This window comes from Heloderma suspectum, chromosome 2, assembly GCF_057233095.1.
Source record: "Heloderma suspectum isolate Gila_16-S chromosome 2, 16-S_ref, whole genome shotgun sequence".
In the NCBI taxonomy this organism is placed as follows: Eukaryota; Metazoa; Chordata; class Lepidosauria; order Squamata; family Helodermatidae; genus Heloderma; species Heloderma suspectum.
The window spans coordinates 404,169,141-404,239,999 of NC_139459.1; the positions used below are offsets into that span (position 1 = coordinate 404,169,141).

The 70,859-nt window shown below is 50.9% G+C and overlaps 1 protein-coding gene across 3 annotated transcripts; it reads right to left on the reverse strand.

Annotated features, from left to right (window-relative positions):
• Nucleotides 1–17,866: 17,866 nt before the first annotated feature.
• Nucleotides 17,867–51,072, reverse strand: LOC146356707 (H-2 class II histocompatibility antigen, E-S beta chain-like). Of its 3 annotated transcripts, XR_014787321.1 has the most exons (7): nt 50,911–51,072; nt 42,658–42,930; nt 29,259–29,540; nt 26,355–26,468; nt 25,296–25,319; nt 23,625–23,991; nt 21,478–21,547 (listed from the first exon to the last, which is right to left on the reverse strand). XR_014787321.1 is itself a non-coding variant. In XM_084831922.1 (6 exons), exons 1-6 carry the CDS (start codon nt 50,999–51,001, stop codon nt 21,132–21,134), a joined length of 1,200 nt encoding a protein of 399 aa, XP_084688048.1. In that variant the 5' UTR covers nt 51,002–51,072; the 3' UTR covers nt 17,867–21,131. The 3 variants fall into 3 exon arrangements, 2 of the variants coding, with proteins under 2 accessions (XP_084688048.1, XP_084688049.1); XM_084831922.1 differs by lacking the exon at nt 23,625–23,991 and having other exon boundaries at nt 17,867–21,547; XM_084831923.1 differs by lacking the exon at nt 21,478–21,547 and having other exon boundaries at nt 22,057–23,991.
• Nucleotides 51,073–70,859: the final 19,787 nt, after the last annotated feature.

Here is a 70,859-nt window from a genome sequence, read left to right on the forward strand (position 1 = left end):
GGATGAAAATAAACACACGGAATTGGGGGAGGAGGTGCGGAGACCTTACCTGCAGGAGGCTGGATGGGTGTTGCTACAAAGAGAGAGAGATGGAGACACAGTTACATCCATGGGTGGGGGTACTGCTTATGGGAGGATGAAAGCGAGACCCTCCTTCCCTCCACCATGAGCTGCCCCTCAATGCACAAACCCTCCTGCCTCTTTTCTCTGCTCAGCCGAGACCCGGGATTGTGGCAAGACGCAGCCTGCCTTCCCGACCCAGCAGCTGACCTGACTCTGCTTGAGGAGGATCTTTCCAAGCAAACCCTCCTCAGAGGGTCCTGCTGTCCTGGCAGATGGGATGGCGCTGAAGCACAAGGACCCCCTTCCTGGGGTCAAAAGCTCACCTGAGCACCAGTGCAGGATCTGTGTGACTCCCAGCATGAGACTTCTGGGGAGGGGAGGGGCTGCGCTGTTTGAGCCCCTGCTTTGCATGCAGAGGGTCCCTCTGCCCAGGTCCTTCCCGGCATCTCCAGGGAAGGAAGGGTGCCCAGTAGGAGCAAGTGATGGGGGAGACCCCTCTCTCTCTGCCCAGAGCCCTGGAGTGCTGCTGCCAGCCAGAACAGGCAGCAAGAACACTTCCCATTTCCACAGCGCTTTGAATTATTCCATGTGCTTCACATGCCTTGTGTCTGGGTGACCAGCCAGATGGGCGATTAATAAATTTAATAATAATAATAATAATAATAATAATAATAATAATAATAATAATAATAATAAATGCCTTGCCCAGCTGTCATCCTTACAACAACCACCACCCTGTCAGGTAATCCCCCATGCTGCAGGTGGGAGGATGGAGGCTGAGAGAGAGCGGCTTGCCTAAGGCCACCTGTGAGTTCATGGCAGAGGTGAGATTCCACCTGGGGGCTTCCCGATTCAGAGCTCAACCTCTAAGCCACTGTGCTTGCAGGAGGGTGCTCTCTCTCTTTCCCTGGATCAGGCCCCATGGAGCTTTTAGAAGGGCCTTCTGCAGGGGGATCCTGGGGGAGCATTGCCTGGGATATTCCTGCGCAGCTTCTGCTGGGGGAGGAGGGTGGGGAGGAGGGCAGGCAACCCTTCTCCACGCAACCCTTCTCCAGGTCTCTGCAGATTTAATTTCAAAGTCCGGTATTTTAATTAATTACATCCTTAGATGCATATACCACGCAGCTGACAAATGCCATCAGGGCCATGAACAGTCGTTTGACACATCTCATCTTTGTGCGTGGTGTCCCTGCGTGCACATCATCAGCAACCGTGCAATGCACACAGGGTCACTTTGCATGCCTGGGTGGCTTGTTTCGATTTATCACATGTTGTCAGGATCGTGTTTTCTCCGCTATAGCTACTCTTAACCTTATGTGGTGACACTCCTATTCCACACTTTCTCCAGGAACTAAAGGTGGTGTACAAATCCTCCCCCCCACACACACACCCATTTTTATCCTCACAACAACCCTGTGAGGTAGGTAAGGCTGAGAGGTTGGGATTGGGCCAAGGGGATCACAGGAGCTTCATGGGGAAGCTGGAATTTGGACCTGACATCTGGGGAGTGTGTGATAGTGTGTGCCTTGGGAGGTGGGGCGCAGAGAGCACAGCGGGGGGGGCAGCGTTCTGGTTCCACTCTTTACGCAAAAACAATTCCTTCCTGTTTCGTTTTTGAACACTGAAAGTCCAGGAGGAAGATGCTTCTGGCTGCAGTTCAGGGCCTGACTGAGACTTGGAGGGGGGCTGAAGGGGGGGCTGCCAGCGAAGCGTGGGGGGCCTCTGCTGCACCATCTTGAGTGCTGTTTTGCAGGAGGAGTCTGGGCTGATGATCCCCGCCAGCCTCTGTCCCAGCAGTGGACTACAGTGCAGGGCTGCCTTAAACCCCTTTCTCTTAGCCAAAGGCCCCTCCATTCTGGGAGACATATAACACTGGCCTGCACTGCAGGGTTGTTCTCCCTGACTCTCTCATCCAACCTGCAGTGTAAGGAAAACAGCACTGGACAACACTGCAGGGTTATTCTAAGTTGCTCCCTCACCCTAACCCCAATCTGCAATCAGGACATGACGCAGCACCTCTAGAAAATGTCTTGGGCCCTGACACAACTCCAGCCAATTCAGGGGAGGGGGTTGTTGAGTGGGGAGGGGGCTTAAACAGTCCTTTCCCAGGATCACCACCAGCAAACCCTGCAGGGGGGTCCCCTCTTCCAACCCACGATTCCCCCACTCTGGACTCGACCCACACTTCGGAGTGGGGGGAGTTTGGAAGGGCAGAGACTGGGAGAGGAGTTGGGGCCACCATCGCTTTCCTGGCAGGGCTCTTCTGCCCTTAAGAGCTGCGGGCCAGGCAGAAGTTCAACAGGTGCAAATGTCCCCCATCACTGCACCTCCCTGCTGGGACTGTTGGGTCCAGGCTGGGCTTCTGCCTGTCCCCCTGCTCAGGGGCTCTTGGCTGATGCCAAGGCAGGCAGTGAGCATGGGCAGAAGAGCCTCTCCCCACTTCTGGTGAGCTCTTCTCAAGACTCAGGGGAGGCTTACTTGGTGCCTCTCTGGGATGGTCAGGGGCACAAGGGGGGTCTCCCTCCAGCCCCCCCTTCTGCATGGCTCCTCCCCTTACCTGGGGGCGCCTTCCTCCCTCCAGCCCCAGGGACCAAGGATGGCCCCATCAGCAGCACCATCATCACCGGGGGAGCCCAAGCCGGCCCCATGGCAGCTGCCCCACAATCAGGGGAACAGAGAAATCTGCTTCCAGCCCCAGAAGGGAAACTTTTCGGCCTGTGATGGGGAAGGAGGGGCAGAGATGGTTTTCCGAAGTCCGAGAGGGGTGGCAGAGAAGCACCAGTCGTGAGAATTTGCCATTCAGCCGCGTCATCCGTCTCCAGCAGAAGCTCAGCTGGTTCGTCTTCCGTGAGAAGACAGGTTTTGATGGAGAAGGAGGCAGAGGAGGCTGTGCCTGTGTTGGAGGGGGTGAATTAAAGAGCCCCCCGCCCAGTTCCTCCTCCTGCCAGGCTAGGGGGCTGCAGCTGAGGGGGGCTCCAGCCAGGAAGCTTCATCTCAGCCAGAGAGTCAGTCGGCCTGTTAGCCGGATGAACTTTGGGAAGGAGCATCCCAGGCCCCGTGAGCTGGGCCTGGGGCCTGGGTGGGTGTGGGGAGGAGGCGCTCCTCTCAGTGCCGGGGGGGGCTTCCCTCGGCCCCTCAGGGGTCTGGCAGGCAAGCTCTGTCTCCCCCCCCAAGTCGGTTCTTTCTCCCTCTGTGCCACTCTGGGGCTGCTCCCTCCGGCTGCCTCCACCTGCTGGTCTTCCTGGGACGGGACCCCTTGGGATGCCTCCGGACTCCCCCCGAAGCCTTGCGGGAGGGGTCTCTGTGGGAGGGTCTGCTGGGACCAGCACAGCCGGACCAAGTCACCCAGCAGCCCAACAGACAATGCTGAGAAGCTTCTGGGCTGCCGTCTCTGAGGCCCAGCGGACGGGGGTCGTTCTCCCATGCCTGCTACCCAGAGGACCTTCGAACTACGTTTGCCAGGATTGGGCCCTTCGGCTCCCAATGGAGCAGCTGCGCTTGGGACCCTCCATGAGTCAGGGCAGGGCAGGCCTATCACAGAGCTCTCGGGGCAGCCGAAGACAAGGAATACAGCACATTTTCAATAGATTAAAACATATCACATGACATGAAAACACGCAAGTATAAAAGTATAGAGCGGCATAAAAACCCAAGTGACAGCGACTGAAAAAAAATCAAGGTAGATGAGATTTTAAAAGCCCTGGGAAATAAAAGGGTCTTTGCCTGGTGCTGGGATGGGGCCTTCTGCATGCAAAGCAGGTGTTCTACCACGGAGCTGCAGCCCCTCCCTCGGTGGGGAAGCAAGGCATTCTGCAGCTGGGGGGCCACCACTGAAAAGACCGCCAAGCGCCACCCACCCCTGACCTGTTCTGGGGGCTGCTGTTTTCCTCCATGTGCCTCTATGCATGCAGACCTCTCGCTGCCACCCGAGGAGAGCCCCTCATGCCTCTGAGGAAGCAGCCAGGCTGATATGGACCACAATCGATCTGTGAGTCCGGCAGGTGCTCCGAGACTCTTGGGGGAGGATCCGATGTTGCATGAGGGGCTTCTGCTGGCACAAGAAGATTTTCTCCCCTTCCCTCCCCCCGTAGCCCCCCTGCATACCCAGGAAATCTGCCCTGGGGGTCTGTCAGTGGGAGACCTTCGCTGGATTTCACCCCTGCTGGTTTTGTTCCTGACGTAGGAAATGCGGAACGCCCTGGCCCGGGGGGGGGGGGGGGGGGGGGGCTTTGTCAATGGCTCATTTCCCCTCCGCCGTCCCCCCTCCCCCAGAGCCTGCAGGAGTCTGGGACGTTCAGGGCAGCCTGTGACGAGACCATTCAAGAGACGGAGTCGCGAAGACGGGGCCTTCCCTGCCCAGCAACTGATGACCAGCACAGTCTCGGAGCCTGTGATTGGCACAGCCCACATCTCGACTCGAGAAACGTCCCCACAAAACAGAAACCGAGACAAGCGCCCGGGGCCGCATCGGGGACAATCCAGGCCTGGAAAGCCCCGGCACAGAGCCAGCGCGCACGGGGGGGGGGGGGGCCAGGCGAGGCCGGCAGCACCTCACCTGCTTCCCCACCCCCGGGCCTGGGCCAAGCAGGTGTGGCGTCCTTGGGAAAATCAGCGTCCTCCACCCATCCCATGGTTGTGCATGCGTTTGGCCCGGCTACTCCGGAGGGCAGCAAATACACTCTGCACATGCTCAGGGGAACATTTGTATTACCACCACTTGCTTGATCCAGAGGGGGATACCAGCATGGAAAAGCGTTTCCAGCCTCGGGCTCAGATCAAATAAGCCGCGAGGCCACTTCACAGGGGAGGAACAGGGGCCCCGGGCTGCCCAAGCGGGCCGGGGAAGCAGGCAGGCGGGGCCCGGCACGGACATGGCTGCAGAGCAGGAGGCTCCCGGGGCGAGACGCGGGCCGGATCCACCACGGAACCGAGCGGTGGCGAAAAGGCTCCCTTGCGAAGAGGAGCAGAGGGAGCGGCCTGGTCCCGACTGAAGCCTCCGCTGCCCCTTCCAGCGCAGGACTGGCTCCACGGACTGGGAGGGGCTCTCAGGGTTGGGGGGGGCTTGCTCAGCCCCACCTGCAGATGCTCCAGGGGTTGAAGCCTTTGCATGCCATGCACAGCCAAGGCCCCCCTCCCATCATCCCAGGACCCAATGGGGTCGTCCCATGACGCTGAATGGCGGGAGACAGAAGGAAGGGCTCCTCCCCTCAGTGGCGCAGGGTCAAATTGGCTACCAGACACATGGGGTGGCAACTGCTGTCAAGGGCTACTATGACCGAGGGGCCGTGGGTCAGCGTGAAGCACCTGCTGTCCCATGATGACGGCCATAGAATTCGCTGCGTTGGGGGTCCTGATGGCGCCCAGTCAGATTGAGGAGCTGCAACTCCAGAAAGGAAACCAAGAGAAGGGGACCCTGGTCCTCCTTTCGTCACTGCGAATGTGCTGCCGCTATGCTGCTCAGCCCAGGATCCGGCAGAGGGGGGCGGAGAGCATCAGGGTGCTTGATCTCCTGGGGCAGGACTGGAGGCTGGCCAGGCCCGTCTGAGCCTCCTCGGGCCTCCGAGGAAGGAGAGGCAACGCAGAAGTGCGCTGAGCAAACAAACACGCTCCTGTTGCACAGAACTTCCCTCCCCCATCACTCTCCCTCCTGCCTGCCCCTCCCCCAGCCCAGTGCCTTTTCCGGACAGGCCCCCCCTTTTCTGAGAACAGCCCCCCTCTGGCTCCCATCCCGCCCAATCTGCTAATAGATTGAGGTTGACATCACCAGTTGCCGGCAGGCTCTGGCTGAACGCAGCAAGCCAGGAGGACTCAGACTGGCGCTGGCTGATCCGAATTCCTACAAGGAAAGGCGCCGGGCAAAAGCCGCCCTGGGCCCTTAACCCCAGAGGCATATGCAATGGCTGTAAATTATGCACTCTGCACATGCTCAGGGGTACTCTGCTTTCCAGCCAACCTGCAGGTGGAAAAAACACACACCTCCAGGCTCTGGGTCCGGATTGTGATGCTGGCTTCTGATACACAACATTCCAGCACTTTGCAATGACTGCACCCCTGGCTGAGCCCCGTGCCGGTCATCCTGTCTGCCAGGCCTTGGCCATCTGAGCCTCCCAGAAGGATGTACACGGGAGCAGGCCTTTGGCAGCAGAGGCAAACTCAGCTGTATGTCATGGTACAGCCCTGTACAAATTAGGGCTGTGCACGGACCCGCCGCCTCAGTTCAGACCACTTCGGACCCCATCCCTTCACTTCAGATTCAGATCCAAAGTGAGATTCAGATATCCGAATAATTCTGATATTATGTTTTCCCATTGCCTTGCATCGGAAAATACAAACGGCCATAACTCCTTCAGTCTTCATGATAACTACATGTATTTGGAGACCTCTTGGCCCCCATGGAGGTGATTCCACTTGCCAAATTTCAGACAGTTTGGCCCAGTAGTTTTTGCGCTTGGCGCAGGTAAATTTTTTTTTTTTTTCAACACAAACTCTCAAAGCAAAGAGCTATAACTTTTCACAGGGTGCGCAGAGGTCCATGAAATTTGGGGACCTCTCAGCCCCCATGGAGGGCATCCCACCTACCGAATTTCATGATTAGGAGGAAGTCACTATCCCTACTCTCTGCTGTAGGTTTCTTTTATTTACTTTTTTACTTACTGCATTTAAATCCCGACTTTTTTCCTCTTGCAAGGAGCCCAAGGTGGCGTACATTATCCTCCTCTCCATTTTATCCTCACAACAACAACCCTGTGAGGTGGGTTTGGCCGAGAGTCTGTGACTGCCTCATAGTCACCCAGCGAGTGGTGGTGGCTGGGAGAGCCAGAGACCCACCACGGTGCAGACTGCTGATGTGAACCCTTTCTCTCGACCCTCGATATGGCACACTTGCAGCCACTGTGCTGGCCTGGACTTGGTGCCGCACCCACCCGGATCCCCTGCAGGGACGCGGGGAGCCCAATCCCACTCTCCCAGCCCAGTGCTTATCGTGCCACAAGAGGCAGGCATGTTGTGCCGTTCCCCCGCCTCATCTCACCTCAGCTCACCTCGAACAAAGAACAACGGTGGTCTCTTGTCTGGCTGAGGCAAGACGCAAACACAGCAGCCCTGCCAGGCGGGCACTGCAACTTGCCTCCGCACTCTGCTTCCCTGCTACACCAGGACGCCCTATCCGGCCTGCCATTGCTGCTAGTCCCAGTGGCACCTCGCCCACCGCTGCCCCTGCCCAGACCCCCAAAAGGCCTCATCTTGGGCTGGCTGGCTTTGCCACACAGCGTAGTGTTATATTCTTTCAATAATAGATGCTGGTGTGTGTGTGGTACTTTGCCCACGGTGTTTTGAAATGTGGACGTGGTGCTTTGCTTGAAGACAGCACAAGCACATGCAGAGAGACACACAAGAGCAAAAGAAAAGCAAATGCAGAACTACTGTGTGTGTGTATAAATATACGGGGAAAAGATACAGAGTTCCAAAATGGGAAGGGAAGGAATACAGGAACTGAGAAGGGCAACTGGGGGTTAGAGCCAAGAACAAGAAAAGGAAAATACTTTTTCTCATTATTTTGTGTATTTTTTAAAAGAACACTACAAAGACATAGTTGACGTGAGAATGGGGGCGGAAGGGGGGGAGATAAAGAACAAGGCCAGGCAAGCAAAAAAAACCAACTATTTCAATATTTCTTGCTTTTTAAAATAAAGAATCTAGGAAGACGGACAGAGAAAACAAATAAGATGGTTGAGTAATTCAGAAAGGCGGGTGGGGGTGGAAAGCCAAACATCAAGCCAAGAGGTACTAAATGTTTTTGGTTTTTAAAGAATTGGGAAAGAGTCCAACAAACACACCCACACCCCACAAATCTAGCCAAATACCTACAAAGCTCCAGATCTCTCTCTCTCTCTCTCTCTCTCTCTGAGCAAAGGCAGGCTTTTTTCTCCAGTATATCCAGTATTCCCCTCCCTCCTCTACCACCTTCACTGACTGGAGACTGCTGGGTTCCATTCAGCGCTAACTTGGCAACTAGAGTTGCCATTTGCCAAAGCTCCCCCCCTGCTCCCCCCTCCTCCCCCCCTGCTCCCCCCTCCTCCCCCCCTGCTCCCCCTCCCTGATCTTTCTCAAGTTGATACATTTTGGAGACAGGCTGTCTGGGCTTCAGAAGGCATCGGAAGAGCTCCGAATCTCTGCTTCACTTCGGGGTGCCTCGGTGCTGTTCTGATCCACTTCGGATCATGCCGAGGGACCTCCGAAGCAGCCCGCTCCACTTCGAGATTCGGACCGAAGAGGTGCACAGCCCTAGTACACGTCAGCATGGCAGCATTTTTGACAGGGTGCCAGGAGGGAGGGGTTTAGCAGGAGATAGCCCCATCTCTCGGCCACACTTCCTGGGGGTCGAGGCCCAAAGCGGGTTGTGCTTTTGTTCAGTTGCCCCCTCCCCTCCCCTCCCCTCCCCTCCCCGATACCTCCTAACAAGTCAAGGTTAAAATACTTGAACCTTGTGCATTCAAACAGAATTTCCACTCTAGTTTTCTAGGGATGGGTGAGGAGAGGATGAGGTGGTAGAGTCCTCCTAATGTGGTAGAATGGACTGTACCACTTCAGCTGGTGGGTCACTTTTTTAACAAAAAGCTCCCCTCCATGGGAAAAGAAACTCTTCCTGCAGATAGGAAACTAGTCCTGATGGGTACATAGTGCCTGCATTTTCTGGGGAACACAAGCGGGAAGGAATTCATGTCCTGCCGTGAGCTTCCCATTGGGGCCTCGGTTGTCCACTACGGCCCTGTGGTCTGATCCAGCATGACTCTCCTTGTATTTTTACGTAAGAGACGTGGTGTTTTGCACTCACGCTGAACTCACCACTTTGGTTTGTCCATGGGATTGTGCACAGCCATGGGAACCCTTTGAAACACACTGGGGCCCATTTGTCTTACTCATGAACAGGCATCACGAAATGGATGTTAATTCTTGTAAAGCTGTTTCACTGCAGTCATAAGAAACTGTGTTGCTGCTGTTCAGAGTAACTATTTAGGTTTCACTTCTTTTTAAAAGTTGCTATTTAGTTTTGTTCTTCTCGTTGTGCATTTATGTAAGTATTTGTATTTTTGTAATAGAATGTGAATAAGTGGTTCTCTCTTTTTAGCCGTATTTCAACCATTAAATGTGTGTAATGCCACAATTCCCCTTCATGGATCACTGCCTTGTTGTGGCGAAGGGGCTTGCGTAACTCAGTGAAGCCATAAGCTATGCCGTGCAGGGCCACCCAAGACAGACAGGTCATGGCAGAGAGTTCTGACAAAATGTGGTCCACTGGAGAAGGAAATGGCAACCCACTCCAGTATTCTTGCCAAGAAAACCCCATGGAACGTATCACAAGGCTAAAAGATATGACGCCGGAAGATGAGCCCCTCAGGTCAGAAGGTGTCCAATATGCTACTGGGGAAGAGCAGAGGGTATTTCCAAGTAGCGCCAGAAAGAGTGAAGCGGCTGGGCCAAAGCCGAAAGGACACTCAGCTGTGGATGTGTCTGGTGGTGAAAAGAAAATCCGATGCTGTAAAGAACAATATTGTTTAGGAACCTGGAATGTCAGATCAATGAATCAAGGTAAGCTGGAGGTGGTCAAACATGAGATGGCAAGATTGAACATCGACATCTTGGGAATCAGCGAACTAAAATGGACAGGCATGGGCGAATTTAATTCAGGTGACCCTCATATCTACTATTGTGGCCAAGAATCCCTTAGAAGAAATGGAGTAGCACTCATAGTCAACAAAAGGGTGGGAAAAGCAGTACTGGGGTACAATCTTAAAAATGATAGAATGATCTCAGTACGAATCCAAGGCAAACCATTCAACATCACAGTAATTCAAGTCTATGCCCCAACCACTGATGCCGAAGAAGCTGAGGTTGATCGGTTCTATGAAGACCTACAACACCTTCTAGAACTAACACCAAAAAAAGATGTCCTCTTCATCATAGGGGATTGGAATGCTAAAGTAGGAAGTCAAGAAATCACCGGGATAACAGGCAGGCATGGCCTTGGTGTACAAAATGAAGCAGGACAAAAGCTAATAGAGTTTTGCCAAGAGAACACGCTGATCATAGCAAACACTCTTTTCCAACAGCACAAGAGACGACTCTACACATGGATGTCACCAGATGGTCAATATCGAAATCAGATTGATTATGTCCTTTGCAGCCAAAGATGGAGAAGCTCCATACAGTCAGTAAAAACAAGACCTGGAGCTGACTGTGGCTCAGATCATGAGCTTCTTGTTGCAAAATTTCGGCTTAAATTGAAGAACGTCGGGAAAACCACTAAACCGTTCAGGTATGACCTAAATCATATCCCTGATGAATATACAGTGGAGGTGAGGAATAGATTTCAGGGATTAGACCTGATAGACAGAGTGCCTGAGGAACTATGGACGGAGGTCCGTAACATTGTTCAGGAGGCAGCAACAAAATCCATCCCAAAGAAAAAGAAATGCAAGAAAGCAAAGTGGCTGTCTGATGAGGCTTTACAAGTAGCTCACGAAAGAAGGGAAGCGAAAAGCAAGGGAGAAAGGGGAAGATATACCCAACTGAATGCAGAGTTCCAGAGAATAGCAAGGAGAGACAAGAAGGCCTTCTTAAATGAACAATGCAAAGAAATCGAGGAAAACAACAGAATGGGAAAGACTAGAGATCTCTTCAAGAAAATCGGAGATCTCAAGGGAACGTTTTGTGCAAACACGGGCATGATAAAGGACAAAGAAGGCAGGGACCTAACAGAAACAGATGAGATTAAGAAGAGGTGGAGAGAATACACAGAAGAACTATACAGGAAAGATCTGAATGTCCCTGATAGCCATGATAGTGCGGTCACTGAACTTGAGCCGGACATCCTAGAGAGTGAAGTCAAGTGGGCCTTAGGAAGCATTAGTAACAACAAAGCTAGCGGAGATGACAGTATTCCAGCCGAGCTATTTAAAATCCTAAAAGATGATGCTGTTAAAGTGCTGCATTCAGTATGCCAACAAATCTGGAACACTCAACAGTGGCCACAAGACTGGAAAAGGTCAGTTTACATTCCAATTCCAAAGAAGGGCAACGCCAAAGAGTGTTCAAACTACCGCACAATTGCGCTCATTTCACATGCCACCAAGGTGATGCTCAAAATCCTACAAGCTAGGCTTCAGCAGTATGCGAACCGAGAACTACCGGAAGTACAAGCTGGGTTTCGAAGAGGCAGAGGAACTAGAGATCAAATCGCCAACATTCGCTGGATCATGGAGAAAGCAAGAGAATTCCAGAAAAACGTCTATTTCTGCTTCATTGACTACGCTAAAGCCTTTGATTGTGTGGATCACAACAAACTGTGGCAAATTCTTAAAGTGATGGGAGTACCAGACCACCTTATCTGTCTCCTGAGAAACCTGTACGAAGGTCAAGAAGCAACAGTAAGAACCAGACATGGAACAACCGATTGGTTCAAAATTGGGAAAGGAGTACGACAAGGCTGCATATTGTCACCCTGCTTATTTAACTTATATGCAGAGTACATCATGAGAAATGCCGGGTTGGATGAATCAGAGGTCGGAATTAAGATTGCTGGGAGAATTATCAACAACCTCCGATATGCAGACGATACCACCCTAATGGCAGAAAGCGAAGAGGATCTCAAGAGCCTCTTGTTGAGGGTGAAAGAGGAGAGTGCAAAAGCTGGTTTGAAACTCAACATTAAAAAAACGAAGATCATGGCATCTGGCTCCATCACTTCCTGGCATATAGAAGGGGAAGAAATGGAAGCAGTGAAAGATTTTACTTTCTTGGGCTCCAAGATCACCGCAGACGGTGACTGTAGCCATGAAATTAAAAGACGCTTGCTCCTTGGGAGGAAAGCTATGGCCAACCTAGACAGCATAGTAAGAAGCAGAGACATCACCTTGCCGACAAAGGTCCGTCTAATCAAAGCTATGGTTTTCCCACTAGTAATGTATGGCTGTGAGAGCTGGACTATAAGGAAGGCTGAGCGCCGAAGAATTGATGCTTTCGAACTGTGGTGCTGGAGAAGACTCTTACGAGTGCCCTGGACTGCAAGGAGGTCAAATCAGTCCATCCTAAAGGAAATCAACCCTGAGTGCTCATTGGAAGGACAGATAATGAAGCTGAAGCTCCAATATTTTGGCCACCTAATGCGAAGAGAAAACTCCCTGGAAAAGACCCTGATGCTGGGAAAGACTGAAGGCAAAAGGAGAAGGGGACGGCAGAGGATGAGATGGCTAGATAGCATCACGGATGCAATGAATATGAACTTGAGCACGCTCCGGGAGAGAGCGCAGGACAGGAAGGCCTGGCGTGCTATGGTCCATGGGGTCACGAAGAGTCGGACACGACTGAACGACTGAACAACAAATGCCACAATTACCTTTTATTTTCCAGACTTTATTTGGAAGATAATTAAGCTAGATCACCTGCTGAGCCGGACAGGCTCTTTGGTCTGATCCAGCAGGGCTTTTCTTATGTCCTTATGCAACAGTTTGAACTACAACCTTTTCCCCTGATGTGCTAGATTTCTACTTGCAAGGAATTATCTACTCTCCCGCTTCATTGTGGTGCGTGTACAGATCCTGCTTCACTGAGACTGTGAACAGAAAGGAAGAGAAGTAAGTGAGGGAGGGGGTGGCTCTCCAGAGTCAGAGCCTGAGATGCCACCACTCTGTATCTCTTTTCAGCTATCTACAAGGGGAGGGCAGACACACACGTACGGGTCGCTGGGTCTGGCCACTCCCTTATCCATTTGTTTCCAGCCCTCTGGTGGCAGAAGCAGCACCTCTGGGCACTTGGCATACCCCCGTCCCCGCTGCCCGCCAGCAGCATCCTTCTTTCCCCAGAGACCCCCTCTGGCAGCAGACACAACGCTGCAGAGGCGCTCAGGTTTCGCTTCCCCACGCACCAAGCTGCGCTCAGCATTCGTGGAAATGAAACAGAGAAGCCGGCCACGATCCAAGCAGTGTGGTCAGCAAAAAGCGAAGCAAAACCTCCTCACAGAGCCACTTCAGCTTACACACACACACACGCGCACACACACATGCAGCAGGGACCCAGCAGCACCATTTCCCTGAAGTGAGTCTTTGGAATGGCTGGATGTGAACGCCACAAGCAAGGGGGAACCCCACCAGCCATCCAGGCTCACAGGGACACTTGAGCGAGGACCACGGCCCCAGCCCCATCTTGCAAGCCGGGGGGGGGGGGGCGTTTCTTGGATACTGTTTCCTCGCACTCGGGGTCTCGCAGATCGCCACCCCTGGAGCCAGGAAGGGGTTTCCCACATGTCTTGGGGGATGGTTGCCTTCCCTTGAAACACGCGGCTGGGCTCACTTGCTTGAGCCACCTGGAGCGCTTGGCTCCGAAGGCTGAAGCCCTCCTCCTCCCTGCTCATGGCTCAGGATAGCCTGCGCTGCTGCCTCGGCTTCCTCTGTCAGGCGCTGGGTGGGCGGGCAGTTCTGCGGGGGGGTGATCTGCTCCCTGCCCATCCTACGAGGCTATGAGCACCTGTGGGTTGCCCAGTCCCGGGCAGAACCTGATGCCCAACCCCTGGGAACCCAAGAGCTCCACCTTCTAGGAAGAAGGCAGCCATTCCTGGGCCCTCCCTTGCCCTGCGCTTCAGTCACCCATCGGATCCAGCCCAAGCAGCCGGGAGAGTCGGTCTGCATGGCTCTTCCTGGGAGTTGCCGAAATGGCCATTCCAGAGCACCCTCTCCTGTTGGATCAGAAATGTTGCCAGCTGCCATAGACACAGCCATTTTTATTTCATTTAGTGCTCCAAGGTCTGGGCTGCTGTTCAAAATATCCCCCCCACCCATGTCTTAGTATCTATACTGACTGGCAGAAACAGGTCTGCGGGGTTTCAGGCAGGGCCTTTCCCAGCCTTACCTGGAGATGCCGGGAACTGAACCCAGCATCCCCCATTTCTGGGTTCTATAATGGCCTATAAGACCATTGGGTTGGGCTCATAGGCCCCGAGGCTCCCTTGGGAAAAGAAGGATCCTCCACGTGTGTCACTGAGAAGCTTCACCCTGGTGGCTCGTTCACGGGCATCTCGCAGTCTGTACGGTGCTGGCATCACTTGACACCTTGCAAAGAGGGTCCGTTTTGTTCTGTGGGTGCATTTTGTCCATGTGGCCCTCCAGATGTTCTTGGACTGCAGCTCGCTAGCCAGCATAGCCAGCAGGATAGGAGAGGAGGTGCGACAGCCTCTGGAGGGCCACAAGTCCCCCCGCCCCCGCTGCCTAAAGCACAATGCTTGTAAGGCAGCCAGGAGCAGCGTTCTCAATGAGAGCAGCTACATGCGTGCGCAGGGGAGTTCATGCAAGTTCGAGCTCCCAGGGATGGACAACATCGAGGAGCAGTGCATGCCAGGAGACCAGGGGGAGGCCTGGCCCTTGGGGGAGAAGGCTGCAGGTCCATCCCCACAGGAAGAGGGGAGCTCTGGCTCCGAGACTGGGGCTGGTCGACCACCCAGCCCTCGAGAGTGTTGTCGTCTCAAGAGGCCAGGCAGTAGGACCCCTATGAGAAGAGGCAAAGGAGGACTCCTTGTGAGCAGGGCCCTCCTCACATGTAGGGCTCTTGCCAGAGGGCCTGTGATGAACTGCAGCTGAGCCCTGAGCTCTGGGAGCTCAGGCTACAAAGGCCTTCAGTTGAAATGTAGGGAGAGCTGGAAGCAGCATCATTCTGCCAGCTCCTGTGCCTTGCAGGGCTCCTCTGTGCTGCTGCCCTCTGGACCCCTGCCTGACTCTGCCCCGTGGGCTGCCCACCTGTGCTTTGCCCCTGGCCCCACCTCAGGCCCTCCCCTTGTAATGCTCCTTCCTGGCTGGTGACACTGGGCTCTGGGCCCTTGCCTGGGCATTGACTTGCTCCTTGGCTGCCCCGGTGCTGAACCTGATCCCACCTTGGAGACAGACACGTGGGGACAACGGAAATGCCAGAGGGGAGGAGAGCCCCCCCCCCGACCTGCTCACTCTTGACACGGAGGGTGTTTCTCTCTCTGTCTTCTGTGTGGAGTAGCAGCCCCTCATGGAAGACGGTTGGTCTCTGGAGGCAGCCGTCCCCTGCACTCTCGGATCAGCCTGCCCAGACGCAGGCTGGTGTCCATGTCACGGTGAGAACGTGGCCAGAGGCTGTGGGTGCCGGACCCCCACCTTGCTGCCCTGCTTCTGCTTCTAACGGGAAGAGCGGCAGCCCTGCTGGGACCCCTGACTTTAGAGGAGCAGGTACGAGGGGAGAACCCCCGATCCCTGGAGAAGGTGAGGCTCTGTGGAAAATGCCCTCCGCATCCCTGCTATGAAATTCCCAGGCCACCTTTCGACCAAACCAATCCTCCTAGCAACAAAGAAGCAGAAAGCAAAACAGCTAAGAGAGAGAGCGCTACGAATGCGGACGTCCCCAGTTCAAATCTCGCCTCTGATGTCTGAGGCAAGCCACTCTCCCTTTAATCCCCCCCCTCCATGTGCTGGGGGGGGGTAATGATACAGGTCTGCCTTGCAAGGTGGTTGTCGGGACTGCAGCAGGATGATCCGTGTGAAGCACATTGAACATTCAGAAGCTATAGTTGTTGCATCCCTTCGCCTCTGGCAGAGTTATAGGAATGGGGAGCCACTGAGGCCTGGGCAGCTAGACTGGCATCAACACACTGACACACCCGGGTGCGCACATGCACAAACACACACACGGCCTGATGTGCCGCTATGTGACAAGGTGAAATGCAGAGCAGCAGACGCGGTGTTGCCATTCCCCCTCTGCCCACGAGAGGGCGCCCCTTCCCTTTCACATGGGTGCTACATCATGTCATCACCTGGCCAACAAAGGTCCGCATAATCAAAGCCATGGTTTTCCCAGTAGTAATGTATGGCTGTGAGAGCTGGACTATAAGGAAGGCTGAGCGCCGAGGAATCGATGCGTTCGAACTGTGGTGCTGGAGAAGACTCTTACGAGTCCCCTGGACTGCAAGGAGGTCAAATCAGCCCATCCTAAAGGAAATCAGCCCTGACTTCTCAATGGAAGGACAGATACTGAAGCTGAAGCTCAAATATTTTGGCCACCTAATGCAAAGAGAGGGACCGCGGTGGCTTAGTGGTTAAGACGCTGAACTGAAGGCTGGAAGGTCGGCAGGACAGCAGTTCGAGACCCGAGTGCTGCGTGACAGAATGAGCTCCCGTCTTCAGTCCCAGCTCCTGCCAACCTAGCAGTTCAAAAGCAAGAAATTGCAAGTACATAAATAGGTACCGCCTCGGCGGGAAAGGTAACAGCGTTCCGTGCACCTCGGTGTTCAGTCATGCTGGCCACATGACCACGGAAGTGTCTTCGGACAGCGCTGGCTCTTCGGCTTAGAAACGGGGATGAGCACCGCACCCTAGAGTCGGACACGACTGGTTGGGGACACCTTTTAATGCAAAGAGAAAACTCCCTGGAAAAGACCCTGATGCTGGGAAAGACTGAAGGCAAAAGGAGAAGGGGACAGCAGAGGATGAGCTGGCTAGATAGCTCATCCTCTGATAACTACATAACTACAACAATAAGAACTATACAAAAGAGGAAATGGAGCAGCAGCACGACTAATTCCAATTTTTACAAGCCAGATTAATTGCAAGCCTGTTGACAGATAGATGAATATGGATTCAGTTGGGGGAAATCCACTCAGAGGGACCCAAAGTCATCAAGATGAGAGCCAGTGTGGTGTAGTGGCTAGAGTGCTGGACTGGGAGCCGGGAGATCTAGTCCCCACTCGGCCAGGGAAGCTCACTGGGTGACTTTGGGCAGTCACAGATTCTCAGCCCAACCTACCCCTCAGATTGTTGTTGTGAGGATAAAATGGAGGCAGAAGAGGGTTATGTACGCCACCTTGAGTTCCTTGGAGGAAAAAAGGTGGGATATAAATGGGATATAATTGGTGGGATATAATTGGGATATAATTGGACTCGATGGCCTTGTAGGCCCCTTCCAACCCTACTATTCTAAATGTAATAAATAAATAAAAATGCAAGGGGTGTTTTTAGTATGAGCACAGTGACAATTCACAAGGTGTCGGGGAAGGAATCTCATCCCAGCAGGTGTGTAGTGGACCAGTGCTGCAAAGGCCCCCAGGATACATGCAAGGAGCAGCCAGGACGACGCAGGAAACCAGCCACGAGACGCCTCCAAGGGGCTGATAGACTCTCGGCCCCATCGTGACTTAGTCATCAAAGAACCGGCCCAGGTGACTTCTTCTCAGGGCGGCTTCCAGTGACGCGCGACCCAGCCCTGGGGCTGCAGCCTCACATCACCTTTTTTATTTTCCTTCCCCCAAACCTGCTCTTTGTAAAATTTTGCCTGATGAAGAAGTCTAGTCATTGTGACACCTTGCACAGTCGGAAGGGGCTTGTTACCTCTCTATATCTGCACAGTCTGGGGTGCAAGGACGTCGGAGGAGGCAGGGTGCCCCTTCATATACTTTGGGCCAGTTCTTGTAGATGCTAAACCACCCTGAAGAATGAGGCACCAAGGCTTGATTGTTCACTCGCCAACCCACATTACACCTGACAATGGGGCACGCGGCGGCTTCACTTCTTTCCCCCTCAGCCCTCCAGGCTGTTCCCAGCGCAAATCTCAGGTCCTTTGTGTGGCAACTGGCAACCCCTCTCATGTCCTCGTACCTATGGCAGGAAACCTTTGTGGCCCCCCTCCCTGCTCCAATCGCTACCCCTTTCTGGAGCACTTACTTCCGTCGCCACTCCCCCCCCCCCGGATTGTAACCCCCCCACGCTGGTCTTTCAAGGGCGCAAAAGCGCAGGTTCACTCCCTGCTCTGTGCGGTATTTATTATTTTATTTATTATTAAATTTATCAATCGCCCATCTGGCTGGTCACCCAGCCACTCTGGGCGATGTACAACATACAATAAAAACAGTTTAAAACAATAAAATTCTACAATAAAAACATTTTCTAAAATACCCTAACCCACCCCAAATGCCTGCCTGAACAACAACGTTTTTAATGCACGATGGAAGCTCATTAAAGAGGGGGCATGACGGAGTTCCCTAGGGAGGGAGTTCCACAGAGTGGGGGCCACCACAGAAAAGGCCCTCTCCCTCGTCCCCACCAGTCTAGCTGTCCTGGCTGATGGGACAGAGAGAAGGCCATCCGAGGCTGATCTTGTTAAGCGGCCTGTCTGGTGTTGCTGGAGGCACTCCTTAAGATAGGCTGGGCCGGAACCATATAGGGTTTTAAAGGTCAAAACCAACACCTTGAATTTGGCCCGGAAAACAACTGGTAACCAGTGCAACTCCTTCAGCACTGGAGTGATGTGATCTTGCCGGCGGCTGCCCTTAATCAGGCGAGCCGCCGCGTTCTGTACCAGCTGCAGTTTCCGAACCGTCTTCAAGGGTAACCCCACGTAGAGCGCATTACAGTAGTCTAAACGAGAGGAGACCAGGGCATGTACTACCGATGGGAGCAGATGGTCGGGAAGGAAGGGGCGCAGCCACCGTATCAGATGGAGCTGATACAGCGCTGTCTGGCTCACAGCTGATACCTGAGCCTCCATGGACAGCTAGGAGTCCAAAATGACCCCCAGGCTGCGGACCTGGTCTTTCAAGGGTAGCCGTACCCCATTCAACACCAGGTCAACATCCCCCAGCCTCCTCTTGTCTCCCACCAAAAGTACCTCGGTCTTGTCAGGGTTCAGCTTCAGCCTATTCCTCCCCATCCAGCCACTCACCGTCTCCAGACATTTGGACAGGGATTCTACGGCCAACCTTGGTGAAGATTTAAACGAGAGGTAGAGCTGCGTGTCATCCGCATATTGATGACACTGCACCCCAAACCTCCTGATGATAGCCCCCAGCGGCTTCACATAGATGTTAAATAGCATCGGGGAGAGGATGGAACCCTGTGGCACCCCACAAGTAAGTGACCACAGGTCCGAAACCTCCTCTCCCAGTGCTACCCTCTGGTACCTGCCGGAGAGAAAGGACCGGAACCACCGCAATACGGTGTCCCCAATGCCCAACCCCTCCAGGCGGTCCAGGAGGATACCGTGGTCAACGGTATCGAAAGCCGCTGAGAGGTCGAGAACAAGGAAGGAGCATTCACCCCTATCCAGAGCCCTCCTCAGATCATCCACCAAGGCTACCAAGGCCGTTTCTGTCCCATGCCCAGGCCTGAAGCCCGACTGAAATGGGTCTAGATAATCAGTTTCTTCCAAGTGTGCCTTCAACTGCACCGCCACCACCCGCTCAATCACCTTGCCCCAAAATGGCAGATTTGAGACTGGGCGAAAGTTGTTCAAAACTTGAGGATCCAAGGAGGGCTTCTTTAAGAGCGGTCTTATCACTGCCTCCTTGAGGGCTGATGGCATCACTCTCTCCTCAAGGGAGGCGTTCACCACCGCCTTGATCCCCTCACCCAGTCTCTCTCTGCAGCTCATAATGAGCCAAGATGGGCAAGGATCAAGCAAGCAGGTGGTCGGCCGTACCGATGAAAGCACCTTGTCCACTTCATCAGGAGGAAGAAGCTGGAACCGATCCCACAAAACCGGTTTGCCACAGGCCGCCTCTTGCTCACTAACTGTATCCACAGTGTGCAGAGTAACACACCTAATCTGATCAATTTTATCTGCAAAGTGCCTTGCCAAAGCCTCACAGGAGGCCTTAGAATGCTCCAGTGGTTCCGGAGCCACAGGACCGACCAGGCTCCGGACCACTTGGAACAGCCTCCTGGGGCAGCACTCTGCAGATGCGATGGAGGCAGCATAATATTCCTTTTTTGCTGCCTTTAACCCCAACTTGATAGGCTGAAGATACAGCTCTAGCCCATGTCTGATCGTCTTTGGAGACTTCCGCCACCGGCGCTCTAGCCGTCTCACCTCCTGCTTCAGAGCTCGTAACCGCAGATTGAACCATGGTGCAGTCCAAGCCCTGTTCAGGGGGAGAGGGCGTTTCGGAGCCACCCGATCTAATGCCCCAGTGATTGCGGCATTCCAGCCACCCACCAGGGTCTCGACCGAGTGGCCGTTGGCATGCCCCAGAGAATCCCCAAGTGCGTTCAGGAATCCATTTGGATCCATAAGACGCCTGGGGCGGACCATTTTAATGGGTCCTCCACCCCTGCAGAGGGGTTTTGGAACCAAGAAGTCCAACGTCACCAGATAGTGATCTGACCATGACAAGGGGGTGGTGGATATACCCCCGACTTCCAGATCACTCCCCGCTTCTCCAGAAACAAACACAAGGTCTAGTGCATGACCGGCTACATGGGTGGGCCCAGTTAGAATATGGTGCAGCTCCCAGGAGGCCATGGTCTCCATGAAGTCCCAAGGTGCTCCTGTGAGGATGGCCTCCGAATGTACGCTGAAGTCCCCCAACACCAGTAAGTTAGGGGACTGTACACGCACATCAGAGACCACCTCAAGCACCTCGGCCAGGGAGTCAGTCGTGCAGCGGGGTGGACGGTACACGAGCAGAATCCCCAGACTGCCCTTCGGGCCAACCTCCAGTACATGCACTCAGCAACCTTGGTCTCCCGGAGAGGGGGTCTGGTGAAGACCAAGGACTCTCGGTAGATAACAGCCACTCCCCCTCCCCGATCCCCAGCCTCGGCTGCTGTGCATACGAAAATCCGGCTGGACACATGGCTGCAAGGGTTGGAGCAGCAGCCTCGGCCAGCCAGGTCTCCGTAATACATGCCAGGTCTGCACCCTCATCCAGGATCATGTCATGGATGAGGGAGGTTTTCTGGGTAACAGACCTGGCATTGCAGAGCAGCAAACGAAGGCCAGAAGATGGGGTCACGCCTCTCCCAGCCATCCTTTGGCTCTGGACAGGCCCTGAGCAGGGGACAGATACTCCACATCTCTCCCTTGTTCCCCTTACCTGGCATGGCTGCCCCTCGCGCTCCGCCAGCACCTGCCGCCCAGCCTCGGTATCTTCTGGCACCCAACACTCCCCCCACTGCCTCCATCAGGTGGACACATGCGCCCTCACTCCAGCCTATCAGGCAGGCTACCCACCCCTAAAAACACAACAGAATCCCCCAGAAATTAAAACAAAACAAAACTTTAAAATCCCCTTAAAAATAATGCCAGGCAGGAGTCCACAGGGAAGGCCAGGTGGTGGTGGTGGTGGTGGTGGTGGTGGCGGCAGCTGCAGCAGCAGCAGGCGTGCCTCTTCCCCGGTGGTGGTGGTGGCCTCTCCTGCAGGCCCTGGCTCTCCCAGGCCACCTCAGCCAGCTTATGTAGCCCCTCCAGGGAGGGCAGGTGGAGCAGCACAGCTGGCTCGGTACCTGGGGGCCTGGTCCTGCAGGGACTGGCGGTCTGCCAGGCAGAAGTCTCCAGGGAAGGCCTGGTGGTGGTGGCAGCAGCAGTGGCGGCGGCGGCAGCAGCAACAGGCCCAGCAGCAGCAGGCCTGCCTCTTCCCCGGTGGTGGTAGTGGCCTCTCCTGCAGGACCTGGCTGGTATGGCCCTCTCGCATCCGGGTACGCTGCAGCTGTCAAGGGAAGCCCCAAACCGCAGTGGGTAATGGCCTAGGAAATCGAGATGGCGAAGCTGCCCAGGGGCTGATCTGTGCACACTTGAGGTGAACGGGGGGGGGGGGGACTAATGCTAAGAGAAAGCATGAACCATTCGCGCAATTCAGAAGCACTGAAAAAGGGGAGAGAGAAGTAATTGCTCCAATGTTAACTTTGTTAACTTCAAAGGAGCACCAATGTTAACATTGTTAACTTCTCACTATTACGTCTTGATGTTAACTTCTCGCTATTACGACTTGACCGGACACTTGTCAGTGTCCTCACCGCTTTCGACACTTCCCCAAGTCCCAATGGCGTCGACATCTGGGAGGTACTGGCTCCCCCCGCCCCACTTTCCACAGCTCCTTTTCAGAGCAATTCCTGTGGGTTTGCACTTGTCACTTCCGTTCCGTCCACTGCCAGCTGCCAACGCCGTGCCCCCTCCTCCCCCATCAGAGCCCCCAGCCCCCTGCTCCAAGCCTTCACATTGGGGCAAACCTCCCCAAACATTTCTTTAAAAATCCTTAGAAGGCGGCTGAACAGGACAGAGCCAGGGAGATTTGCGCAAATTTGCTGCAGTACAGGGTAAGATTTTATATCCCGCGTTGTGAGCTGTCACCTTCAGACGTAGCTTGCAGGGCTGATGCTGAGACCCCAGAGAGTCCCCCCCCCGGTCCCTCCATGAAGAACCCGAGACCCTACCCCTCTGCGCACTGGTGGACTGTCCCCCAAACCCCGTGGAGCTGGGAGAAAGCTGTGGGGGTGGGGGCAACCTATTCAAACTTGGGCAGCCAGACAAAAGGACCCTCCTGCAGGTGATCCAGGGAGAGGAGGGTCCACCAAGGGCTGCTGGACTTCAGCCCGTACAGAGGCCGCCTCCTTCTGCCAGTTCTCCCTGCGCTTCATGCCAGAGTGGGGCGACTACAACGACCTCCCCCTCCATCTCTACTGGGCCGCCACTCAAACCCTCTGACCGGCCTACGTTTTCCCAGAGACCAGTCCTGTGTTGCCCCAAGTCACACATGCAGCTCTCCACCAAAAAGGATTCCATTTTTATTAGAATATTTGCCTCTAATATGGAAACTGAAAACTCCTCCCCTCTAATCAAAGTGAAAAGGGATCAATGATTTAAATTGTGGAAACAAACATGCACCCTTCTGCATTCCGGAGCCCTCAAGGTGGGATGGACTACAAATCCCACCATCCCCAGTGGCTGTGCTGGCTGGGCATGAAAGGAGTTCTAGTCCAACACATTGGGAGGTCTGCAGGCTGTGATAATACACAGCATGCGGCCGCACACACAGTCAGGCCCCTGGTCCACCTTGCTCAGCACTGTCTGCACCAGGGGGAGGCAATGTGCTGCCCTCCAGATGTGTTGGGCTACAAATCCCATCTGCCCCAGCCAGCATGGCCAATGCTGGGGGATTGTGGGAATCATAGTCAAAAACATCCGAGGGGCACCAGGGTTCCAGCTCCTGGCCCGGCCCTGCCTGGAGATGCTGCAGGAGGCTCAATCTGGGACTTCTGCATGCAAAGCAAGGGCTCTACCACGGAGCTACCGCCCCTCCCTAAAAGTAAAAGATGGTGAGTTTTTTCAATGCTATTGGACTAAACCTTGTGATTTCCTGCAACTCCAACAAGAGGCAGCATCACTTTTAATTAGCGGTCGATCAACTCAGACTGGAATCCGCCGGCGTGTCTCAGGGATGCTGCTCAGAACCGCTACCAACGCAGATGCAATACAGGTGAATGCAGACAGATGCAATGCAGCAGCTCCAGGTGAATGCAGGGAGCTGACCCCAAAGTGAGTCTCACCCCCGCTTGGGAAGGGGGCCATCTGTATGGACCTGCCAGGTGAGGGAGAGACTCTGACCCGTTCTCTGCTCCTGATCAGAAATTCAAGGAAAGGTAAGGATCCACTCAGCACTTGGCCAGTGTGGTGTGGTGGCTAGAGTGCTGGACTGGGAGCCGGGAGATCTGGGTTCTAGTCCCCACTCAGCCATGGAAGCTCACTGGGTGACTTTGAGCCAGTCACAGACTCTCAGCCCAACCTACCTCACAGGGCTGTTGTTGTGAGGATAAAATGGAGAGGAGGAGGATAATGTAAGCCGCCTTGGGTTCCTTGCAAGAGGAAAAAAGATGGGACATAAATGCAATAATAAATAAATAAAATAAATTGGCAGGATGAATCCCCCTCCCGTACCACCACCACCAAAGAAAAACCCAGAAATAAATTCAGAGACACAGGCGAAGGCAGCCAGTGCTAGGAGGTGGTAGCGGGAGGAGGTCCAGGCGGCAGGTTCTCTTTTTCACCCCCTCCAGTTTTGCATCTTCCAGGAAGTAAAGGAAAGAGCTCCAGTAGCTTTCAAAAGAGTTATTTTCCATGTTGGGACTCAGAGCTGGACGGACTAGCTGATGAGTGCTGGGAGGGAAAAGGGAGAAGAAAATGAAAATGTACAGTAAAACACATAAACAAATAGGAAGAAGTATATTTGGATGATGTGTGAGAAGAGAAGACGGTCTGGAATGCTGACTTGCCTGGGGGCTCTCCCATCCACCCCCTCTCCACTGCAGCCCCTCACATGCCACCACCAACCCACTCAGAATCTTCCAGAATGGCATGCTATGCAGGGCAGGGGGCTGCAGCCCAGTGAAGGGGAACCCCCCCCCCCCCCGTCAGCCTCCTTGGATGCTCTCCTGCTGACCCAAAGGTCGACATCTTTTGACAGACCATATTTTGAGAGGCTCCAGAATGAAGTGGTTATCTTAGAATTATCCACAGGTTTGATTCAATTCATTTAGGGCTTAATTGGGATGAAGGATGTACCTCCCCCTTTGGAAGTGCTAAATTAGCATAGCAAAGCTAGGAAGGCTGAATTATCTCAACTTGTGAATTGTCACTGTGCTCATACTAAAAACACCCCTTGCATTTTTATTTATTTATTACATTTAGAATAGTAGGGTTGGAAGGGGCCTACAAGGCCATCGAGTCCAATTATATCCCAATTATATCCCACCAATTATATCCCATTTATATCCCACCTTTTTTCCTCCAAGGAACTCAAGGTGGCGTACATAACCCTCTTCTGCCTCCATTTTATCCTCACAACAACAATCTGAGGGGTAGGTTGGGCTGAGAATCTGTGACTGCCCAAAGTCACCCAGTGAGCTTCCCTGGCCGAGTGGGGACTAGATCTCCCGGCTCCCAGTCCAGCACTCTAGCCACTACACCACACTGGCTCTCATCTTGATGACTTTGGGTCCCTCTGAGTGGATTTCCCCCAACTGAATCCATATTCATCTATCTGTCAACAGGCTTGCAATTAATCTGGCTTGTAAAAATTGGAATTAGTCGTGCTGCTGCTCCATTTCCTCTTTTGTATAGTTCTTATTGTTGTAGTTGCAACAGCTTTAATGGTGTGTTTTAAGCTGTGATTTTGTTCTGTGTAACCCACTCAGATCGCTCCGGGACAGAGCACAGGACAGGAAGGCCTGGCGTGCTGTGGTCCATGGGGTCACGAAGAGTCGGACACAACTGAACGACTGAACAACAACAACCCACTCAGAGATCTTATTATATTTAGAATGAACAAATAAGCTGCACTGTGGACCCTGACGTTGTGGGGTCTTTCCAAAATGTTCGTAAGCTACTTTGGACAAATGCTTTTGAAAGGGCAGGATGAAAATAAACACACGGAACTGGGGGAGGAGGTGAGGAGACTTTACCTGCAGGAGGCTGGATGGGTGTTGCTACAAAGAGAGAGAGATGGAGACACAGTTACATACATGGAGGGGGGTGCTGCTCATGGGAGGATGGAAGCGAGACCCTCCTTCCCTCCACCATGAGCTGCCCCTCAAGGCACAAACCCTCCTGCCTCTTTTCTCTGCCCAGTCAAGTCCGGTATTGCGGCAAGACACAGCCTGCCTTCCCGACCCAGCAGCTGACCTGACCTCTGCTTGCTTGAGGGGGATCTTTCCAAGCAAACCCTCCTCAGAGGCCTCCTGCTGTCCTGGCGGATGGGGTGGCACTGAAGCACAAGGACCCCCTTCCTGGGGTCAGAAGCTCCCCTGAGCACCGGTGCAGGATCTGTGCGACTCCCAGCACGAGACTTCTGGGGAGGGGGGGGGGGGCTGTGGTATTTGATCCCCTGCTCTGCATGCAGAGGGTCCCTCTGCCCAGGTCCTTCCCGGCATCTCCAGGGAAGGAAGGGTGCCCGGTAGGAGCAAGTGATGGGGGAGGCCCCTCTCTCTCTGCCCAGAGCCCCGGAGTGCCGCTGCCAGTCAGAACAGGCAGCAAGAACACTTCCCATTTCCACAGCGCTTTGAATTATTCCATGTGCTTCACATGCACTGCCCAGCTGTCATCCTTACTACAACAACCACCACCCTGTGAGGTAATCCCCCAAGTTGCAGGTGGGAGGACTGCGGCTGAGAGAGAGCGGCTTGCCTAAGGCCACCTGGCGAGTTCATGGCAGAGGTGAGATTCCACCTGGGGGCTTCCTCATTCAAAGCTCAGCCTCTAAGCCAGTGTGCCTGGAGGAGGGCGCTCTCTCTCCTTGGATCAGGCCCTGTGGATAAGACCTTTTAGAAGGGCCTTATCCAGGGGGATCCTGGGGGGAGCAGAACCTGACAGATTTCTCGGCAGCTTCTGCTGGAGGAGGTGGGCGGGGAGGAGGCAGGCAACCCCCATCCAAAATTCCTTGATGCCCACGATGCTCCCCTCCTGCCACCCATTTCTCTCTCTTTCTCACAGACACACACACACAGACACACACGTGCAATTACCTTTCTTGCTCTTCAGGTAGAGGGCGAGTCCCACGGCCACAAAGACCACGCCCAGCACGGCCCCCACGGCCCCCGTCCACAGTTTGCTCCTGGCAGAGTCCGACCGCCGTGGCTCTGTGGGAGGAGGGGAGCCTCACGTGAGCAGCAGGATCGGGGCAGGTCTGGCCTCTCAGCCTCCAGGTTTCGAAAGGGGGATCTGTTCCATGCGCTACACACAGGGAGGGCCTTTTTCAGCCTATGCTGCTGACCTCTCCTCAGTCTCTTGCGTTCAATAAAGCAAGTTTAGGAGTTCAGCGTGTTAATCTGGTACTGAAAGGGTGAAATAGCATTGCTAACAAAGAGTGAAGATGGCCAATTTCACCTGGGATGGTTGAATTACCGGAGTGAAGGTTTTGGGGAGACCTGCAAGAACAGCCCCCAAGAGATCCCAGACTCGTACTTACAAATCAGTCTTATATTCCAGACTCTTGGCCCCTGGGCGAGAAGAGCTTGAGGTTTGATTCTATGCCAACTGATGTTATCTCACTAACTCTCTAACTAAGGTTTTGCAGGACTGTCTTTGAAGAAAGGGGGGGAAATGCAGCTGTCTTTACAGGTGGCTTCACAGGGCTTGTTCAAGGCCACGGAGTGCTGGCAGAGTGCATGAGTGAGATGAACAGCAGTACTGAGCATGCTGAGAGGCCGACAGAGAGGAGGAAAAGTCCTGTTCTGACATCTCGTGGTGCCAACAAGAGAATGTCCTTCTCGATGCTGGTTTGGGCAGGGAAGCTGTAGCCCTGAGCATGAGCAACAACCAGGGGGAGATGTTCGGGCGGAGATGGCCAAAGACGGCCAAAGATGACTGTGACATCAAAGAACATGCACCAGGGAGAAATGCGTCAGTCACGATAACATGCCCAGATGGCAGGCTGTGGGCCACGTTTTGGGACACTCCAAGGTAACCCATTTGTAGTGGTGCCAGAGATGTTCCCCAAACACGTGAGATTGTGGGAGACAGAGGAGGCACCAGACCTCTGAGTGGTGAGCAGGTGGTCCAACCATGCGCATTGGAAGATGGTTCTCTCCTCCCTCCTCGGGGCCCCACCTTTGACCGAAGCGAGTGTATAACAGCACAGGCAGGGAGGCTCATTCCTGCTGCTGTTCCCGCTGCTGCTTCACTGCGCTCTTTCTGCCTCGCCACCAGGCCCGAGGATTTGGGTCACTATGGACCTCTTTAGACTCTTAGACTTTGGATCTTAGAATGTTTTTTGAAGTTAGGACTAAGAGTATTTTCTGAAAGTGGAACTTAGTTATTTCTGAGTTTTGGACTGGGGAGTCATTTCTGAAGATGGGACATAGAATTATTTCCAAGTCTTGGGCTTTTCCTTTCACGCTACCGTCCACCTCTATTCTTCACAGGCCTAGAGGAACTTAGTAATGCTTTGGCAGTGGTTATATTCAAGTAAAGTGCAGGAGGAAGGAACGGAAGAGTTAATATGTTTTAGTTTAGCTTTAAACCGTAAGCAGTAAACAGGAGAAAGTTGGAAGGAGGAGTCATAACAAGGTGAGAAGCTCAAGCCGTGATCCTATTAGCCAAATTCGTAATACCAGCTTTGGCAGTTGCAATTCTTTTCATTAATCTTCTATTTCTGTTGCTTTCTCTTTCCCTGTAATTATAGAGAAAGTTTCTAACGCTCATATAACCACCATGCCACTTTCTTTATGTTTTGTATTTTTCTGAAATAAAGCCTTAAATAGATTTCAATCTACAATTTTGTCTGGAGTAATGTCTGTCTGTTGAAATTGGCTTGGTTACCCACCAAGCTGCTTCGGATCTATTTAGTGAAGGTTCTGAAGTGAAACAGGACCAAATTTACACAGCATATCAATTAAGTTTTTTAAAAAGTAAGCAGTGGAAGAGTCTGCTTAAAGCAGGAAAAAGTGCAGGCTAGCTTCCATTTTGGATCAGTTTCAGCTCAGGCTTAGGCCTTAAAGAGCAGTTCATTGCATAAAGATAGTTTAAGAGTTCAGCATATCAAATAAGTTTTAAAAAACACACAGAAGAGGATCCAGACCTTGCAAGCCACAGCCCCCCCAAATCGCCTACCCTTTGTCTTCTGTCCCCTCCAACCACCGACCCATTGAATAGAGGATCTCCCCTTGACAGGTCTTCCATTCACTACTGTATATGGTCCTCCTTCCTGAATAGGAATCACCCTTCCCTGGCGGGCCAACTGACCTACATTCCCAGCCACTGGAAGCCAGGGCTGATCAGGAATTGACACACAGCCTCCCTTGCTTTTCAAAGGAGGCCCTCCAGTCAGATTCACTGCGGCAGCAGTTGGACCTGTCTCTATGCAGAGGCATGCGTGCGAGGGAGCCAGCTCTCCGAGCGCGAGGAGCCCCAGGGAAGAAGCGTCTCAGCCCCAGGGACAAAGCTTCAGCAAACAAGCGAGTTAAGCAACTGTGTGAGTTTAGCCACAGGGCGAAGAAGCCAGGGCAGTCGACTCTTTCCTCCCTATTCCGTACTCACAGTAAGTAACTGTAAATAAATAACTATGAATAACTTACCCACCTTCTCGTCCTAAACAACTACGTCTTCCAGCGAAAACACACCCAACTAAAAAACCAGTTATGAAGGTAGAAAGCCAGCCGGGGGGTGGCTGGGGGCTATGCAGTGTCTTGCACCGAGTGCCATATGCACGACTATCTGCCTGCTGGACAGCAGGCGTGGGTGTGATGATCTCCTGTGGAGCTGCACACTTTGGCTTTTGCTCACATGCCTCAGAACGGGGCACCTCCTGAGATGTGCTGGGCCTCTCTTTCTGCCTCTCGACCAGGTCAGGAGTGACACAGGACTGCGGGATTCCTACCCTCTTTGCAGGACTCTGTCTCCAAGGGAAAGGGGGGGAGGGGGGCTCATACCCCACTGCACGGTGATGGGCGCCTCCAGGCTGGCGTGCTCCACCTGGCAGGTGTAGACGTCTCCCCGCTCTGGCGTCGTCTCCAGCATCACCTGGGTCTGGTAGGTCCAGTCTCCATTCCAGAGCTCTTCCCCATAGCCGACCCCTTCCTTCTCCTCCCGCCCGTTCTTCAGCCACTTGATCTCAATCTCCAGGGGATAGAAACTGGCCGCAGTGCAGAGCAGCAGGGTGTGGGGGGAGAGGGGGTCGTCCTTGGTGGGGGAGATGGAGACTGTGGGCTCAACTAGAAGGAAAGAAGAAGGACGTCATGATGGGGGGAGAGGGGGGAGGAAACAGGAGAAGCTGAGAAAGATCCAGAAAATGGAAGAGACCAAGGGCAGCAATCTCTTTCCCTCTGCAGCCACCCAGACACCATCTGGGAGGTCCAAAAATAGGGCAAGGACGTGCAGCCCATCCCTCGGGTTCCCCCCAGCACCTGGCCTCCTTCAGAGGGAAGCTGCATTCGCACAAGGAGGCTGCAGGAATCTTTCAGGCCTCGTAGGTTTTAGCAAGTGGGACTGTCATGGATTTGAGGGCAAAGGCTGATTCTGCTGTATCGGAATTGCTGAGGCGTCCAGGGATAAATGGTTAACTCCCCGCCCTCAAAGCAAGAAAAGAGGTCTTGTTATGAAACACCAACTGAAGCACTACTGACAATGCCGAATGATACGGCACTGAAAATTTGGAAAGGGGGATAAGTAAAATGTAGTGATTCTAGTAAAGAGAAGTCACACAAAAACAGAAGCAGGTTCACAATGAATTCTGGGAAACAGATATTAAAAACTAGTGGATAAAGCTGCTTGCATAATATCTACACAGAAAATGCTGAGTTTAAGCTCATCACTCAGTATGAAAAGGGTTATGTAAGAACATAGGCGCTGTGCTGGATCAGACCCAGGGTCCATCTAGTCCAGCATTCTTTGCACACAGTGGCCACCCAGCTGCCCACAGGAAACACACAAGCAGGACATGAGAGTAACAGCACCCTCCCGCCCATGTTCCCCAGCGACTAGTGTACATGGGCTCACTGCCTCTGATGCTGGAGGTAGCACAGAGCCTTCAGGACTAGGAGCCATGGATAGCCTTCTCCTCCAGGACTTTGTCCAACCCCCTTTCAAAGCCATCCAAATTGGTGGCCGTCACTACATCTTGAGGTAGCAAATTCTAGTTTGACTTTGCGCTGTGTGAGGAAGGACTTCCTTTTCTCTGTCCTAAATCTCCCACCAATCAGCATTCTCCACAACATCCATAATTTTGTGCACCTCTATCATGTCTCCCCTGATCTTCCTGTTTTCCTAGCTCAACAAGGCCAACTGTTGTGACCGTCCCTCATAGGGGAGATGCTCCAGCCCCTTGATCATGTTAGTTGCCCTTTTTGGCACACCGGGCCTTCCTCTCCTGCGCTCTCTCCCGGAGTGTGCTCAAGTCCATATTCATTGCATCCGTGATGCTATCCAGCCATCTCATCCTCTGCCGTCCCCTTCTCCTTTGGCCTTCAGTCTTTCCCAGCATCAGGGTCTTTTCCAGGCACTTTTTCCACCTCTGCAATATCCTTTTTGAGGTGTGGTGACCTGTACACAGTCTTCCAAGTGTGGTCTTTTATTTGTGTAAGGGCAGTGTGATATTGGCAGTTGTATTCTCAATTCCTTCTCTAGATTGTACTAACATGGAGTTTGCCTTTTTTACACTAATCTTGCTGTTGTTGTTTATTCATTCAGTCGCTTTCAACTCTTCGTGACTTCATGGACCAGCCCACGCAAGAGCTTCCTGTCAGCTATTGCCACCCCCAGCTCCCCCAAGGTCGGGTCTGTCACCTCCAGAATATCATCCATCCATCTTGCCCTTGGTCAGCCCCTCTTCCTTTTGCCTTCCACTTTCCCTAGCATCAGCATCTTCTCCAGGGTCTCCTGTCTTCTCATTATGTGGCCAAAGTACTTCAGTTTTGCCTTTAAGATCATTCCCTCAAGTTAGCAGTCTGGCTTTATTTCCTGGAGGATGGACTGGTTTGATCTTCTCGCAGTCCAAGGCACTCTCAGAATTTTCCTCCAGCACCACAGTTCAAAAGCATCTATCTTCCTTCGCTCAGCCTTCCTTATGGTCCAGCTCTCGCAGCCATAGGTTACTACGGGGAAGACCATTGCTTGAACTATGCGGACCTTTGTTGTCAGTGTGATGTCTCTGCTCTTCACTATTTTATCAAGATTTGTCATTGCTCCCCTCCCAAGAAGTAAACGTCTTCTGATTTCCTGGCTGCAGTCAGCATCTGCAGTAATCTTTGCGCCTAGAAAGACAAAGTCTGTCACTGCCTCCACGTTTTCTCCCTCTATTTGCCAGTTGTCAATCACACTGGCTGCCATAATCTTGGGGGGGGGGGTAGGTTTAACTGCAACCCAGCTTTGCATTTTCTTCTTTCACCTTCGTCATGAGGTTCCTCAGCTCCTCCTCGCTTTCAGCCATCAAAGTGGTTGTTGTTATTCAGTCGTTAAGTTGTGTCCGACTCTTCATGACCCCACGAACCATAGCACGCCAGGCCTTCCTGTCCTCCGCTCTCTCCCAGAATGTGCTCAAGTTCATATTCATTGCATCAGTGATGCTATCTAGCCATCTCATCCTCTGCCGTCCCCTTCTCCTTTTGCCATCAATCTTTCCCAGCATCAGGGTCTTTTCCAGGGAGTTTTCTCTTCGCATTAGGTGGCCAAAATATTTGAGCTTCAGCTTCAGTCTCTGTCCTTCCAATGAGCACTCAGGGTTGATTTCCTTTAGGATTGATTGATCTGACCTCCTTGCAGTCCAGGGGACTTGTAAGAGTCTTCTCCAGCACCACAGTTCGAAAGCATCAATTCTTCAACGCTCAGTCTTCCTTACAGTCCAGCTCTCACAGCCATACATTACTACTGGGAAAACCATAGCTTTGATTAGACAGACCTTTGTCGGCAAGGTGATGTCTCTGCTTCTGACTATGCTGTCTAGGTTTGCCATAGCTTTCCTCCCAAGGAGCAAGCGTCTTTTAATTTCATAGCTACAGTCACTGTCTGCGGTGATCTTGGAGCCCAAGAAAGTAAAATCTGTCACTGCTTCCATTTCTTCCCCTTCTATATGCCAGGAAGTGATGGGGCCAGCTGCCATGATCTTCGTTTTTTTAATGCTGAGTTTCAAACCAGCTTTTGCACTCTCCACTTTCACCCTCAACAAGAGGCTCTTGAGATCCTCTTTGCTTTCTGCCATTAGGGTGGTATCGTCTGCGTATCTGAGGTTGTTAATCATTCTCCCGGCAATCTTAATTCCGATCTGTGATTCATCCAACCCGGCGTTTCTCATGATGTACTCTGCATATAAGTTAAATAAGCAGGGCGACAATATACAGCCTTGTTGTACCCCTTTCCCAATTTTGAACCAATCGGTTGTTCCATGTCCGGTTCTTACTGTTGCTTCTTGACCCTCGTACAGGTTTCTCAGGAGACAGGTAAGGTGGTCTGGTACTTCCATCTCTTTAAGAATTTGCCAGTGTTTGTTGTGATCCACACAATCAAAGGCTTTAGTGTAGTCAATGTAGCAGAAATAGACGTTTTTCTGGAATTCTCTTGCTTTCTCCATGATCCAGCAAATGTTGGCGATTTGATCTCTAGTTCCTCTGCCTCTTTGAAACCCAGCTTGTACTTCCAGTACTTCTCACTTTGCATACTGCTGAAGCCTAGCTTGTAGGATTTTGAGCATAACCTTGCTGGCATGTGAAATGAGCACAATTGTATGGTAATTTGAACACTCTTTGGCGTTGCCCTTCTTTGGAATTGGAATGTAAACTGACCTTTTCCAGTCTTGTGGCCACTGTTGAGTGTTCCAAATTTGTTGGCATATTGAATGCAGCACTTTAACAGCATCATCTTTTAGGATTTTAAACAGCTCAGCTGGAAGACTGTCATCTCCGCTAGCTTTGTTGTTACTAATGCTTCCTAAGGCCCACTTGACTTCACTCTCGAGGATGTCCGGCTCAAGTTCAGTGACCGCACTATCATGGCTATCAGGGACATTCAGAGCTTTCCTGTATAGTTCTTCTGTGTATTCTTGCCACCTCTTCTTAATCTCATCTGCTTCTGTTAGGTCCCTGCCTTCTTTGTCCTTTATCATGCCCGTCTTTGCACAAAACGTTCCCTTGATATTTCCGATTTTCTTGAAGAGATCTCTAGTCTTTCCCATTCTATTGTTTTCCTCAGTTTCCTTGCATTGTTCATTTAAGAAGGCCTTCTTGTCTCTCCTTGCTATTCTCTGGAACTCTGCATTCAGTTGGGTATATCTTCCCCTTTCTCCCTTGCTTTTTGCTTCCCTTCTTTCCTCAGCTACTTGTAAAGCCTCATCAGACAGCCACTTTGCTTTCTTGCATTTCTTTTTCTTTGGGATGGATTTAGTTGCTGCCTCCTGAACAATGTTACAGACCTCCGTCCATAGCTCCTCAGGCACTCTGTCTATCAGGTCTAATCCGCATATCTGAGATTGTTAATATTTCTTCCAGTGATTTTAACTCCAGCCTTGGCTTCATCAAGCCCAGAACGTCGCATGATGTGTTCTGCATACAGGTTGAATAGGTAGGGTGAGAGTATACAAGCCTGCCGTACTCCTTTCCCAATCTTAAACCAGTCCGTTGTTCCGTGGTCTGTTCTTACCGTTGCTACTTGGTCGTTATACAGATTCCTCAGGAGGCAGACAAGATGACTTGGTATCCCCATACCACCAAGAACTTGCCACAATTTGTGATGATCCGCACAGTCAACTAACATAAAGATCATGTTAGTTGCCTTTTTCTGCACTTTTTCCACCTCTGCAATATCCTTTTTGAGGTGTGGTGACCTGTACACGGTCTTCCAAGTGTGGTCTTGTATTTGTGTAAGGGCAGTGTGATATTGGCAGTTGTATTCTCAATTCCTTTTCTAATTTTTACTAACATGGAGTTTGCCTTTTTTACACTAACCATAAGGTGGGATATTTTGCCCCAAGGCACATCGCTTTACGCTTGCTTACACTGAGCTGTGTTTGCCATTTTCTTTATTTAGTGCGTTACATTTTCATACCGCCCAATAGCCAGAGCTCTCTGGGCGGTTCACAACAATTAAAAACCATAAAATACAAGGCAATAAAATAGAATATAAAACTTCTAAAGTTTAAAACTGCAGGATACAAATAAAAAATAACCAAATTAAACCTAGCCACAGCAGAAAGATTTAAAATACAATACCAGATTTAAAACAGAAACTGAAAAACTAAAATGCCCGAGAAAATAAAAACCCCTTAACCTGACGCCAAAAAGAGCACAGTGTAGGCACCAGGAGATCCTCTCCGGGAAGCTCATTCCTCACCCGGGGTGCCACAGCAGAAAGGCCCTCTTCTTGGTAGCCATGCACCTCACTTCCCTTGGCAAGGGCTCCCAATCAAGGACTGCTGAAGCTGATCTTAGGGTGCAAGCAGCAGTATATAGGAGGAGTCGATCCTTCAGGTATCATGGCCCCAAGCCGTTTAGGGCTTTGGATGTTAGTACCAGCACTTTGAATTGGGCCCGGACATGGACTGACAGCCAGTGCAGATGCAAAAGTACTGGCATAATATGTCCACGCTGGCCAGTCTCCATTAACAATCTCACTGCCCTATTTTGGACCAGCAGAAGTGTCCAGGCCGTTTTCAAAGGCAGACCCAGGTATAACGCATTGCAGTACTCTAGACGAGAGGTTATCAGAGCATGGATGACCACAGCTAGGCTGTCCCTGCCCAGATAGGGACATAGTTGGTGTATCAGCTGATAAAAGGTGCTCCGTGGCCCCGAGTCCACCAGTGCCTCAAGGGATAGTTCTGGGTCCATGAGCATGCCCCAAACTACAAACCCGATCCTTTATGGGGAGTGCAACCCCCCCCCAAAAAACAGGTTGAACATCACCTAGCCAGGCAGATGAACCACCCACTAACAGTACCTCCCTCTTGTCTGCACTGAGTCTCCATTTATTGGCCCCCATCCAGTCCATTTCCGCAGCCAGGCACTGGTTCAGTACAGCCACTGCCTCACCGGGTTTGATGAAGAGCAGAGAGAGAGCTGGGGGTCAACTGCAGACTGGCGACTCCTCAGTCCACATCTCTGGAGAACCTCCCCCAGCGGTTTCATATCAATGTTCAGCGACGCCCATTCCCCAGTCTGGACAGATCCCTCTGGAGCGCCTCACAGTCCTTTTTTGTTTTAACCATCCGAAAGACTTTGGTGTCATCAGCAAACTTGGCCACTTCCTGCTCATGCCTAGTTCCAGATCATGTGAGTGATGAGGAGGTGTGAGACCGCCTCACTCGGGGCCAAAGGGGCACCGTTCCCACTTGTCCATTAATGAGAAAATAACATTCTGCAAGGCGTGATCATTAAAAAGCTTGATATACAGAGGTCTAGATTTATTTACCGAGGTTTAATACAGAAAGGTTGAGGAAAGAGTAGAGAATGTAGAAAACTGGCAGCTGGGTGGGGGCTATCCAGTGTACTGCACTGATTGCCACATGTTCGACCATCTGCCTGCTGGATGGGCGTCGTGCGTCGTGGGTGTGTGCTTGATGTAACCAGCTCCTGGCCCTCAGGGAACAAGGGCGCTCCCTTGAGGCCAAGGATGCTGACCTGGAGAAGCTAAGAGAGGCAGAGAGGTGGGTGGCGAGACCTTCAGGGACCCATTAGCTGTGTCCCACTCCCAGGGTGACCGCTCCTCTGCTGTCACAGAGAATGGCGTGGGGAAGGCGTCATTCTGAGGAAGAGGGAAATGATCCCTTGGAAGGGACCCAGTCCTCGGAAGACTAACAAATATCCTCTCCCATCAAAGATGTGTCTCCGGGGCGGGTGGATGGCTTGTGGTAGTGGGAGATTCGATCAGTAGACACTTAGACAGCGGGTTTGTGATGGGCGTGTAGACCGCAGGGTGAATTGCCTGCCTGGTGCAAAGGTTGCGGATGTCACAAACCGTCTAGATGGCCTAGTGGATGGTGCTGGGGCAGAGTCAGTGGGCGTGGTCCATGGTGGTACCAGCGATGTCGGGAAATGTAGTCGTGAGGTCCTGGAAGCCAAATCTAGGTTGCTGGGTAGGAGGTTGAAAGCCAGCACCACCAAGGTGGCTGTCTCGAGAATGCTACCTGTTCCACGCGCAGGGCCAGCTAGACAGGCGAAGCTGAGGGGTCTCAATGCGTGGATGAGACGGTGGTGCCGGGAGGAGGGGTTCAGATTTGTTAGGCCCTGGGGAACATTTTGGGACAAGCCGGGCCTGTACAGGAGGGACGGGCTCCACTTGAACCAAAATGGAACCAGACTGCTGGCACTAAACATACAAAGGTGGGCAGAGCAGCTCTTCAACTAAACCCTGGGGGAAAGCTGACAGGAGCTGGGACGCATCTGGTTCAGGTTGAATCATCCCAAAGGGATGAAGATGAAAATGTAGAAGGGGAGGAAACAGGCCAGCAGTACATGGTAGAACATAATAGCCAATCAAAGGGGCCAAAGTCCCACAGCAAAAGATGCACATGCCAGAGGCATCTGGGGAGGGACACAGAGCACTGCTGTTTTTATGCAAATGCTAGAAGCCTCCAAGACAAAATGGGAGAGTTGGAGTGCTCTGTTTTAAAGGAGAACCTGGATAGAGTGGGCAGTACAGAAACCTGGTGCAGTGGAGAGAACCAGTGGGATGCGGTCATCGCTGGATATAAACTCTATTGGAAGGACAGGGAAGGGCGTACTGGGGCAGGGGTTACCCTGTACGTCAAAGAGGGCACAGCGTCAATCAGACTGGAACACCGCGAAGGGGTAGGCTGTTCCGCAGAAGCGCTGTGGCTGACAATACCAGGCTCCAAAACGAGTTTAGTGCTAGGAACCTGCTCTTGTCCCCCAGACCAGAATGCGCAGAGTGACCCTAAGATGGAAACCAAATCAGGGAGGCCTCCAAACATGGAAGCGTTGTACTAATGGGCAACTTCAATTACCCCCACATTGACTGGATAAATGCATGTTCCGGCCACGACAAAGAGGTTGCATTTCTCGATGCCCTAAACGATTGTGCCCTAGAACAGTTGGTCCTGGAACTGACCAGAGGGGAGGCGACCTTGGATTGAATTCCAAGAGGCGTCGCCCAGGAACTTGTACAAGATGTAAATGTCGTTGAACCAGTTGGAAACAGTGATCACAGTGCTATCAGATTTAATGTATATTTAAGTGGAAAATTGCCCAGGGAGTCCAACACAGTCACATTTGACTTCAAAAGAGGAAACTTCTCTAAAATGAGTGAACTGGTGAACAGGAAGCTAAAAGGGGGAGTCAATAGGATTAAATCCCTTCAGAATGCTTGGAGGTTACTTAAAGCCACAATAATAGAAGCCCAGCTAAAATATAGACCACCGGTTAGGAAGGGGAGCACCAAGTCCAAGAGGTCCCTGGCATGGTTAAGGAGCAGCGTGAAGGAAGCTACTGGAGAAAAGAGAGCTTCCTTCAGAAAATGGAAGTCTTGCCTGAACTGATGTCTCTGGGAAGGGAGTCTGAGGAACTGAAGCAAACAGTGGTGACAAAAGATGACGTTCTCGGCCTGACTGATAAACTGAAAGCAAATAGATCACCAGGCCCACGTGGTATCCATGCTAGAGTTCTCAAAGAACTTAAATATGAAATTGCTGATCTTCCAAACAAAATATGCAACATGTCCCTAAGTTCAGCCTCTATACCAGAGGACCAGAAGTTGGCCAATGTAACATCAATTTTCAACAAGGGATCCGGGGGGGATCCGGGAAATTAAGGGCCCGTTAGCTTAATGTCTGTCCTCAGTAGAATTAGGAGTGAGCAGTGAAGTGGCCAGGTTTGCGGGTGACTCCAAATTATTTAGGGTGGTTAAAACAAAAAGGGATTGTGAAGAGCTCCAAAAGGATCTCTCCGGACTGGGAGAATGGGCATCTAAATGGCATCTGAAGCCTGATGGGATCTGAGCTAGCAGTGATCGCCCAGGAAAGAGATCTTGGGGTTGTGGTGGACAGCTCAATGGAGATGTCAACCCTGTGTGCAGCCGCTGCAAAAAAGGCAAACATGTTAGGAATAAAAGTGCTAGATCATACTGCCCCTATGGTGCGACCACACTTGGAATACTGTGTACAGTTCTGGTCCCCGCACCTCAAAATGATATTATAGAGCTGGAAAAAGAGCAGAAAGGGGCAACCAACATGACCAAGGGGCTGGAGCATCTCCCCTATGAGGGAAGGTTACAACAGCTGGGATTGTTTAGCTTGGAAAACAGAAGGGTAATGGGAGACATGGTAGAGGTCTACAACATTATGCACAGCGTGGAGAACGTGGATAAGCAAGGACTTCTTCATGCAGCGCATAGCTGAACTATGGAATTTGCTACCAAAGGGTGTGGTGATGGCCAATTTGGATGGCTTTGAAAGAGGGTTGGACAAAGTCCTGGAGGAGGCTATCCATGGCTACTAGTCTTGATGGCTCTGTGCTACCTCCATGTACTAGAGGCAGTGAGCCTATCTACACCGGTTGCTGGGGAACATGGGTGGGAGGGTGCTGTTGCACTCGTGTCCTGCTTGTGGGTTCCTGGTTGAGAGCTGGCTGGCCACTGTGTGCGCAGAATGCTGGACTAGATGGACCCTTGTTCTCATCCAGCAGGGCTCTCCTTATGTTCTCACGTTCTTACTCTTATGGGAATCTTGTAGGAGTTGACACTGTGAGCGCATATTTATGGGAGAGGAGATTATTTATTTATTTATTTACAATATTTATATACTGCTCCTCGTGTGGCACAGAGTGGTAGGCGGCAGTATTGCAACTGAAACTCTCCCCATGACCTGAGTTCGATCCCAGCAGAAGCCAGGTCTCGGGTAGCCGCCTCAGGTCGACTCAGCCCTCCATCCTTCCAAGGTTGGTAAAATGAGTACCCAGCTTGCTGGGGGAAAGGTAGTCACGAGTGGGGAAGGCCATGGCAAACCACCCCGCTATGGTCTGCCATGAAAACACCAGCGAAAGCGGCATCCCTCTAGGAGTCAGCAATGACTCGGTGCTTGCACAGGAGGAACCTTTCCTTTCCTTCCACATCAGAAGATCACATTATGAGGCAAGATCAACACAAAGAGGTGGGGGTTTCTTTTGTTTCTGGAATGAGGAAGCTACTTACCATCTGGAATGGCCACGGGGTCGGGGAACCTCTGGCTGGCAAAGACATTCCAGGAAGAAACGCCCCCTTCCCTAGGCTACGGCCCCAAGGGAATCACCCAGGGCTTGTTTCAGGGTTGTTTGAGGGTTATCAAACCCTCACACCACCCCTGCTGCCTGGGTTCCTGTGTCATGGCAAGCCGCAGCAAGCCAGGCTCCCATGGGCGCTGTGGAAAAATGGCGCCCTGGGCATGTGGCACGATGCAACAGCCCCCACGGTTCAATGAAGCCACGGTGGGCTGCCGTGTCATGAGATCCAGGTCAGGGAGAGATGAGTGGGGGAGAAAGAGGAAAAATGTGTTTCTCACCCTCCTAGAAAGTGAAATAGTCCGGGCAGGAGGCCCTTTCCAGGTACCCTGGAGATCCTGGAGTTGTTTGTGTTCTTGGGTGTGTGTGTGGGGGGGCGGTATGGCTCCCCTTGAAGGTGCCAGGAGACTCCTGGTTGCTCTTTCTCTGCGTGTGTCTCCCTGCCCTGCCCTGCCCTGCCCTGCTGCCCGTGGGGAGGGGGATTCAGTGGGGGGCTTCTGAGCCTGCTCTGCTTGTGTCTAGATCTGTGTATTGGGGGGAGTCACAAGTGCCCCCCCACACGGTGACCACACGTGAGAGGGCCTTCTCTGCAGCAGCCCCACACCTTTGGAACAAGCTGCCATCGGAGGTCCACCGTGCTCCGTCCTTGAAGACTTTTAAGACGGCCTCAAAAATATATTATTTTGAAAGGCAGCCAAGAAATGATTTAAATAAATAAATAAGTAAGTAAGTAAAAGATAAAACCCCAACCACTAAACCATTCAGGTATGACCTAAATCATATCCCTTATGAATACACAGTGGAGGTGAGGAATAGATTTCAGGGATTAGACCTGATAGACAGAGTGCCTGAGGAGCTAAGGACGGAGGTCCGTAACATTGTTCAGGAGGCAGCAACTCAATCCATCCCAAAGAAAAAGAAATGCAAAAAAGCAAAGTGGCTGTCTGATGAGGCTTTACAAGTAGCTGAGGAAAGAAGGGAAGCGAAAAGCAAGGGAGAAAGGGGAAGATATACCCAACTGAATGCAGAGTTCCAGAGAATAGCAAGGAGAGACAAGAAGGCCTTCTTAAATGAACAATGCAAAGAAACTGAGGAAAACAACAGAATGGGAAAGACTAGAGATCTCTTCAAGAAAATCGGAGATCTCAAGGGAACGTTTTGTGCAAAGACGGGCATGATAAAGGACAAAGAAGGCAGGGACCTCACAGAAGCAGATGAGATTAAGAAGAGGTGGAAAGAATACACAGAAGAACTATACAGGAAAGATCTGAATGTCCCTGATAGCCATGATAGTGCGGTCACTGAACTTGAGCCGGACATCCTAGAAAGTGAAGTCAAGTGGGCCTTAGGAAGCATTACTAACAACAAAGCTAGTGGAGATGACAGTATTCCAGCTGAGCTATTTAAAATCCTAAAAGATGATGCTGTTAAAGTGCTGCATTCAATATGCCAACAAATTTGGAACACTCAACAGTGGCCACAAGACTGGAAAAGATCAGTTTACATTCCAATTCCAAAGAAGGGCAATGCCAAAGAGTGTTCAAACTACCGCACAATTGCGCTCATTTCACATGCCACCAAGGTGATGCTCAAAATCCTACAAGCTAGGCTTCAGCAGTATGCGAACCAAGAACTACCGGAAGTACAAGCTGGGTTTCGAAGAGGCAGAGGAACTAGAGATCAAATCGTCAACATTCGCTGCATCATGGAGAAAGCAAGAGAATTCCAGAAAAACGTATGTTTCTGCTTCATTGACTACGCTAAAGCCTTTGATTGTGTGGATCACGACAAACTGTGGCAAATTCTTAAAGTGATGGGAGTACCAGACCACCTTACCTGTCTCCTGAGAAACCTGTACGAGGGTCAAGAAGCAACAGTAAGAACCAGACATGGAACAACCGATTGGTTCAAAATTGGGAAACGAGTACGACAAGGCTGCATATTGTCACCCTGCTTATTTAACTTATATGCAGAGTACATCATGAGAAATGCCGGGTTGGATGAATCAGAGGTCGGAATTAAGATTGCTGGGAGAATTATCAACAACCTCCGATATGCAGACGATACCACCCTAATGGCAGAAAGTGAAGAGGATCTCAAGAGCCTCTTGTTGAGGGTGAAAGAGGAGAGTGCAAAAGCTGGTTTGAAACTCAACATTAAAAAAACTAAGATCATGGCATCTGGCCCCATCACTTCCTGGCATATGGAAGGGGAAGAAATGGAAGCAGTGACAAATTTTACTTTCTTGGGCTCCAAGATCACCACAGACGGTGACTGTAGCCATGAAATTAAAAGACGCTTGCTCCTTGGGAGGAAAGCTATGGCCAACCTAGACAGCATAGTCAGAAGCAGAGACATCACCTTGCCGACAAAGGTCCGTCTAATCAAAGCGATGGTTTTCCCAGTAGTAATGTATGGCTGTGAGAGCTGGACTATAAGGAAGGCTGAGTGCCGAAGAATTCATGCTTTCGAACTGTGGTGCTGGAGAAGACTCTTACGAGTCCCCTGGACTGCAAGGAGGTCAAATCAGTCCATCCTGAAGGAAATCAACCCTGAGTGCTCATTGGAAGGACAGATACTGAAGCTGAAGTTCCAATATTTTCGCCACCTAATGCGAAGAGAAAACTCTCTGGAAAAGACCCTGATGCTGGGAAAGCCTGAAGGCAAAAGGAGAAGGGGACGGCAGAGGATGAGATGGCTGGATAGCATCATGGATGCGATGAATATGAACTCGAGCACGCTCCAGGACAGAGCGGAGGACAGGAAGGCCTGGCGTGCCATGGTCCGTGGGGTCACGAAGAGTCGGACACGACTGAACAACAAGAAAAACTGCAGAGCGAAGAGGAGAGAGAGAGACCCTTCAAACCCTGCTCCTGCCTCTGCCCCCGCTCCCTCGGTCTCCTCCTCGCTGCCCTCCGTCCCCCCCATCACCGCCTTTGGTCTCCCAATCATGGGGGGGGGCTTCTCTCAAAGGGGTCTCCTCTGCAGCCCCAGCCCATGACGACAGGGAGGAGCCTGAGAGCGGGCTGGGCCCCGCCCGCACAGACCCCCCCCCCGGCGCTTGGAGGAGACGCCCCCCTCCTCCCCTCTCCGCGCCCCCCTCGCCTGCCTGGCCCTGGCCGGGCCCCCCACTCACCCCGCCGCGCGTGGGCGAAAGGCCCCAAGATCTCGTAGTTGTGCCGGCAGAAGCGCTCCAACACGGCCATCCCGGCCCGCAGCAGCGCCTTGTCCTGGTTCCACCGCCGGACGTCTGGCTCGGCCCACGCCGCGTCGGCCACCCACCGGCCCGGGGCGCTGTCGAAGTGGGCGTAGCGCTGCCGGCCGTAGATCTCCCTGTAGTGGAAGCGCACCGGCTGCGTCCCGTGGGCAAAGCGGCAGTCCCATTTCCCCTGGAGCAGGAAGTGGGGGGCTGCGGGGGAAGATGGGGGTCGGTCAGAGAAAGCGGGCGGGCGCCACGGAGGGGGCTCCGGCTGCACCGCCGAGTGAGGGGCGCCTCAGATGCCGCTGCCCGCTTGCCCCCCCCAGCCTCAAGCCACGCTGGCCGGGCCCCGTGGGGGGAAGGCGCCTGCGCCCCCGTTCAGCGCCTTCAGCCAAGGGGTGTCGCAGCCGGGCCCGCTCGCCCTGGGAGTCTAGGCACGCACGCCTCATTTGGAAAAGAGATTCCTGGGTTCATCGGGATGCCCCCTTTTCGCTGCGCCTTCCCTGGTGGAGAAGGACTGGGGCCATGTGCCGCCTCCAGGACCAGAGGCAGCAAGCCTCTGTACACCAGTTGCCGGGGGACAGGGGCGGGAGGGTGCCGTGCTTGTGGGTTCCTGATCAACACCTGGTTGGCCACTCTGTGCACAGAATGCTGGACTAGAGGGACCCTGGATCTGACCCAGCAGGGCCCTTCTGAGGTTCTTGTGTTCTGAAAACAGCTCCAGAAATTTCAGAATTTTGCTGCTGCTCCTATCACTGGGCAGTACCAGATCCCCCTCCCCAGGCAGAGACGAGAGCAGGACAACCCCGGGCATGCTTGTCTTTCCTCTTGGGGAGCCTGCGGCCAAGCCAAAGCCATGCAGCTGGCGCAGGCACTCAGAGTCTCCCCCCACCCTCCCCTCCCTCTGCTGCTTGCCTAGGCCCCAGTTTGGGACTGGAAGCTCCTTGGGGCAGGGACCTTCCCACTTACACCCTGGAAAGCCCCAGGCACATGCAGGACGGGGAGAGTGTAAAAGCCGGAATGGGCCCTTTATTTAAAAAGAAAAATGCCAAAAACTGCGGCAAGCGTTAGAGACACTTGAGAACAATGTTTTAGGATAAAAACCCTTGCAAATATCATATTACTAATCCTATAATGCCCAGAACACATGTGGAACAGCCCGGAACGGCCACTTCCAAATGACCAAAATCAACCAGACTCAGCAGTCACACATAACTGCATGGTGGGGGCACAATAAGCCACAAAACTTCCACAGAAGCCACGTTCTGGTATCTGTTCTGGGCAACAGTTCATATTCAAGGAAAATGATGCAGAACAGCAACTTCCAAGTGAGCCAAATCAACCAAATTCACCAGGCAGTCCAGACTGGATGGGTTCATAGAATCATAGAATAGTAGGGTTGGAAGTGGCCTATAAGACCATCTAGTCCAACCCCGTGCTCAATGCAGGAATCCAAGTCAGAGCATCCCTGACAGATGGCTGTCCAGCCCCATCTTGAATGCCTCCAGTGTGGGAGAGCCCCCCACCAATGGGTTCCATTGTTGTATTGCTCTAAAAGGAAGTTTTTCCTGATGTTCAGCCGGAATCTGGCTTCCTGTCACTTGAGCCCATTGTTCCGTGTCCTGCACTCTAGGATGACCGAGAAGAGATCCTGGCCTTCCTCTCTGTGACTGCCTTTCAAGTCCTTCAAGTCTTTCAAGAGCGCTATCCTATCTCCCTTCAGTCTTCTCAAGGCTAAACATGCCCAGATCTCTCTTCATCGGGCTTTGTTTCCACTGCCCTGATCACATTTGTTGCCCTCCTCTGAACCCTCTCCAGCTTGTTTGCATCCTTCTTAAAATGTGGTGCCCAGAACTGGACATAGTACTCCAGATGAGGCCTAAACAGTGCTGAGTAGAGGGGAACTAGTTCTTCCTGGGATTTGGAAGCTATGCTTCTATTAATGCAGCCCAAAGAGCATTTGCCTTTTTTGCAGCCACATCACATTGTTGGCTCATATTCAGCTTGTGACTGACAACAATTCCAAGATCCTTCTCGCTTGCAGTGTTGTTGAGCCACGTATCCCCCATCTTGTAACTGTGCATTTGGTTTCTCTTTCTACATGCAGAACTTAGCATTGATCCCTATTAAATTTCATTCTGTTGTTTTCTGCCCAGCGCTCCAGTCTATCAAGATCATGTTGAATTTTGTTTCTGTCTTCCAAAGTATTAGCTGTCCTGCCCAATTTTATGTCATCTGCAAATTTGATCAGCATTTCCTGCACCTCCTCCTCCAACTCATTCATAAAAATGTTGAAGAGCACTGGGCCAAGGACTGAGCCCTGTGGTACCCCGCTCATTACCTCTCCCCAGTTTGAGAAGATCCCATTGATAAGCAGTGTTTTAGTCCGATTCTGTAGCCAACTGTGGATCCACCTGAGAGTGGTTTCATCTAGCCCACTTTGAGCTAGTTTGCTTATCAGGATATCATGGGGCACTTTGTCGAAAGCTTTGCTGAAGTCGAGGTATGTTATGTCCACAGCATTCCTATGGTCCACAAGGGAGGTGTCCTGATAAAAAAATGAGATCAGATTCATCTGTTCTTGACAAATCCATGTTGGCTTCGAGTAATCACGGCATTGTTGTCAAGGTGCTCACAGATGGATTGCTTTAGAATCTGCTCCGGAATTTTCCCAGGGATTGATGTCAGACTGATTGGTCCGTAGTTCCCAGGCTCCTCCTTTTTGCCCTTTTTGAAGATAGGGACAACATTAGCCCTCCTTCAGTCCTCTGGCACTTCACCCGTCCTCCATGATTTCTCAAAGAGAATAGACAGTGGCTCTGAGACTTCTTCTGCCAGTTCCTTTATTACTCTAGGATGCAGTTCATCTGGCCCTGGAGATTTGAACTCATTCAAAGTCATTAGGTGTTCCTTGACCATATGCCTATCGATCTCAAGCTGCAATCCTGCCCCTTCAGCCTGTACTTCGCCTTTGCCATGGGGGTCAAACACCCTCTTCTGGGAGAAGACTGAGCCAAAGTAGGAATTGAGCACCTCTGCCTTTTCTTTGTCATCTGTTATTATTTTGCCATCCTTATTTAATAGCTGAACAACCATTTCTTTCCTCTGCCTTTTACTATGCACGTAGCTGAAGAAAGCCTTTTTGTTGCTTTTAGCCACCCTCGCTAACCTCAGCTCGTTCTCAGCTTTAGCCTTCCTGACGCCATCCCTTCAATTCTGTGCTACCTGCCTGTACTCTTCCTTTGTAGCTTGGCCTTCCTTCCACTTCCTATATGTGTCCTTTTCTGTTTTCAGGTAATCTCTAAGCTTTTTGTGAGGCCATCTTGGCTTCTTCTGTTGTCTTCCACCTTTTTTTCTTGTTGGAATTGTTTGTAATTGTGCCTTGAGAATTTCCTTTTTTAAAAGCTCCCACCCATCTTGGACTCCTTTTCTCGTTAGCGTCGCTTGCCATGGGACCTTACTGATCATTGTTCTGAGTTGATTAAAATCAGCTTTCCTAAAATCCAGGGTACGCGTTTGACTACACTCGGCTTTTGCTTCCCTTAGAACCAAGAACTCAAGTACAACATGGTCGCTTTCCCCCAGAGTTCCTGTAACTGCTACTTTCTCCACTAAGTCATCTCTGTTGGTTAGGATCAAGTCAAGGATAGCCGATCCTCTAGTTCCTTCCTCCACGTTCTGTAGGAGGAAGGTATCCACCACACAAGTCAGGAATTTCCTGGAGGGGCCATGTTTTGCAGAATTCGTCTCCCAACAAATATCAGGGAAATCGAAGTCCCCCATTACTACTACATCATGCTTCCTTGAAACATTGGCTATTTGCTTTTCAAAAGTTTCATCCTCGTCTTCTCCTTGATTGGGTGGCCGGTAGTAGACTCCGACCACCAGGTTCCTTTTATTCTTTGCTCCATTTATTTTGATCCAGATGCTCTCGATGGGGCTATCAAGCTCATCCTCCTGTATTTCTGTGCAGAGTTATGTATTTTTCACATACAGTGCAACCCCACCTCCCTTTCTGTTCCTCCTGTTCTTTTTGAACAAGTTATATCCTTCAACTGCTGTATTCCAGTCATGAGAGTCATCCCACCAAGTCTCAGTTATACCTATCAGGTCATAATTTCCCTCTTGTATTAAGAGTTCAAGTTCGTTCTGTTTGTTTCCCATACTCTGGGCATTAGTATATAGACACCAAAGACCATGTGCTTCATAGTCTGGCTTTCTTCCTACATGTGTCTGAAGACTATTATTGGGCGCTATCAGAGCTGTTCATTGCAGTGCATGCGCCTTCGTCCATTGTTACCCCCAACTTTATGTCTCCCTTCCCCGTAGGATTCAGTTTAAAGCCCTCCTGATGAAGTTCTTCATGCTGTGGCCAAACACATTCTTCCCAGCCTTTGTGAGGTGCAACCCATCCCTTGCCAACAGCCCATCTTCCAGGAAGTATAGCCCGTGGTCCCGGAATCCAAATCTCTCTCGTCGGCACCACCTTCGTAGCCAGTCATTCACCCGGAGTATGTTTCGTTCCCTTTCTATCCCTCTTCTGACTTCTGGAAGGATGGATGAGAAAACTATCTGGGCCCCAAAGTTCTTGAGTTTCCTTCCCAAAGCTTCAAAGTCTGACGTGATCTCTTCGTAGCTCCGCTTGGCGGTATCATTTGTTCCCACATGGATGAGAAGAAAGGGATACCTGTCAGTGGGCTTTATGAGTGCAGGCAACCTCTCAGTCACGTCTCTAATCTGTCCTCCAGGGAGACAACATACCTGGCGAGTCCACGGGTCTTTGGGACATACTTGCGTTTCGATCCCACGCAGCAAGGAGCCTCCCACTACTACTACTCTTCTCTTCTTCTTGTAGGCCTTGGTTTCATCACCTCTGCTTTTCTGACCTTCAGCCTCTTGCTCACTCTCATGTAGGTTCCCCTATAGTTCTTCCTCTGCAGGCTGCCCTCCAGTCTCATCTTCAAGTACCTCGAAACGGTTCCCTAGTTCCACTGCCTCCACTGGTGCAGAGTGGCTTCTAGTTCTTCTTCTCCTAACTGTCACCCTTTTCCAAGGAGTATCCTCGACTGCATTTTTCCTCACCTCATCATTTCCCTCTTCTGCCTCAGCTTGCTGTTGCTCTTCTAGCTTCTGTTCTTCACTTTGCTGCTGTAGTTCCACCGTTCTGTCCAAGCACTCTTCATGTTCTCTTATGCCCTGGAGGGTCGCCACTCACCGCTCCAGTCCTCTTACTTTTTCTTCCAGCAGCGTGATCAACTTGCACTTGTTGCACATGTTGTTCTCAGGCGAGAAAACAAACATGGCACACAGCTCGCAGGTCACCACCACTGGAGAGTCTTGTCCTTCCATAGTATGTCTTACTTTTTGTGTCCACCTTTCTGATTGTTCTAGAGTAGCCGGTGCTTTGTCCTCTACTCACTGGAGGCTAAAAACAGAGTCCCACTGGTATGGAAGTGTGTGTTACAGGACAAAGAAATGAAAAAAAATGTTTCTTTAAAAAAATGTTAGGGGCCTCCCCCTTGACCTCCCCTGCCGAACTCCCCTGGCCAATTCCTGTTTGCTCCCCCTGTCCACTAGCTCTCTGGGAGCTTGCTTGCTTCTGTAGTCCCTGGACCAGCTGGAGCAGCTTCCTCTATTCTGCTCTGCTCAGCTGGGAGGTGGGAAACAGACTGACAAACAGGCTCGATATAATAAGCCACAAAACTTCCAGAGAAACCACATATTGTTAGAATGAAAAGCCACCTTTAACGAATATTACAATAATATAACAGAATCAAAACACTCAAACATTTACAGAAATTTGTCTTTAACTCTTAGCCTTACTAAGTAGCATTTGACAGCATCAAATTAAATTTGTCTATTATTAAACCAACCACATTTATCTAAAAATTCTAGTCCACTATCCTGTTCACACAGTGGCCAGCCAGGTGCCCCAAGGGGAAGCCCACAAGCAGGGCAGGAGAGGAATCGTTCCCTCCTGCCCATGTTCCACAGCCTCTGAAACTGGAGGCAGCAAATCATGACTAGTGGCCACTGATAAGCTTCTCCTCCATGCCTTGTCTAACCCTCTTTTCAAGCCATGTTGTCCCATATTTTTTATATATTGATTTAAAAGTTTTTTAATGCACCTTTTAGGGAAAACCTTAATCGATCCCTTTCTGACTGTGTGTGGATATATGTATTATAAATAATCCTACGCAATGCAACCAAAATAGAGCAGCAGCAGCAGAAAAACCCAACCCAGACAGATGCCCTGACGGACCCTCACCTACGCCAGCCACCCCCAACCTGGTACCGTCCAGGTGTTTTGGACTACCTCTCCCAGCATCCCTGACCATTGGCCATACTGGCTGGGGCAGATGGGAGTTGAAGTCCAAGCCATCTGGAGGGCCCGAGGTAAGGTAAGGAAGCACACAGCAGTGCAAAGGAAGAGGCAACATAAGAAAACGCGTGAAAAATCAGGGACCAGCACTCTCGACCGGTGTCCAAGATGGTGTCTCTTTGCTTGGAGAAGACTGGTGTCTTCTCCAAGCAAAGAGCAAAAAGAATCGCTGGTTGACATTCAGTCTCTGACGAATAGATGTCTGCTGCAACTCTCTTTCTTCCCGCTGCTTTTTGGTCCTTTCTCATTCTCCCCACCACCTATGTTTCTGGGTGCACTTAATCCATTCCCAAGATGAATGTTACTGTAAAGGGAACAGGAGGCACACACATATTTAAAAAATAAAATAGTGTCCTTATCAATCCAATCTCATGTGTGTTCAAAAAGTTGCATAGCTGTTTGGAAGTTAATTTTGGATTAAATAAACTTTATTAGCAGTAGTATTATCTTTACTCCTTTTTGTCACCCCTTTTCGATATAATGTGCCTTTAGGAAGCAAGGGTCTAGAGCTGTGAATGGCCTGGCCCTTGTCCTCCTCTTGAAAATATGCCCCCATTGATATGAACATCTTATTTTTAAAAACCCATAAAAGCTGATTTGCATACTTTTAACTGGGGGGGGGGGCTCTCATGACTGCATCGCCTTTAAAGGTCCTGATGCCTAAAACTCCTGATGCCTGAACAATTGGGCTTTCTGCCAGGTCAGTGTGCGCAGGATTGCAGCCTTAGCTGCCTTCCCAGGGTCTCTGTAAATCTCAAAGTCTGGTATTTCAATTAATTACATCCTTAGATGTATATACCACCCAACTGACAAATGCCATCACGGCCATGAACAGTTGTTTAACGCATCTTACCTTTGCGCATGGGTGTCCCTGCATGCACATTATAAGTGACCGTGCAATGCACACAGGGTCACTTTGCAAGCCCACTCTGGACTCTACCCACATTGGAGATGGGGGGGAGGGAGTGGGGGGAGTTTGGAGTGGCAGTGAAAGGGAGAAGGGCTGGGACCACCATCCCTTTCCTGGCAGGGCTTTTCTGCCCTTAAGAGCTGCGGGCCAGGCAGAAGTTCCACAGGTGCAGACGTCCCTCATCACTGCAGCTCCCTGCTGGGTGTAGGCTGGGCTTCTGCCTGTCACCCGGCTGCTCAAGGGCTCTTGGCTGATGCCAGGCCCAGCGCTGAGCGTGGGCGGAAGAGCCTCTCCCCACTTCTGGTGAGCTTTCCTCAAGAGGAGGCTGCCAAGAGGGAAGGCTGGAGGGGGCAGATGATGGGAGGGGCTGGTTCAGTTCGCTCTCACACACCCCTTGGGGGGCCAAGCTTGGGGGGCCATGCTTGGAGAAAGAGGCCAAGCTCCCTCTTGGGCCTGATCCAGGAGGACTGTCTGCCAAGTGCGCCATCTCAGCACAGACCCCACCAGCTCTTCTCCTCCCCACCCCTGCCCTGCCCTGCAAGTCCCCCTTTCTCTTTCACTGCCCCCCCTTCCAAAGGGTCCTCCTCGGGGGCGACGGAGCCTCTAGTGCCCCGACTCCTGTGGAGGCAGCTCAGCTCAAGGGGCAATGGGGTGAGGCAGAAGCGGTGGGGGGGCGGGTGGGTGAGGATCCCGGGGGGCCCCGCTTCGCTTTTCCACCCGCCCCTCCCTGAGCTTGGATCTCTCTGGCCCCCTTTCTCTCCACAGGGACTGCCTGCCTTTGGGTTTAGGGGGGTCTGCTCCTCAGGGGAGGCTTACTTGGTGCCTCTCTGGGATGGCCAGGGGCACAAGGGGGGTCCCTCTCCAAGCCCCCCCCCTTCTGCACAGCACCTCCCCTTACCTGGGGGCACCTTCCTCCCTCCAGCCCCAGGGACCAAGGATGGCCCCATCAGCAGCACCATCATCACCGGGGGAGCCCAAGCCGGCCCCATGGCAGCTGCCCCACAAGCAGGGGAAGAGAGAAATCTGCTTCCAGCCCCAGAAGGGAAACTTTTCGGCCTGTGATGGGGAAGGAGGGGCAGAAATGGTTCTCCGAAGTCCGAGGGGCGGCAGAGAAGCACCAGTCAGTGAGAATTCGCCATTCAGCCGCGTCATCCGTCTCCAGCAGAAGCTCAGCTGGTTCGTCTTCCGTGAGAAGACAGGTTTTGATGGAGAAGGAGGCAGAGGAGGCTGTGCCTGTGTTGGAGGGGGTGAATTAAAGAGCCCCCTGCCCAGTTCCTCCTCCTGCCAGGCTAGGGGGCTGCAGCTGAGGGGGGCTCCAGGCAGGAAGCTTCATCTCAGCCAGAGAGTCAGTCGGCCTGTTAGCCGGATGAACTTTGGGAAGGAACATCCCAGGCCCCATGAGCTGGGCCTGGGGCCTGGGTGGGTGTGGGGAGGAGGCGCTCCTCTCAGTGCCAGGGGGGGGCTTCCCTCGGCCCCTCAGGGGTCTGGCAGGGCTCTGTCTCCCCCCCAAGTCGGTTTTTTCTCCCTCTGTGCCACTCTGGGGATGCTCCCTCCGGCTGCCTCCACCTGCTGGTCTTCCTGGGACGGGACCCCTTGGGATGCCTCCGGACTCCCCCCAAAGCCTTGCGGGAGGGGTCTCTGTGGGAGGGTCTGCTGGGACCAGCACAGCCGGACCAAGTCACCCAGCAGCCCAACAGACAATGCTGAGAAGCTTCTGGGCTGCCGTCTCTGAGGCCCAGCGGACGGGGGTCGTTCTCCCATGCCTGCTACCCAGAGGTCCTTCGAACTACGTTTGCCAGGATTGGGCCCTTCGGCTCCCAATGGAGCAGCTGCGCTTGGGACCCTCCATGAGTCAGGGCAGGGCAGGCCTATCACAGAGCTCTCGGGGCAGCCGAAGACAAGGAATACAGCACATTTTCAATAGATTAAAACATATCACATGACATGAAAACACGCAAGTATAAAAGTATAGAGTGGCATAAAAACCCAAGTGACAGCGACTGAAAAAAAATCAAGGTAGATGAGATTTTAAAAGCCCTGGGAAATAAAAGGGTCTTTGCCTGGTGCTGGGATGGGGCCTTCTGCATGCAAAGCAGGTGTTCTACCACGGAGCTGCAGCCCCTCCCTCGGTGGGGAAGCAAGTCATTCTGCAGCTGGGGGGCCACCACTGAAAAGACTGCCAAGCGCCACCCACCCCTGACCCCACCTGTGTGTAACCCTCCTTGGGAGCTCTGCAGGGGCACCTGGTTGGCCACTGTGGGAAAGAGGGTGCTGGACTGGATGGGCCCTCAAGTCTGAGCAGCATCTGGGCCCTTCTGGGGTTCTGTTCAAAGACGCAAGAAGGAGCCCTGGCCAGGCAGGCTGCCCAGACACCCTGCCCCCTGGCCGCTTTGCACCTTCGCTGCCCCCAACCAAGAAGAGCCTGTTCTGGGGGCCGCTGTTTCTCTCCATGTACCTCTGTGCACGCATGCAGACCTCTCGCTGCCACCCGAGGAGAGCCCCTCATGCCTCTGAGGAAGCAGCCAGGCTGGTATGGACCCCAGTTGATCTGTGAGTCCTGGAGGAGCTCCGAGGCTCTTGGGGGAGGATCCGATGTTGCACGAGGGGCTTCTGCTGGCACAAGAAGACTTTCTCCCCTCCCCCTCCCCCTCCCCCCTGGAGCCCCCACCCCCACCCAGGAAATCTGCCCTGGGCGTCTGTCAGTGGGAGACCTTCGCTGGATTTCACCCCTGCTGGTTTTGTTCCTGAAGCAGGAAGCCTGAAGCGGGGGGAGGGGGGGGGGCTTTGTCAATGGCTCATTTTCGACCTCCCCCCCCCCCCCGAGCGACTCTCCCCAGCCTGCAGGAGTCCGAGAAGTTCAGAGCAGCCTGTAAAGACCCCGTTCAAGAGACGGATTTGCAAAGGCGAGGCCTTCCCTGCCCAGCAACTGATGACCAGCGCAATCACGGAGCCTGCGATTGGCAGAGCTCAAGTCTCGACTCGAGAAAACTCCCTGCAAAACCCAAACCGGGACACGCACACAACAGCCGTACCAGGTGACTACCCAGGCCTGGGAAACCCTGGCACAGAGCCAGCGTGCAGACCGGGGCTGGGGGTGGAAGGGCCAGGCGAGGAAAGGCCGGCAGCACCACGCTCAGGCCTGGGCCAAGCAGTTTTGGCTTCCTTGGGAAAATCAACATCCTCCACCCATCCCATAGTCGTGCATGAGCCTGTTTAGGCTACTCCAGAGGGAAGTAAATACACTCTGCACATGCTCAGGGGCAAATTTCTATTACCACCACATGTTTGACCCAGGGGTGAATGCGAGCATGGAAAAGCGTTTCCAGCCTTGGGCTCAGATCAAATAAGCCGCGATGCCATTTCACAGGCGAGCAACAGAGGGGCCGGGCTGCCCAAGTGGGCCAAGGGGAGCAGCCAGGTGGGGCCCAGCATGGAAATGGCTGCAGAACCAGCGGCTCCCAGGGTGAGACCCGCCCGGAGCCAGCACGTAACCGAATGGTGGCAAAAAGGCTCCCTTGCGCAGAGGAACGGAGGAAGCGGCCGGATCCCCGACTGAAGCCTCTGCGATGCATAGCCATACAGGAGCCAGACCGCCCAGGCTGATGGCGGGAGACTGGGGACGGACAGGGGAAGGGCTCCCTCCCACAGCCCAGAGTTAACCCGTGGAACTGGCCGCCACAGGATGTAGGGATGGCCCCGCTCTCAAGGGCTACGAGCTGTCATGACAGAGGGCCGCGGCTCGGGGGTGGAGCACGGGCTTTCCTGCGAGGAGGGCCGTCCACCACTTCCAGGATCAGAGGCTGCGGGACTCCATCGGCCAGGATGGTGTGTGTGGTCCTCCCTGGAAACCTCTCTCCCTCCCAGCTCCCGCAGGCTCACCCCAACCCTTTCTTCTCCTCTCCCAATGGTGTTGGGTCTCCCCATGTGCCCACCCCGACCTCCACAACTGTTCCTGGTTGTGCCCCCCCCCCCAATCAGGTTGCCAAACAGTATTAATTTTCCAAGCCCTTATGAACATGGGAATGCATTTGCCAGCTGGGGGGTCCACCTCTCCGATATTTAGCCAAGCTAAATATCATTTAGCTTGGCTAAATCATTTTTATTAATGACTTGGAGGAGGAGGTGCAGATGCAGGGGTTTTATACCCTTTTTTCCTCCATTGGGGCTCATGGGATCAAAGAGGGGTTCAGTATGCTCTTTGTTGATAATACATCATGTTCCCAATTTCCAGGATTGACATTTGTTGTAGACAGCCTGGCACCTCCTTCCGACTCCCCGACATTTCTTGAGGTTGTTCCTGTGGTCATAACGTGCCGTCCTCCTTTTTTATTGGCCCACGTCCATCTTCTGTAACGGATACGTTGGCAATCTTCAGCACATGCCAGAGCACCCCCGTCTGGCCCTGCTGCAATAAAACCATCCATCCTCCATTCACAGCTCCCCTTCCTGATCTGGGCTATTCACACGACGTGGACTGGTTTAGACTGTTGGCCTTTTCACATTTCATAGTGTTCTAATTCACACTCAGATCACAGATTACATATCAGGATGTTTACAATTCAGGCTTGCCTTCAGGGTCAAACTCTGCATTCTATTTCTTTTCACACCACATCTGTTACATTGCAGAAGAAAATAAGAGTACACCAGGCGCCACGAATCTACAAGATGAGCAAAGCGGGGGCAGGGGGGGGGAGTTATAGAACGAAGCAATCTTCATTGACAAAAATCAAGTAAGGGTAGATTTAAGAAATGAGAGGAATTAATAGTAAACATTTAAGGGAAATATAAGTGGATATGACGAGACATTGAAAGGCAACTTGAAGAAAAATAGGAAAAATAAAATCAAACGCGTGTCCCTGCGTGCGATTCATAAGCAACTGCGCAATGCACACATGGTCACTTTGCATGATTGGGTGGCTTGTTTTGAACGATTTATCGCATATTGTCAGAATTGTGTTCTTTCAACTACAGATACTCTTAACGTTATGTGATTATATTTATATTTCACCTTTTCTCCAGGAACTAAAGGTGGTGTGCAAATCCTCTCCCCGCATTTTTATCCTCACAACAGCCCTGTGAGGTAGGGTAGGCTGGGAGGTTGCGATTGGGCCAAGGGGATCCCAGGAGCTTCATGGGGGAGCTGGAATTTGGACCTGACATCTGGGTAGTGTATGATAGTGTGTGCATTGGGAGGTGGGGCACACAGAGCACAGCTGGGGGGGGGGATTTTCTGGTTCCCTTCAGGCAGCAAAATGTCTTGGGTGGCCCTGGACAGATCCCTCCAAGGACCGGTTTGAGTAGACCTTATTCCATGATTCTTTCTCTTGAAGGGCAGAAGGGGAAGATGCCCAGAACGTCGCTCCCTCTCCCCACAGAAAAATAATGCAGAAGCAGAGGGAAGAGTCCCCCCCACCCCCACCCTCGCTCAGGTCCCCTTTTATGAGAAAACATTTCGTTCCTGTTTTGCTTTTAAACATTGAAAAGTCCATGGAGGAAGAAGATTCTGCCTGCAGTTCAGGGCTTGATTTGGACTTGGAAGGGGACTGAAGGGAGGGCTGCCAGTGAAGCAGTGGGGCCTGTGCTGCAAGCTGAGGGCTCTTTTGTAAGAGGAGTTTGGGCTGAGGGTCCCAACCAGCCTCAGTCCCAGCAGTGGACTACACTGCAGGGCTGCCCTATGCCCTTCTCTCACAGCCAAAGCCCCCCCCCCTCCATTCTGGAAGATGTATAATAACACTGGCCTGCACTGCAGGGTTGTCCTCCCCGACTCTCTCCCCCAACCTGCAGTGTAAGGAAAACAGCACTGGACAACACTGCAGGGTTGTTGTAAGTTGCTCCCTCAGCCTAATCCAATCTGCAAGCAGGACATAACACAACACCTCAAGAAAGTCTTCCTTTACTGACTGATTGTAAGCCATTCCAGGAGCCTTTTTAGGTATCCTTTCCCATGATCTAAAAATATTTCTCCTATACTGCCATCATGTACATTTGTACTCCAAGGTGAGCCCCGCTGAGTTCGAAGGGGCTTTCTCCCAGGTAAGTGGACACAGGACTGACACTCAGGTCTAGGATTTTTCACACACGATTATTCTTTTTTTCTATACGTGTGGTTGTTGTTGTAATAATGTGATGTCTGGCTGTATTTCAGTCATTGTTAGTGCACTCCTACGCATGCCTATGCAGAAGTAAGTTCCCTGGCGTTCAATTGGGATTACACCCAGGAAAGGGGGGATCCGATTGGAACCTAAATGTCGATAATACCACAGTTAAGCTTTTGTTTGTTTGTTTGTTTGTTTGTTTATCTCCCAATAGCTGATCTTTACCTTTAAAACTGGAAGATAAACAGGCAAAAGCAAAGCTGAGAATATCATCCCAATTTATTTGGAATAAAGGAAAAAACCCTCCAAGGATAAAGTAGCCACAATGCAGGAAGGAAGATGAAAGAGTGGGGTACAATGCAACTATGTTTAGAAAGAAAAAAGTCCTACAACTCCCAGCATTCCCTAGCCAGCCATACAGTAGGACTTTCTTTCTGTTCAAACATGCCTAGGATTGGGCCCTGAATGTACTGAATGTAAGGTGTATTATTGTGAAGAGTGCCTGGATGGGTTTCTTGAGTGGATAAACTGGGGGTGTTCGTGTGTCATATTCAATTCTTCTACAGTGTCTTCCATGCAAATTCAAGGCATATTCAGTGCATGTACAGTATACACAGACAGTCAGACTTTGCACTTGTTGAGTTACTCACATACAATCATAGAATAGTAGTGTTGGAAGGGGCCTATAAGACCATTGTTGGCTCATCTTCAGCTTGTGATCTACAACAATTCCAAGATCCTTCTCGCATGTAGTATAGTTGAGCCAATACCATTTACTCTGGTTGGTAGTAGTTCTCCAGGGTGTCTGTCAAGGGGACGTCATTCTCCATCACTGCTACCTGGCCTGATCTCGGAAGCCCTGGTTAGTACTTGGATGGGAGACCACCTGGGAATAAGGCTTCCTGCATTGAGTAGGGGGTTGGACTCGATGGTCTTGTAGGCTCCTTCCTACCCTATGATTCTATGATCCTTTAAAAAAGTATCCCCCATCTTGTAACTGTGCCTTTGGTTTCTTTTTCCTAGGTACAGAACTTGGCATTTATCCCTATTAAATGTCATTCTGTTGTTTTCTGCCTAGCACTCCAGCCTATCAAGATCACTTTGAATTTTGTTTCTGTCTTCCAGGGTATTAGCTATCCCACCTAATTTTGTGTCATCTGCAAATTTGATCAGCATTCCCTGCACCTCCTCCTCCAAGTCATTAATCAAAATGTTGAAGAGCACTGGGCCCAGGACTGAGCCCTGAAGTACCCCGCTCATTACCTCTCCCCAGTTTGAGAAGATCCCATTGATAAGCACTCTTTGAGTCCGATCCTGTAGCCAACTGTGGATCCACCTGTTTGTTGTTTCATCTAGCCCACTTTGGGCTAGTTTGCTAATCAGGATAGAAAGCAAATAAATCACCAAGCCCAGATGGTATCCATCCTAGAGTTCTTAAGGAACTCAAATATAGAATTTTGTTGTCGTTCAGTCGTGTCCGACTCTTCGTGACCCCATGGACCATAGCACGCCAGGCCTTCCTGTCCTGCACTCTCTCCCAGAGCGTGCTTAAGTCCATATTCATTGCATCAGTGATGCTATCTAGCCATCTCATCCTCTGACGTCCCCTTCTCCTTTTGCCCTCAGTCTTTCCCAGCATCAGGGTCTTTTCCAGAGAGTTTTCTCTTCGCATTAGGTGGCCAAAATATTTGAGCTTCAGCTTCAGTATCTGTCCTTCCAATGAGCACTCCGGGTTGATTTCCTTTAAGATCGACTGATTTGACCTCCTTGCAGTCCAGGGGACTCGTAAGAGTCTTCTCCAGCACAGTTTGAAAGCATCCATTCTTCGTTGCTCAGCCTTCCTTATAGTCCAGCTCCCTCAGCCATACGTTACTACTGGGAAAACCATAGATTTGATTAGACGGACCTTTGTCGGCAAGGTAACGTCTCTGCTTCTTACTATGCTGTCTAGGTTTGCCATAGCTTTCCTCCCAAAGAGCAAGCGTCTTGTAATTTCATGGCTACAGTCACCATCTGCGGTGATCTTGGAGCCCAAGAAAATAAAATCTGTCACTGCTTCCATTTCTTCCCCTTCCATATGCCAGGAAGTGATGGGGCCAGATGCCATGATCTTCGTTTTTTAAAAGTTGAGTTTCAAACCAGCTTTTGCACTCTCCTCTTTCACCCTCAACAAGAGGCTGTTGAGATCCTCTTCGCTTTCTGCCATTAGGGTGGTATCGTCTGCGTATCTGAGGTTGTTGATAATTCTCCCAGCAATCTTAATTCCAACCTGTGATTCATCCAACCCGGCATTTCTCATGATGTACTCTGCATATAAGTTAAATAAGCAGGGCGACAATATGCAGCCTTGTCGTACTCCTTTCCCAATTTTGAACCAATCGGTTGTTCCATGTCTGGTTCTTACTGTTGCTTCTTGACCCTCGTACAGGATTGCTGATCTTCTAACCATATCCTTAAGATCAGCCTCTGTACCAAAGAACTGGAAGTTGGCCAATGTAACACCAATTTATACAAAGGGATCCAGGGGAGGTATCCAGGACATTACAGGCCAGTTAGGTTAACATCTGCCCTGGCTAAATTGGTTGAAAGCATTATTAAACATAGAACCAGTAAGCATATAGAAGGACAAGCCCCGCTGAAAAGAATCAACAACGTTTTCGCAAATGCAAGTCCTCCTGTCTCACTAACCTTTTAGAGTTCTTTCAGAGTGTCAATAAACATGTAGACAGGGCTGATCCGGTAGACATTGTTTAGTTGAACTTCCAAAAGGCTTTTGACAAAGTCCCTCACCAAAGACTTCTGAGAAAATTCAGCAGTCATGAAATAAGAGGCAAGGCCCTCATGGATCAGTAATTGGTTAAAGAACAGAAAGCAGAGAGTAGGAATAAGTGGTAAATTCTCCCAATGGAGAGAAGCAAATAGTGGGGTCCCACAGGAAGCTGTATTATGATCAATGCTTTTCAACTTGCTCATAATGAACTGGAAGTAGGAGTGAGCAGTGAAGTGGCCAGGTTTGCCAATGACACCAAATTATTTAGGGTGGTTAACACAAAAAGGGCTTGTGAGGAGCTCCAAAAGGATCTATCCAAACTGGGAGAATGGGCATTGAAATGGCAAATGTGGTTCAATGTAAGCAAGTGTAAAGTGATGAATGTTGGGGCAAAAAAATCCCAACTTCATGTATCACCTGTTGGGATTTGAGCGAGCGGTGGTGATCAACCATGAAAGAGATCTTAGGGTTGGGGGGGACAGCTCAATGAAAATGTCAACCCAGTATGGCACTGTAAAAAAAGGCAAACTCCATGTTAGGCATAACTAGAAAAGGAATTTAGAATAAAACTGCAAATGTCATACTTGTTGTTGTTGTTGATTCGTTCAGTCGCTTCCGACTCTTCGTGACTTCATGGACCAGCCCATGCCAGAGCTTCCTGTCAGCCGTTGCCACCCCCAGCTCCCCCAAGGTCGAGTCCGTCACCTCCAGAATATCATCCATCCACCTTGCCCTTGGTCGGCCCCTCTTCCTTTGGCCTTCCACTTTCCCTAGCATCAGCATCTTCTCCAGGGTATCCTGTCTTCTCATGATGTGGCCAAAGGACTTCAGTTTTGCCTTTAAGATCCTTCCCTCAAGTGAGCAGTCTGGCTTTATTTCCTGGAGTATGGACTGGTTTGATCTTCTTGCAGTCCAAGGCGCTCTCAGAATTTTCCTCCAGCACCACAGTTCAAAAGCATCTATCTTCCTTCGCTCAGCCTTCCTTATGGTCCAGCTCTCGCAGCCATAGGTTACTACAGGGAATACCATTGCTTTCACAATGCGGACCTTTGTTGTCAGTGTGATGTCTCTGCTCTTCACTATTTTATCAAGATTTGTCATTGCTCTCCTCCCAAGACCCCTTCATGGATCACTGCCTTGTTGTGGCGAAGGGGCTTGCTTAACTCAGTGAAGCCATAAGCTATGCCGTGCAGGGCCACCCAAGACGGACAGGTCATGGCAGAGAGTTCTGACAAAATGTGGTCCACTGGAGAAGGAAATGGCAACCCACTCCAGTATTCTTGCCAAGAAAACCCCATGGAACGTATCACAAGGCTAAAAGAGATGACGCCGGAAGATGAGCCCCTCAGGTCGGAAGGTGTCCAATATGCTACTGGGGAAGAGCAGAGGGTATTTCCAAGTAGCGCCAGAAAGAGTGAAGCGGCTGGGCCAAACCCGAAAGGACACTCAGCTGTGGATGTGTCTGGTGGTGAAAAGAAAATCCGATGCTGTAAAGAACAATATTGTTTAGGAACCTGGAATGCCAGATCAATGAATCAAGGTAAGCTGGAGGTGGTCAAACATGAGATGGCAAGATTGAACATCGACATCTTGGGAATCAGCGAACTAAAATGGACAGGCATGGGCGAATTTAATTCAGGTGACCATCATATCTACTATTGTGGGCAAGAATCCCTTAGAAGAAATGGAGTAGCACTCATAGTCAACAAAAGGGTGGGAAAAGCAGTACTGGGGTACAATCTTAAAAATGATAGAATGATCTCAGTACGAATCCAAGGCAAACCATTCAACATCACAGTAATTCAAGTCTATGCCCCAACCACTGAGGCCGAAGAAGCTGAGGTTGATCGGTTCTATGAAGACCTACAACACCTTCTAGAACTAACACCAACAAAAGATGTCCTCTTTATCATAGGGGATTGGAATGCTAAAGTAGGAAGTCAAGAAATCACCGGGATAACAGGCAGGCATGGCCTTGGTGTACAAAATGAAGCAGGACAAAAGCTAATAGAGTTTTGCCAAGAGAACATGCTGATCATAGCAAACACTCTTTTCCAACAGCACAAGAGGCGACTCTACACATGGACGTCACCAAATGGTCAATATCGAAATCAGATTGATTATGTCCTTTGCAGCCAAAGATGGAGAAGCTCCATACAGTCAGTAAAAACAAGACCTGGAGCTGACTGTGGCTCAGATCATGAGCTGCTTCTTGCAAAATTTCGGCTTAAATTGAAGAATGTCGGGAAAACCACTAAATCGTTCAGGTCTGACCTAAATCATATCCCTGATGAATATACAGTGGAGGTGAGGAATAGATTTCAGGGATTAGACCTGATAGACAGAGTGCCTGAGGAACTATGGACGGAGGTCCGTAACATTGTTCAGGAGGCAGCAACGAAATCCATCCCAAAGAAAAAGAAATGCAAGAAAGCCAAGTGGCTGTCTGATGAGGCTTTACAAGTAGCTCACGAAAGAAGGGAAGTGAAAAGCAAGGGAGAAAGGGGAAGATATACCCAACTGAATGCAGAGTTCCAGAGAATAGCAAGGAGAGACAAGAAGGCCTTCTTAAATGAACAATGCAAAGAAATCGAGGAAAACAACAGAATGGGAAAGACTAGAGATCTCTTCAAGAAAATCGGAGATCTCAAGGGAACGTTTTGTGCAAAGACGGGCATGATAAAGGACAAAGAAGGCAGGGACCTAACAGAAGCAGATGAGATTAAGAAGAGGTGGCAAGAATACACATAAGAACTATACAGGAAAGATCTGAATGTCCCCGATAGCCATGATAGTGCGGTCACTGAACTTGAGCCGGACATCCTCGAGAGTGAAATCAAGTGGGCCTTAGGAAGCATTAGTAACAACAAAGCTAGCGGAGATGACAGTATTCCAGCTGAGCTGTTTAAAATCCTAAAAGATGATGCTGTTAAAGTGCTGCATTCAATATGCCAACAAATTTGGAACACTCAGCAGTGGCCACAAGACTGGAAAAGGTCAGTTTACATTCCAATCCCAAAGAAGGGCAATTCCAAAGAGTGTTCAAACTACCGCACAATTGCGCTCCTTTCACATGCCAGCAAGGTGATGCTCAAAGTCCTACAAACTAGGCTTCAGCAGCATGTGAACCGAGAACTACCAGAAGTACAAGCTGGGTTTCGAAGAGGCAGAGGAACTAGAGATCAAATCGCCAACGTTCGCTGGATCATGGAGAAAGCAAAAGAATTCCAGAAAAACGTCTATTTCTGCTTCATTGACTACGCTAAAGCCTTTGATTGTGTGGATCACAACAAACTGTGGCAAATTCTTAAAGGGATGGGAGTACCAGACCACCTTAGCTGTCTCCTGAGAAACCTGTACGAGTGTCAAGAAGCAACAGTAAGAACCGGACATGGAACAACCGATTGGTTCCAAATTGGGAAAGGAGTACGACAAGGCTGTATATTGTTGTGCTGCTTATTTAATTTATATGCAGAGTACATCATGAGAAATGCCGGGTTGGATGAATCACAGGTCAGAATTAAGATTGCCGGGAGAATTATCAACCTCAGATATGCAGACGATACCACCCTAATGGCAGAAAGCAAAGACGATCTCAAGAGCCTCTTGTTGAGGGTGAAAGTGGAGAGTGCAAAAGCTGGTTTGAAACTCAACATTAAAAAAAACGAAGATGGCATTTGGCCCCATCACTTCCTGGCATATAGAAGGGGAAGAAATGGAAGCAGTGACAGATTTTACTTTCTTGGGCTCCAAGATCACAGCAGACCGTGACTGTAGCCATGAAATTGAAAGACACTTGCTCCTTGGGAGGAAAGCTATGGCCAACCTAGACAGCATAGTAAGAAGCAGAGACATCACCTTGCCGATAAAGTTTTGTATAATCAAAGCTATTGTTTGCCAGTAGCAATGTATGGCTGTGGGAGCTGGACTATAAGGAAGGCTGAGCGCCAAAGAATTGATGCCTTCAAACTATGTTGCTGGAGAAGACTCTTACGAGTCCCCTGGACTGCAAGGAGGTCAAATCAGTCCATCCTAAAGGAAATCAACCCTGAGTGCTCATTGGAAGGACAGATACTGAAGCTGAAGCTCAAATATTTTGGCCACCTAATGCGAAGAGAAAACTCCCTGGAAAAGACCCTGATGCTGGGAAAGATTGACGGCAAAAGGAGAAGGGGACGGCAGAGGATGAGATGGCTAGATAGCATCACCGATGCAATGCATATGCCACTGGCTGTCCTTCCTGAATGGGTAGTGCCCCACTTTTGTCAAACCCCTTGAATTACAGCTGAAAGTCCTGACTTCGCTCCCATCTGGGTGTGCTTCCTTTCAACTTCAATGTGGTGGTGTACAGAGGCCAACTGCCAAAACAGTTATCCTTGTTCCAATATTTCTGGCCCTGACTGTATATCACACACACACACACACACACACATTTATTGCGCTACACTGACGTGGCACAGCATGGCGGGGATCTGCGACCAATGTATGAGTTGCCAGTTCTCAGTATAAAGCAGGAAGCCCACAGGAAGCTTCCTGGCCAGATAGCCTTCCAAGCCCCTGCTCCACCACTTCCACAGTGCCACCTTCCCCTCCTTTTTGGTAAAGTTCCCCAGTCTTCATTGTTATCTTCTCCGTTAGGCCTATTAGAACTGGTGTGCTGGCCCATGTGCTGGCGGGTGGGTGCACTAACCAAGTTAGTTTTCTTCTCTGTAATGAATGTGCATCTCTGTGTTCTTGAGAACAAAAATATATAAAAATAAAGTTCATGTTTTGGCACTTTGAATAAGTGTTTCTGAGTCAATTTCCCCCTTTTAGAAGTACCTATTTTAGTAAGAAGCATGGTGCACAAATTCACTGTGTGCGCACCACACCGTAAATTGAAGGCCCACTTAGACCTGCATTGGTCGTTACATGAGTATGCATGGAAGTTGCATGTCCGTGTGGATGACGACATGGGGCAACAGCTATGCTAGCTGTTCCTTTTCTACTGTCTTCTGCAAAGCCAGTATAGAGAGATGCAAGCCACTCCCTACGCTATCCGGAAACACTGAAGTCATCCAAACAATCCAGTGGCATCAGTAAACCAAAATGGTAATTGCCAGGCATTTTTGTCTTTCAGTTTCTTTGGTTTTTAATATGTTACTGTAGTTTCCATCTTTTTTAGGTTTTGTTTTGGTTTAATTTTTCATTTTGATTTTATACTGTAGTTTTAAACTTTTACATTATGTTTCATCATGGTGTATGTTATGTTTTAATGTAACAAATAGATGATGATGATGATGATGATAGATAGATAGATAGATAGATAGATGATAGATAGATAGATAGATGATAGATAGATAGATAGATAGATAGATAGATAGATAGATAGATAGATAGATAGATAGACAGACAGACAGACAGACAGACAGACAGACAGATTCAGCAGAACAATGTCTGAACCAGGATAGAGGAGTTCACAGAAGTTCAGCATCACGTCCTGTCATTACAGTTGTGCTGAGAACTTAAGCAACGCCTTAAGCCTCTTCTACCCCCGAAGTTAGGTCTTGTTCTCCTTCCTCACGGGCTACGTTCATCAGGCCCTCTCTTCATGTTCATTCCCATGGCCTCCTGCTAATGTCGTCAGCAGTGAAGTAATATATATATATTTGTCTCATCACATCAGCGGATGTTCATCCCCATGCAAGCCCTGATTTGCTGACAACGGCTGCTTGCCACGCTCTGTGCTCAAGGAGAACTTGCTAGACAGTGCACCCTTTATAGCCAGGTGGTAGAACCTTGTCAGCCAGACTCCCAACGTCTGTGCAGGCCTAGGCCTTCCGGTGCTCTGTGCATACTCTGAGGCAACTTTTTAAAATTGTTATGCCAGTGGCTTTTTGGCCAAAACAAAAAACAAAGAAGACGATGGTATACAAATAATAAAAAATGTATTTATTATTTAGAAATGTATTCTGGAGCTGAATTTTGGTACAGAAAAGAGGTTGTGCCTCAAATGAAGTCACCGTACAAAAAGAGTCTCTCATAAGAACATAAGAAGAGCCATGCTGGATCATAGAATCACAGAATAGTAGGGTTGGAAGGGGCCTATAAGACCATCAAGTCCAACCCCCTGCTCAGTGCAAGAATCCAACCAAGGGTCCATCTAGCCCAGCATTCTGTTCACACAGTGGCCAACCAGCTGTCGACCAGGAACCCACAAGCAGGGCATGAGCGCAACAGCACCCTCTCACCCATGTTCCCCAGCAACTGGTGTACATAGGCATACTGCCTCCAGTACTGGAAGTAGGACAAAGCCATCAGGACTAGTAGCCATTGATAGCCTTCTGTCAAAACATGCACAGAATCATAGGGTTGGAAGGGGCCTACAAGACCATCAAGTCCAACCCCCTGCTCCATGCAGGAAGCCTGATTCCCAGGCAGTCTCCCATCCAAGTACTAACCAGGGCTGACCCTGCTTAGCTTCTGAGATCAGACAAGATCATGTCTAACCCCCTTTTAAAGCCATCCAAATTGGTGGCCATCACTACATCCTGTGGTAGCGAATTCCACAGTTTAACTATGTGCTGTGTGAAGAAGGACTTCCTTTTATCTGTCCTGAATCTCCCACCCATCAGCTTCATAGTATGACCCCAGGTTCTAGTATTTTGAGAGACACATTTGGTCATGCACAGACTTTGGTCTGAAGTAGACCTGTTTAACTTGGCCAGTTTAGATCCTTTTGGCCCCACTTACCCTCTCATCCCACTTTTTTTCACACACAACACACAGATTGAAGATCTCAGATACAGTCTCTTCAGCTTGTTGTGGGTTGTTTCTCTTTCTTGAACATCTTGCATGCTGTTTTTTGTTTCTGTTTGTCTTTTGAGTTATATCAGGCACATCAGAGGAACATTTGCTCCAAAGGTTAACATGAAAGTAATGATGCAATGAATTCAGTTTTCTCCTGCCTAGAAATAGCAGAACAATGCCCTGGCTGGCTGAGCTAGCAGCTGGTTTACAGGAAGAGCACCCCAGAAGATTTAGAAATGGTGATGACACCAAATTATTTAACGTGGTTAAAACAAAAAGGGATTGTGAAGAGCTCCAAAAGCATCTCTCCAAACTGGGAGAATAGGCAGCTAAATGGCAAATGCAGCTCAATGTAAGCAAGTGTAAAGTGAAGTGATGCACGCTGGGGCAAAAAATCCCAACTTCAAGTATAGCCTGATGGGAGCTGAGCTAGCAGTGACCGACCAGGAAAGAGGTCTTGGGGTTGTGATGGACAGTTCAATGAAGATGTCAACCCAGCGTGCGGCTGCTATCAAAAAGGCAAACTCATTGAGAGGCATAATTGGGAAAGGAATTGAGAATCAAACTGCCAGTAGCATACTGCCCCTATACAAATCTATGGTGTGACCACACTTAGAAGACTGTGTACAGTTCTGGTCACTGCACCTAAAAAAAGATATTGTAGAGTTGGAAAAAAGGTGCAGAAAGGGCAACTGAAATTATCAAGGGGGTGGAGCATCTCCCCCATGAGAGAAGGTTACAACAGCTGGGATTGTTTAGCTTGGAAAAATGGTGAATAAGGGGAGACATGATAGAGGTGTACAAAATTATGCCTGGTGTGGAGAAAGTGGAGAGGGAGACATTTTTCTCCCTCTCTCATAATACTAGAACCCAATGGGGTCATCCCATGAAGGTGATTGGGGGTCAATTCAGAACAGATAAAGGGAAGGACTTCTTCATACAGTGCATAGTTAAACTATGGAATTCACTGACACAAGATATAGCAATGGCCACCAGTTTGGATGGCTTTAAAAGGGACTGGACAAATGCCTGGAGGAAAAGGCTCTCAATGGCTTCTAGTCCTGATGGCTATGTGCTACCTCCAGTACCAGAGGCAGTTAGCCTGTGTACACCAGTTGCTGGGGAACATGGGTGAGAGGGTGGTGTTGCACTCATGCCCCACGTGTGGGTTTCCCATGGGCAGCTGGTTGGCCACTGTGCGAACAGAATGCTGGACTAGATGGACCCGTGATCTGATCCAGGAGGGCTCTTCTTATGTTCTTATGCTTCCATGAAGTAATTAAAACTAAGAGGTTTCAAGAGATATACTTTTGTCCATGTTGCTTTTGCTTTTTCTGCTGCCACCATCTTCCACATGAGTCCAACCCACCTGATGTACTAGAATCCCTTTACCTTAACTTAAGTTCAGGGGGACAGGCTGTGCTTTCTCAGTGACTCTGATCATGTTCAGAGGCGCTCATTTTAAATACTACAGCAATTCTCGCATGATGACACATTCTTTTTCTGTTTTGAGTTAATTTAATATGTTATATAGTCAAATTATCACCTTAAACTAGGAGTGGACAACTTTCGGAGGTCCAGGGAACATTTTTGCCCCCAGATCCACTCCCCCCTGAGGGCCTCAGTCTCCCAGGTGATCTGAAAAATGAATTAAAATTACTTTGAGAGAAATAATTATGTACAAAGTACTATGCCCCCCCCCCGTGCGCGCGCAAAGGTCAAATCTAGCCTCTTTGCAAGCTAAATTTGACCCCTTTAGAATTCCGTAGCAGCTAGATTTGGCTTTTTGGTGCTTTGCAGTGCTCCAAATGCCTTTTTTCTTTTGTTAAAAAGTTTAAAAAATGTTTTTGGGGGTGCAGGGACAGTGGAGGGTGCACTGGGGGGAGCCGAGGCCAGGGGCTGCATGTCGCCCCCCCCCTCCTTAAACTGAGGGCATGGACAAAGACGGGAGGGCTTGGCCCACTGGGCAGGGCCAAAGGAAAGGATTCCTAGGGAACTAGGGATTCCTGTTTCATCAAATGGGATCCTGGTGGCAGAAAAGTGACCTCAGAGGAGCAGAAAAGGGAGCAGGGCTGGAGGACAGGAAGGCGAAGATCGCTCCCACAGCTTTTCATGTCCTGCTTTGGATGATCGGACATCTCTGAGTTTGGGGATGACCAATCACTGAAGCCACAGTCAATAGGATTGTGTTCTCAGTTCATCAACTAACTGTGAAATCCTAGTCATGACTACTCTGAAGTAAGCCTGAGTTCAATAGCATTTACTCCCAGGTAAGTGTGCATAGGACTACAGCACAAATATGGCATCCCCAGTTTTTCCCCCACACTTGTGTATAATTGCATCCAACACACATGCCTGCCTCTCACCCTGTGGTCACAGGCGCTCACTGTTATTAAGAAGTTTGAGACAAGCTATCATTTTAATTTGCATTAATTTCTCAGCCTACATTTGCATTGAGATTGTAATTTAAAATTGTGTTGCCATCTTTTTATTATGGCTGTTGGATATTAGTTTTCTGTATATGTGCATGAATCGAGATATTAAGATCTCTGCATTAGAACGAGCATGGATTCGTGTCTTTGCTACTATCTGACTTTTTGGGGTGGAGATGCTACTGCCCAGTCTAGGCATACTAACATTCTGGGTTTCTCAATTGTTTTCTGTGGGCAGCAGCCGCATCCCCACCACAGAAGACCCAAAACGTGACACAGCATGTACCAGGACCTCCCTCCTCCAGACCGCGGGCATGTCACGCTACCCTTTGTCTATCTCTATGGCGAGCGCTGTTCCCCGGAATGTCAGTCATAGCTGTGACTTCTGAAGGTGGTGGTCGCAGCCTCATTTCTCACAACACGATCGGGCAGAATTGCGCCTGCCGATCAAGGTGCAGTCTGCTGGAAGACGGCACGTGGCTGGCCCTGGAGCAGGCGGACATCTCGCCCGACCCGCTAAGGCGTTCTTGCTGCTCTCCGAGGGGCGCTGCAGCAGCCTGGCCAGAAGAGCTTGGGACCTTGGGGACGGCGTCTCCTCACCAGGCAGGAGGCCGATGTGGCTGGTGCCAGCAGCGGGCACAGTCAGGGCCCAGAGGTGGTGGAGCAGCCCAGCACCAAGCCCCACCAGCACCATCTTCCCTACTGGTGCACACATGCGGGCTCTTACCTCACCTTCACACCAAGAGTAAACACCTTTGGTGTGAACGACAAGAACAGCTTCCGGAAATCTATGACATGAGAGCTGATTCCTGGAATGAACAGCCTCTGCGAGGAGGCCCCACTGTGTACAAACAATGCAGAACAGATCTGGGTTCTCCCCCAGATATACATTTGGGGGAGGGATATCAGGGAGACGTGTTGGGTTGCAGAGCTAAGGGCCTTCTTTCTGCAACCACGTGATTTGTGGGTCATCTCAGGCTAAAGAGGCCGTTTCTGGTGAAATGCTGACTTGTTCTTCGCGACCATGCTTTTTGCCTCCCTCCAAACTTTCGTTACTGCACAGATAAAAGGAGAAACAACCTCTGGGACCGAAATAGATTTGGACTCGAGAGGCGACACATCCTTCAGAGGTCCCCGTGACAGAACACGAGCAAGAGAGTCACTTGCAGGCAAAAGGAAATTCAGCTGATTTCTAAGATCCAGTGAGTGCCTGTAAGAAAGAAAAAAGTGCTATTAGGAAATTGCAACTCCAGTAACTCCACTTGCATGACTGGCGTTATCCATTCAGCCTAGAATATTGCAGGAGAACTGGATGGCAACGCTCTTTCATTGCTCCTGTCTAATGTCTTCCATATTAGATAGTTGCTAATATGGTGCTGACCAGAGAACATAACAACACAGGAAGAGCCCTGATGCTGGATCAGTCCAAGGGTTCATCTGGCCCAGCATTCTGTTCCCACAGCGACCATCCAGCTCCCCCCAGGAAACTCATGAGGAGGACATCCATGCAACAGCACCCTCCTGCCCATGGCCCCATCCGCATGGCGACACCTCATGATCCATTTCCAGTTTAATCCGGAATTTCATCAGTTCAGTTTTGCTTCTCCCACAGCACATGGTAGCCAGTCAGCTCGGGGGGGGGGGGGGTCCAAGCATGGCCCTACTGAATATATAATGTACTCTTGGATTAAGAGAGTAATCTGAGGGCTGGGCTGGCTAAGCCTGGGAAGGAAATGCACTCTGCATATGCTGGGAAGCAACTTCCTCCAGTTCTACTAGGTCATATGCTCCATGCATGCACACACACGCTCCCCAGTGAGTGCCCAGTGTTCTTCTCTCTTTCACACTCCGGGGGGGGGGGGGGGGTCTTCACAAGAACAGTATGAGACGCTCCTTGGAGAAGTAGCAGGATTTTCATGGAATTGGCTTTGGTCCATCAGGGACACATGAAGCACAACAAGCTGAGTGTAGGGATGTACAGATGCCCCACCGTCCATTCTGGTGGGGAATCAGCGGGGGGAGGGAGGCGATCTCTTCCTCCCGCCTGGAATCCTCGCGGAGCCGAGAGCCGCTTACCTGAATCACCCGGAGCCCTTCACCTCCGTGCCAATCGCCTTCTTTTGTTTTTAAGGTGATCAGCAGGGTGTCCCCATAGGCCTATACGCAAAATAGTGCCATGAATTTTGCATATAAGTCTATGTGTCCATAGGCTTATACACAAGATTCACGGCTCCATTTTGCATATAAGCCTATGGGGACATCCTGCTGATCACCATTTAAAAAAAAAGAAATGGCGATTGGCGCGGAAGCGAACAGCCCCTGGTGCCACAAGCAGCCATGCTGTCATGTGTGGAATCCTCCAGGAGAGAAGGTAAGTGGGGCTGATCCGGCACAGATTCCTGAGGCCAGATTCCAAAGAATCCAGCCTCATTTGAATCCGCGGCAGATTTCTCTAACATCCCTAGCCGAGTGTACCATACCTTTAAAATTCAGTTTTCAGGGGTCACACAGTGCTTGAAAGGAACCTACATCTGGGGGGGGGGAGGGGAGAGAACTGAATGTTATCAACCTGGCAGGGGCTGCTAAGCCAATGAGAGAGGCTTGTTTGCCCCCTCTATCCAGGCTCCCCCCTGCTGCAACATTATTATGAATGGAGAGCAACTAATTCACAATTCTGAAGGCTCCTTTCTGCTACTATATTATCTCCCCAGCTTTTCCCCAGTGTGTGCACTTTTGCCTTGAGAAGCTAAAATCCCTGATT

What these genes read in the sequence shown, in the direction of transcription:
- LOC146356707 (XM_084831922.1), bottom strand. Translation starts at nt 51,001, where the DNA reads ATGGGGCCGGCTTGGGCTCCCCCGGTGATGATGGTGCTGCTGATGGGG. An exon ending in TTTCGCCCACGCGCGGCGGG is followed by an intron (nt 29,541 to 42,657) that starts GTGAGTGGGGGG and finishes CTTTCCTTCTAG; the next exon opens with TTGAGCCCACAGTCTCCATC. An exon ending in GCCCATCACCGTGCAGTGGG is followed by an intron (nt 26,469 to 29,258) that starts GTATGAGCCCCC and finishes CTCCTCCCACAG; the next exon opens with AGCCACGGCGGTCGGACTCT.